Below are 71,851 nucleotides of genomic sequence, written 5' to 3'. Positions count from 1 at the left end.
ACTCTAAACACACTGTGCTTTACACACATTGCAATTCAAAATAACACTTTTCAAATAGACTTAACATGTATTTTAACATTGCAGGAAGCATTGTAATGCTATTCGAAATGATACGGCACAAGTTAAATGGCCATGTAATTGACTGCATGTGCCACCTGGCCAAACACTTCAGCAGTTAATTGTTCCTACTTCAGTCAGGAAGTAAGGACTATATGAAAATATACAGCTGAGGCTGAGCACTTTTTGCAGAGTGAGTGTCATCGTCTGTGTTTTGGTTTTGTTTATGGGTCATGTTTTCCTTGTGTGTCTCCCTTTGTCAATGTCTCGTCAAGTTTTATCGTGTCCTCCTGTTCTTGTCATCCCGGTCCTTGGTGTTACCCAATCAGCTCCCCAAGCCACGTGTGTCTTGTCCAAGTGTCTCGTTACTATGTGTATTTAGGCCCCGTCTAGACAGAAGCAAAGCCGGCTTTGTTCCTCAAACAAATCTCGTACACACAGAAGCATTTCAAGACTTGCGTGTGTCCAAAAGGAGACTCTTTAACAGCTGTAATGTATATGCCAAGTCTGGAGTGGCGCTGTAGCGCAGCCACAGGGAGAACACTTTTTTTTCTAACTTTATTGCAATCTACAGAACAAACATGGCTTGGCATGTATCAAAACAACATGAAAAAGAAGAACACAGGAGAAGTGACAATGGCGTGTGATTCAAGTACAACACCGCTTGTTGAACGTGGGAATAAAGAAGCAAAATATTTTGCTGCAAAAGCATAAGCAAGCTAAGGAGGCTGCGCAAAATGACTACTGACGGTTCGTGCGCAGTCACGCAAGAATTGGCGCATACGTCATCAATCTGTGACAATGCGTCGTCATTGAGCTGCGACCATTGCATCGTCACTGGAGGAGTATCCTGCATATGGTGTCCAGACGGACACGTACGGGGCGCGTTTTGAAATATTTCCACTCTGAAGCCCGGTTTCAAAAGTGATTGGTTTTAAGCTCCGAAACTGCGCCATCGTATGGACCAACGGCTTAAACGGTAAGAAATTTGTGAATATTTAACTGACTTTCGTGTGGACGGGGCCTTAGTTCCCTGTTTTCTTTCAGTCCTCGTCGAGTCATTCTCATTGTCACACCCATGCCATGTCCTGTCGTCATCATATCCTTGCCTAGCCGTGTTCCTGTTCGGTTTGTTGCTTTGACTTATTGTCTTGGACATTGTTGATTTTCTTATTTTTGCCAAGTACCTTGTTTGCCCTTTTCCTAATTAAATCCCCTTTTTGACTGCATGCCTACCTTACTACTTTTGCTCCCTGCGTTTGGGTCAAGAGAAAATGAGAATGAAAGTGGGAGGATAAGTGCTGAGAGACATCATTTTTTGTATGATTAAGTTATTTTTTTGCCTTTGGATGTGTGGTTTTATGAATTGTATCATGTATTTACCCTCAGCCAACAAAGAAAACAAAAAGGGGTGGGCGGGGGCATATTTGATTTAAAACAAAAAAACTAAAAAATGGTAATTTAAATGTTTGTTGCGGGTTTTGATTTCACAACACACCTCCGACAAAGCATTTTATTCTCCATCATCGCCACTCCTTTTCTCAGAAAGTGTCAATGGGCTCACGTTACCACAAAACACCTTGTCAAGTCCAAACAGTAACTCATCCTGCTTCACAACAGAAGACAAATTGCAGCTTGACAAATTAATGGGATTTGGCTATGAGCAATTTTTAATCTGCTGTCAGAATATTGTCTTTCCATGGCAATTTAGGCAAAACGTTGCCCCTGATATGACACCTTGAGAATTAAACTCAATGGCAGTTGAAACTTTAATTAGTTTACGGATGACATTTGCAAACCTGTTGCATCACTCTACAGTCCTGCCAGCTTCCTTGTTCACCTTTACCCACTGAAAAAGTGAGAAAAGAAAAGGCATGACTTGACTTTGCCACTCAAATCCAGCACTGACACAGCAAGGAGGGCGTGTGCATGAATCGTTAGTCAAGAAAGGAATGTTGGAAGCAGCAGATGAAAGCAAGAGCGGCTGTCTTGGATGTGCAATCATTCTATCAGCTTCGTATGCATCAGAAGCAAAAGGCATGAAAAACAAACAAGGAAGAAATATAGGCTATCCTGTCAAAACTTGTGGTGCATCCGTATAGGTGCATGTGCATTAATTATACAAATTTCACAGCACATTGGAAAGTAATGCATGCTCTTTTCCATATATTTGTGCTTTGGTTTCCTTTTGCAGACAAAAACACACTTTTTCTTTTTCAATTTTATTTCGAACATGTATATAAAGAAAAAACAAATTAATAATAAAAGTAAAAGTGTAAAGACAAAATATATTTAAAAAAAACATATTAAACAAAACAACAAACATTCGAGCAAACGAAAGCAACATATGAAAGTTTCAGAGCGTTTCAGCCAGTCATGAGCTACACATACATGTTTGAAAAGGAGTAGGAAGAAGTATAAACTTATTCAGGTCCTACCCCTTTTAACATCCATTGCACAATAAATAGTAGGTTTGTATAGTAAACAAACAAAAAACTGCTAGTATACAGCTAATATAGCTTGATTATTAATCAAGGTTATTATAGTAATTAATAATAGTGAACACATTGAACAGTGCACCTTGTGTGTATATATATATATATATATATATTGTCATGCTTTTACATATACATATATATTTTTTCCTTATCAATAGCAACAATACTAATAATAATACAATAATAATAATAACATCAACCAATGTTACTTTTGATTGAAAAGCACTTATTCTTCCCTGTACTTTTCAAAAATGTTGATTTTGTATTTCCTTTTGAACTGGTCTGTTTGGACATTGTTGTAAATCAATACTCAGCTTGTTCCAAATTTTCACTCCACATACAGATGTATAAAAACTCTTCAGTGTTGTTCTTGAATACTTTTTCTTTAAGTTATGAATTCCCCTCAAACCATAACCTCCCCATCTCTCTGAAAACATATTTTCAATATTGCCCGGCAGTAAATTATGTCTAGCTTTATACACCCATTGTACAGTATTAAATTCCTCAAGATCAAATAATTTTACAGTTTTAGATTGTAGAAACGGTGTATTAGTGTGGTGGAGATATCCTACATTATGGACTGCTCTTATAGCTCTTTTTTGCAACAGAAACAGGTTGTAATGATGTCTTGTAAGTGTTTCCCCAAACTTCTGAACAATAATTTAAATATGGTAATACTAGAGAGCAGTACAGAATGTGTAATGATTTCTGGTTGAGAAAATGTTTGACTTTTGTCAGAATGGAGATGCTTTTAGAGAGTTTGGATCCAATATATTTAATGTGTGGTTTCCAGCAGATTTTATTATCAACATTACCCCTAGGAATTTAATCTCATTTACTCTTTCTATATCTACACCTTCAATTAGCAAATTTTGCGCAGTTCCTATTTTAACATTACGAAACACAAATAATTTTGTATTGTTGAAATTTATTGATAACTTGTTTTTATCAAGCCATGTTTTTACTTTCTCAAATTCGGAGATAATTGTATCCAAAATAAGCTACATTTTCTCACCAGAAACTAAAATAGTTGTGTCATCTGCAAATAACACAAACTTCAATAAATGAGACACATTCATTTGGGAACTAGATGAGATGTTTAAAAAAAAAAAGAGAGATTTGACTACTTACCCCCCCCCCCCCCCCCCCCACACACACACACACACACACGTACAAATAATTTATATAATTAGTGACTAATTTAAGATTGAGCTCATTTGTAATTTGTAGATTTTTTGCCTCTTCCGCAAGGCTGCTAAAATGCCTGTTTTTGTTTTGATTCTCCCATGCTTGAAAAGTGCTATTTAAATTAATCTTATTACTTTTCATTAATAATTGCTTCATTTATTTATTTATTCCAATAATTTGCTTGCGTTTTGTGTGTGCGCGCGCGGTGTGTGTGTGTGTGCGTGCGTGTGTGTGTGTGTGTGTGTGTGTGTGTGTGTGTGTGTGTGTGCGTGTTATTTTGGCACATAATTAGTTTATCCTGTAAAATTTTTAAATATTGCCTAATTTGCCATTGATGGTAAAGTGAATATTATAAAAATATTTCCACATTTCTTTCCACAATGTTTGAAAACACTTAATGTGGCACTTTGTTGGGCCAAATAACACAAACAAATAATACAAATAAAAAAAGGGGGGGGGGGGGGGTTACAGGGACGGTTAATAACGTTAGTTTTTTTTCATTCGCATAAAAAAATATTGTGGAATTTTCAAATGAAAAAAAAGCGTCTCACATTTATTAATTGCCTGATATGATCAGCCTCATGTGTTTGTTGTCATTTTGATGTTATTGGGATTTTTCCCAAAGGCGATAATTTGATTTTAAGTGGCGATTATTAAATCAATTTCTGCGCTGCACGAGCAAGTGGAGACACTTTTGCAATTTTGTGATTGATGTTCCTCCTGCACCTTCCTTGAGAGCCAATGAGCTTGTGGTGTGCGAAGCGCCAAGTTGAGAAGCAAACTACGTCTTGCTGACACACACTGACTGACTTGAGCTTGACACACACACACGCACATAAGAGCGTGCCTGCAGCGGAGCGGTGAAGAAAAAAATTAATCCCGTGTGTCATTTCGGACAAAAAAAAGTAGACCATTTTTGTTTTAAATAGTATAAAACTTATTTTATTTTATTTGTATTTTTGTTTGTTTGTTTTTACGTACTCTCGGGTTCGGCGCGCTTGGACCCGTATGTGTTCTGGTTCGTTACCGGTGGCGGAGGATTCATTCTAATATGACAAACCAAGACTTCTTAGCAGCATCCCAATGATGACTATGAGTTCTATGGCGGACACTTTGGTCTCCCCCGATCCTTCCAAATCGGCCTTTCTGGAATGCGGCGGCCACAGCTACCCCGGACACCAGCAGTCCTCCCCGGGATTATCGCACAATCATTACCAGTTCCACAGTCTGCAAGTCACGCAGCACGACAGCCCGTTCCAGTCGTCTTCACACTCCTACGGCCGTCCTCTCGCGTACCCGTCCTACCACAGCACGGTGAGCGCACACCAACCCGGGTCGTACCTCTCCTACCCGCACGCGGGCCACGGCGGCGGGCTGGGCCACAGCAGGCTGGAGGACAAAGGTGGGTTTGTCCATTTCATTCAACTTCTATTTGATTTTTACGACATAAAATGTTTTTAATATTAATACGAAGGTGATCCCAAATGCTGGTCTCATTTTGGTCAGATCAAACTAAACACTCCTTGTACCCGCAGCCTCATTTGGGTTTGGGACGGGACTTCATTTTGAGGCCTTATTCTTATGTCCGACTTTCCACTAGCGTCTTTTTAAAAGTCCTTGGAAATGACACTAATGTTGGAGAGAGGAGAGAGACCGAGAGTTTCACCATCATCGATTCTTTCTTGCACATTTTTAATATTCAATAGATTTTTATGTAAAGATGTGAGAAATATAGCTACCATTTTAAATTCACAGATTCAGTTGCCTCAGAAATAAATGTTTTGTGCTGGTATAAAAAAAAAAAAAAAGGAATGAAAAGGCATTTGGTTTTCTTGCAAATGTAAACGTTTGCTCCAGATCAACGTTTAGTGGCCTATCTGTATCTTTCTTTAAGTGTATGTTTTTAACAGTTTAGTATCAAAACGTTTGTTCATGTGATTGCAGAGGGGTTACACTTTTGCATGTTGCATGATTAGTTAACTGAGCTTCTTCTGGGGCTGTTCTTTCATGCCACTCCAGTGTCATAACAAAGATCAGACAAGTGAACATTAATTCTAATAGATGGGGAAAAGGAGAAGGAATCTATTTTGTACAATTGTTGGCAAGAATAAACAATCATTTTACCAAATTTACATTCACTGAAACGAAATGTGCATGTGGGAAACAAAAGCCAGCTGTGAAAGAAACTAAAAGCAAATTTGTTGAGAACCTTTTGAGGCATCATTTACTCTCTTCTCTCCTCAACTAGCACATGAGAAGCCCACCACAATATTAGAAAATGGAGAGCTACGACTCAACGGGAATGGAAAGAAGATCAGAAAGCCTCGGACCATTTACTCCAGCCTGCAGCTCCAAGCCCTCAACCAGCGCTTCCAGCAAACCCAGTACCTGGCTTTGCCTGAGAGGGCCGACCTGGCCGCAAAATTGGGCTTGACGCAGACACAGGTAATGCATATTTACAAAGTGGGCCATCAGTCATTAATGGGGTTAACATGAAGACTTCCCCATTTCAGCAAAACAGCTGACTTTCCAGTGAACTTCATATTCTTTGTATCAAGTAGATGTTATGCTTTTGGAAATGCATATTGGACAACCTCCCACACTTTTTTTTTTTTACAACCTGCAAGCAGAAAATATATATGAAAACAGCAAAATATGTGAGCTTTCTAATAGGGTGTCATGAAGCACTCCTAAAGTAAATCCAAGCACGCTCAAAATTTGAGAGAGCGTGAGAATGTATCTACGAACTGCATGTTGCCCTTTTTTATTAACATGCTAGATAAATGTTAAAACCCACACAGCTGATACATAATATCCCATCAACAAAAATGTATATTGTATTGTATTATAACCGTAGGTCACCTGTTTATGATCAGTAGCTGACATGTATTCTAGCTAGGCAACTTTACATGTGGCCAGACGGTCACTGATCTTTGAGGGGAGGACACTTTTTGGCATGCTATGCGTTAATTTTAAACCCAAAGTGTTTCTGACTGGATGCCCATGATCATTGAAACTCCTAATGTGTGTGTGTGTGTGTGTGTGCATGTTTGTGCACGTGTGTGTATGAGTGCACTTCTTCTTTGTTTTTTACATTAAAACGTGAAACTCACAACAGTCGTCGCACTGATCGTTTCTGATCCAATCTGTCTTGGAGTAGACAACGACAGGGTGGACATTTTCAGCTAACGTTAGCATTTATTGAGCACATGGTGGATCTTTACTTTGCAAATTGATTCCGTTATCAAGCTGGCTGTGTATTGTTTGGTATGGGTGCAAATATTTAGAAACTCATAAAAAGACATCAGAGTTTGATTTGTCTGCTACATTTTCATGACAACATGAGGTGATTCTGGCGAGGACACCAATGGTGTTTTAAAGTGGTGTTGACCAATTATCAAATTAGTTATCGTTAGTATACATTTGTTTGTGTATTATAAAAATCAATCAATCAATCCTATCTATCTATCTATCTATCTATCTATCTATCTATCTATCTATCTATCTATCTATCTATCTATCTATCTATCTATCTATCTATCTATCTAGCTATATATTTATCTATCTATCTATCTATCTATCTATCTATCTATCTATCTATCTATCTATCTATCTATCTATCTATCTATCTATCTATCTATCTATCTATCTATCTATCTATCTATCTATCTATCTATCTATCTATCTATCTATCTAGCTATATATTTATCTATCTATCTATCTATCTATCTATCTATCTATCTATCTATCTATCTATCTATCTATCTATCTATCTATCTATCTATCTAGCTATATATTTATCTATCTATCTATCTATCTATCTATCTATCTATCTATCTATCTATCTATCTATCTATCTATCTATCTATCTATCTATCTATCTATCTATCTATCTATCTATCTATCTATCTATCTATCTATCTATCTATCTATCTATCTATCTATCTAGCTATATATTTATCTATCTATCTATCTATCTATCTATCTATCTATCTATCTATCTATCTATCTATCTATCTATCTATCTATCTATCTATCAAATTTCATCTTCTTTAGCTACCTAGCTACTGTATCTAATCAATGTACTTTCTCTGATCTATCTATTCAGCTAGCTTGGTAGCTTTTTAACCTTAATCCTTAATCTAGATTTTACTGGGGGATATTTATTTATTTATTTATAACAAATAAATCAGATGCGCTCAATGATAATCCTGAACCACACTCATGTTTACACTGCAAGATGGAGATTAGACATTTGTTTGCCTTACCCTTTTGTTAAGGCATTGTAGATATTTGTGGTTGGCTGCAAGCAAAGTCCCATTGGCAAGATGACCAAAGTAGAATTTGGGAATCTTATACAAACTTCCCCTTGGTGTTTTTGGTAAACTGTTTTGTAACTGAAAGAGAGCACTTGAACGGATTTTTGACTTGACAATTTAAGGATAGGCCTACAGGTACACGTTTTCATTAGTTTAAGGAATGCAGAGTGGGTGTTTATTTCGGTTTCTCTTATCACACAAAAGTGAGACCGGTATATTATTGTTCTACTTTAGTGGGCAAATATAACAGGCACTTTTCATTTATTGTAAAACATCATTTTAACAGTCTTTTTAGTTAAATTATTCTAAAAAAAAAAAAAAAACTTGAACCACTGATTTTAGCAAACTTTAACATTAAAAAAATATCTACAAAATAAAAGTGATTCTTCTGTCATTCTGTAAATGTGTGTTAGAATATAAACGTTTGGACAGGCATACAACTCTGAACAGCATCGCACCCGAGCAAATGAGTCTTCTCATATTTATGTATTTATGTAATGCATAATCACAATTTTATATATATATATATATATATGTGTGTGTGTGTGTGTGTTTATCTTTGTGTATTCTTAACATGCAGGGTATAATTGATCTTGCATAGACACACGTGCATTTGAAGATTACTATCGCTATCATCTTCATGCCATTAGGCCAGCAGCCAAATATTGACCACTTTTCCTCTGACTCGCCACGCAGCTATGAATACGGAACATGTTGGTTTTCCTTGAATTGTACAGTTCCTCTATTCACTTATTTGCCACTTACACTTTTTATTTAAAAATCATAAAGATCAGCTTTGTAAGAACACTCATCAAACGGTATTAGACACACACACACACACACACACACACACACACACACACACACACACACACACACACCCCACACCCCCCCCCCACACACACACACACACACACACACACACTGTGGCACCTGGCATGCTACCCTCCTTTCATAATGTTGGGGTCATTGGCCACTTGCACGGAGAAGCTGTCAACTCCATGTTGTTGGTGAAATACGAAACCACTAATTACAAGAGAAATCCTGGTACTGAGGCTGTAGTAACGTCTTGATTGTGGCTTCATTAGATTTATCGTAGCTCTGCTTGTTTATTTAAGGGTTTCACCTGGCACTGCAGTGTTGTAGTCCGAGTGATTGTTTTTACTGCAAACAATGTTCAACTCTGTTGCCGTCAAATTCCTAAAGAAATCATTTACGATAATGGCTGACAGAGAGAAAAGGGGGGGGAGAAAGAGAACGCAAGAGCACTGTGCAGTGTGTATGTAAATAACGGGCTCTTGTTTTGGTACAAGAGAAGGATTAGTGATTTAATTCATCAAAACAAAATCTATGAAGTGAGTCAGCAAAGTTCCAGGACTGTTTTCACGAGACATGTTTCAAATCCAAACTACAATTTTCCTTGTCAAAGTAATATGAAGTAGTATGAAGGAATTTAAATGACAGTGAATATGCTTTTCATTTAGAATAACTTCTTACCCACAACCATCAAATATCTTCAGTTCACTTTATTTATCTTTATTTGCTTCCTTGGCCTTTCCAGTCACCGTCCCTGGCTTTGAAGGCAGTTCAAACCTGTTTGTCACAACTGTGTTCACTGACTTTGTAATTACTGATGATTCATATGCTCTTACTAATCGGAGAGCAAACATGAGACTGATGGACGTCTGTGTCATTTGCTCAATTTGCAAGCAAGTTGAAAAAAAAACTACAAACAAATTAAAACCATAAGTCATCATTCTAACCGCACAAAAAAAGATTACATGAGATTCAGCTCAATTTCGGACGTCAAAATAGTCTGAGGTATTTCCACCCACAGAGATAATCTTCACTCCTTTAAACAAACAAATTGTCAACAATCGTCCTGCTGAATGAAACAATTTAGCAAATAGCAAGACGCTACAGTGTTTCTCGTTTTCCTGACCTAACAGACCAACAAGACAAAAAAACAGCTACTACCCACAAGCCATCAGACTCCTGATCAAATGACAACACAATCCATCAAACACACTGCAATATATATATGTATATATATACCAGTTTCCTTTGCACATTAGCCAACCCCTCTTTATTGAAAAAGAAAAAATTATGTATTTATTTATTTTCAAATTCAAGACATAGGTAATTACTGGTGAACAAAATGAACAGGGAGAGTAGCCTTTTCATTGAAACTGCCTCTCTTTACGTTTAATTCAAAAAGTGTATTGTATTCCTCATCTCCATGCAGCTTAAAGGCATACTTGACTCATTGAGCCTTTTCAGCAGTAAAAAGTTCATATTTTGTCCAGAATGAATGATAACTTCATTATTTTTCTTGTACAATTAATAACTTCAAAAACACATTTTTCCACTTGCTGTCGATTGAAGATGACATTACCTATGCTGAAGTGGAAAATTTAGTATTTTAAGATATTAATTGTACATGAAAAATAATGATTTTTTTTCTGCTGAAAATGGCTCAATAAGTCAAGTATTTCTGTAAGGAAGTCTTCTTTTAGATTTGAGAGATAGCTAGAATTGCTCGCATCGCACAGCTCAATTCTCTATTCATAGTGCACATTAAAATAACCACCGTTGTTTTCTTAAGATGAAACCCAGGGGCAGCAGATACAATGAAAACGGCAGAGGCCCCAGAATTTAACCCTGTGGAACACCATACGTTCCGTTTTGTGAATTCATATTGCACATATAACATAACATTTGAGTCGGGTGTGTGTCTTGACCTTTGCCAAATCCCTGAGACTGACTCACTGAACCCCTGGGGTTCGGTTGAACCCTGTTTAAGAACCACTGGTTTAAACTGTGTCTTACCTCTGCAATCTGCAATACTTGCATAAGAGCTGGTGTGTGTCTCCTTTTTCATTTGTCTCTTTGCCTGTTCATTTAGGTTAAAATATGGTTCCAAAACAAACGATCCAAGTACAAGAAGATAATGAAGACCGGGCCCGGTGAATCGGATGGAGAGCCCAGGTCCACACCGCTCCAGTCTTCTGCTTCTCCATGCACTGTATGGGACATGAGCATGACTCCGAAAACCACACAAGTGCACTCTGGTGGATACATGAACAATTTTGGCCACTGGTACCCAGGTCACCCGCATGATACCATGCCCAGGACTCAATTGATGTGACATAACTAGGACTGGAGTATTTTTTTTTCTCCTCATGAAAACAACGGCCCTGGCATTGTTTACAGTGTGAGACACTAGAGGAAAAATTAAGTAAAGCGCAGCAAAAAAAATAGAAAAGTGGTGCAAGGTTTTTAAAAAGTCAGGCAGTTCTGGCTCATTTTCATATAGCAGCTATAACAGAAGTAAAGTGCCGACAGATACTGTACATGAATTCCTTGGTGAATGGTATTGTTTTGAGTTTACCCGGTTTCTTGGTGTCAGAGTACAAAGATGCAAAAAACGATGTGGACATAAATCAGTCCCATTTTTGCAATAGCAATGCACCCAATATTATGGTTGCTTAATTGTATGCTTATTGGGATATTTTACTCGATTGTAAAGCCATAGTTGACAACATGGCAAACACGAAACTTGTTAGCTATTATTAGCTACAGTAGAACAACCTGTTCTCCCAAGTGCGATATTAACACCAGATGACTTTGAAAAAAGCACACCAATGTCAAGATTGGATAAACGTGGGAACATTACAAAAACAATATGCACTGAAGTTAACCTCTTTACCTGTGCTGTGAAGTATGGCAAAGCGTGGAATTTAATGCGCAGCATATTCATCAAGCGATGGAGCACTGTGTAGTATGTCGGTCGCAGCAGGACTCAACTTGCCAGCGTTGCTGCAAGGGAGGTTTGCGCCTTACGTCTGTGCATGCAATGTTCACAGGCACGCAATGAAGGCTTTTCTACTCCAAGTAGAGCAACAACTAAGTAGCACATTTTGCTAACATGCTGCCGATGGTGTAGCATCCATGATTCTAAACAAATGTTTTCTTGAGAAATATATATTAATATATTTGAAATGGGAATATGTGGCACAAGCACACGTGGAAAGGGGCTTTCTATGAAGGTTTTCTATAGTTTGAAAGTCATGTTTTGCTGAAAACAGATCATATAAAAGGACCCAAAAAAAGAAGAATTGATTCTTTTGTGTGTTTTAAATGTACTGAAAGGTGCCATTATAATTTAATTATTTTATGAAGCCGTCCAAGTTATAGTATCGTGCACTGAATGGCAGATTCTCTTCCTCATGACAGTCCCATTTCATTATCACTATTAAAAATGACTTTCATTCACGGTCTGTAATTAAATACAAACAGTTGAATAAGAATACCTTGTCACTCTTGAAACAGAAAAAAAAGTGGGGCTATGCACTGTCATTTCTCAAATATTCTGACATATTGGTGAAAACCAATGAGCGACACCGTAACATGTGGCAGATCGTGATTTAAATAATCAATACTGTACTGTAATAAAGATCTTTTTGCCATTGGATCAGTTTCAAATTTATTTTTCTTGTCTGAGCTGAATGCTCGAGTCTGTCCTAATCTTTCAATATCTGTTTTTGTTTTGCAATGATCATAATTTTCTTCTGTCTATTTGACTCTTTATTAACATTTTTGGCCAAACATCTTGGAAAGAAAAAACAGTCTAATAATGTTAGGATTAAGGAAATATAATTGATGTAATTATTGTATGTAACGCTGCTGTAAGTGGTTCTGGGAATTCATATGAGTGTTGACGTCACTCATAATTGATACAAATTATTATTTACCAAGTCAGCCATAAATTCAGGAAATCATCTTTATTGGCCAAAGCACGGGCCACGGGGTCGGCAGATAACTGATAAAATGGCAGTGAGGCTGTAAATCGCATAATGAGAACCTCAATTTTTTTTTTAAGATATAGGGCTGAGTTTGAGAGCACATTATTAAGTATGAGCGACACCCCAGAGATGGCCACAAGTTTCTAAGGCTAAATCCAAGTCAAGTTTCAAGTCCCAGTTGGAGTAAGAAGAGAAAATGAGAGCAAGTCCCAACCATAGAAACTCATAATGTTCGCAAGTCCCCCCCAAAAAAGTTAAAGTCAATCTCAAATCTTTAGTGAACGAGTCGAGTTGCAAGTCTCAAAAAAATAACATTACCGGTAAGTAAGTCTCTCACAAGTCCAGGTTCACGTCACAAGTCCTACTCACTATGACACCAACGCTCGTCTTACGTTTGGAGGAGAGGCTTCATTAAGCGGCAAAAACTCATTTGGTTTTAAGCGAGTCTCGCAAAGACCAATCATGTTAAGATTTTGGTTATGAGGCCCATTTGAACGGTGCTAATTGCCCTCACATGATTTCTAGGCATAAAATTAATAAAGTTGCGTTGTCTGGGTCCTGTATTGCATTTTGAGTGACTATAGGGGAAATTATTACTGTAATAATTCCATAGTTATTTGTCAGCTCACAAGTACTATTAATAGGAGTGAGTTTGTTATAGGACCAAGGAAGAATGCTTAAACTCATCAGCCTCAGTAGAAATCATGTCAGTATAGAATACAGCAGAAGGTAGTGGATCACTATGTATGTCTGTTCTACATAAAAGCTATGTGTGCCGGGAGAGATTAGCATAGCGTTAGTTAGCTCGAGCCTTAGCTTGAGAGGCTCCACAGCCTTCTTACAGGTTCGCTAATCACTCTAATGTGGGCTGTCATGGAAAGCTCTGACAGCAATCCATAGTTCTAGAAAGAATGATGGCGTCTTCTCAGTTAGGTTGAAAGCTGCTCACATAGGAGGACCAATTATCTAGGAACTACTTGCTACAAAGCTAGCCAAGAGGCCAGAAACAATTATTTAATGCAGTCCTATAGCTTTGTTCCTCTCTATAATCACCGACTGCCTCGTCCTAGTATCATTGGAGCCAACGTGCATGTTTTTGACTAAATGTAATCAATCACAAGATCTAAATATACTATTTATGTTACCGTATTTGTTCAAGCATAAGGAAGGATGAAGGCGAACCATTGGAGAAAAGCTTGCGTGAGGACGAAAATGTAAAAGAGTAATGCTGAAGGTCTGATGACTCGCTACTGGGCAAAAAGCAGCATGCAACCATCTTAGGAAGGGGAAAGCAGTGAGAAAGGGGGAGACAACGTGATTTTACACAAGACCCAAACAGCAGGTGTCACATTTTATTTGCTTGTTAATTTATACCCATATGGTGTACAAATACAAACATGCTTAATTTGGAGTGCAACTGAGGTTCGACAGGGATACATTCATCCTAACATCCAACTTCTTCTCACTGAATCACAAACAAGTATAAAGGCCACAGATTTTTCTTAAAGTCCTAGTGTTATAAGAATAAAGTCATACATTTACCAAGTGTGACAAAAAAAAAAAAAGGCTTTAGGGACGAATGTCTTACCACATTGGATAATATCATTGAATATGTCAGTCAGTTACTGACACTGCACTTTTCTCATATCAGAACTCTTGATGCTAAAGTTAGTTCACGTGCATCATGAAATGGAATTTCTATTTTATTGTCATTGCACATGTCCCAAGTACTACAGACCAGTGAAATTACTTTTTCAGTTTCAACCCGCCACATCGACTGATGAGCAAAATAAGTTAAGTTCTCCTCACAATTCTGCAAATCTTAAATTATAACTATAATTATATGTGACCAAATAAGAGTCACAAATACAGAATCTAAAATACAGGACCTCAGGCTGACAATTCCATAGCAACTGACAACTTTATCATCACAAAGGACATAGCAACTGTATAGCAACTGCATAGCAACTGATGACATCTTCGTCACCACAAAGGACACAATGCAAACGCATATACCATAATAATTCAATGACCCAGCTTAAAAGACAGTCAAAACCCCAGCCCACTTTCATGTGCCTCGTTATGTTACAAGGTCACAGGTGAGAATGGGGAGGAGGCTTGTTAGATTTGCTACTACAGCTCTCAAAATCATGTGTATTGTAGTGTGTGTTGTGAAGTGAGCTACAAATTCCCAACGTCTGTAAGGCCGTAAATGTGTATAAGCTGCACCTGGATCTGTGATTGGATGGGAAAAGCCAGGGATGCAACCTAGGATGGCAGGAGAGCGGAGAGCCTGTTTTGTTACATACTTTTCTTTCAAAACATAACAAGTAGCAAACTATCTTGAAAATGCTGAACTTCAACTGTGAACAGGCAAGGCTTGTCAAGTCAAATGATGTGCCACGTATGACTCTCACTTGACTCCAGTCAAGTCCCCCACCTCTGATAAGCAGTATGACTAAATCCAAAATCGAATGATTGTGATTGAAAATTTTATATATATATATGGAACAAAGACAACAAACGAATATTAACAGGTAGACTATTCCAATTAGATGGGGTAAGTGATTTGAAGGCTTTCTTGCCAATTTATTTAGTTACAGAGGGGACTATGAAAAAAACTGGTTTGAACTTCGTAATGTATACTTGGCTGACTGTAGAACAAAATATTGTTTCAAACAATGAGGGAAATTTAAAAGAATACATTTAAAAAGAAACTGAAACCAATGAAATTGTTGTCTATGATCTAAAGAAAGCCACCCCAAATTATCATATATTATACAATGATGTGTAAAAACAAAACCCCAAAAAACAACAACAACCAAAAACTATAGCTGCGAGAAGCTATAAAAGGCCCTCGCAGCCCGGCCCACTTTGGGGTACTTGCATGATGGGGTACTGGCACGTTCGAAGCAGAAATTCTTTGAAAATGGCATAATAAACCTTTACATACGGATTTCTTTTTGCCAGGTGTGATGAGTGTGTAAAGCTTTTTGGTCAATAATAAGACCCTCAAAAATCAGCGTCCTTTTTTATTTTTTGGCAATGAGTTTCCCCGGTTGGCATTTATATATATAGGTAGGCAATAATTATGTCTTCCAGGTCAAAAGAACCAAACTTACCCTACCTTTACTAATACAAGCAAATAATTCAGCATACAAGCAATGGATCGTGAGCAGAATTGGGAAGGGGTGGTGTAATCCATGTGGAACATAGTTAGTTTTACTCATAGCACAATATTGCTTTTATTGTCTATAGAAGGCATCAAAATAACTACATATGTATGGATAGGTCTGATGCCACTAAACATTTTGAGTGGTGGAAAGTAAAAGAATATTCATAAATGGCTTAGTTATCATTTTGTACAAAATACCTTATGTTTGTTTTTTTGGGTTTTTTGCCCCAAGGGCTAGGTGGCACTGTATTTATAACAGAATATTGTCATAGAGATACCTTCAGGTCGTGACAATAAACATACATGTGTAGGTCTTAGGCTCCCGCATATGCCCCAAAAAAATCGTAGATCTTGCTTAAACATAGAGGCGGTGCTGCGTCGTTAAAAATTTCTAGAGGGCAGTAGTGAGTACTTTTTGTAAAAATCGCACAATACAAGATAAAGTATTGCTAATTTTGCCAGGCCAGATGTGTGTGCCAAGTTTCATGAGTTTCTGTGCATGTTAAGGCCCTCAAAATCGGCGTTGTTTTATTGGCAAACAGTGCCTTGCCACGCCCACAGCAATTCGCGAAAACTCACAAACTTTGTGTTGTGACATCATGAAGGCCTAAACACTCTTCTGAGCAAATATGAGGTAGATCCAGTTAACATGGTTGGAGTAAAACGCCAACAAAATTTTGCCAGTGAGTGGCGCTATCAGTATGATGAAATATACATTCGTAGATGTCTTCAGGACTGGACTCTCATCAAATATGTGAAATTTTAGGAAGGATAGGATAATGTGGGTAATGTTAAAGCAGCTTTAATTGTCACGGTGAATCATCAGACTTTGCGGCACGCCCTTTGCCGAAAAGTCATAATATTTGGTGTGGGGCATGATCAACATCTTAAAGCTTTTCTGAGCAATTTTCAACTGGATCCCTTGAACAGGCTCGAGACGGTAGATAAAAACGTAAAGTATGATGTTTTTTGTCAACACTAGGTGGCACTACATGTTTAAATTCGATCAAATAGTTGTTTTCAGGCCGTGGCTATTAATGCATGAGAAGTTTGGGATTTTTTTAGAGCTTGTACAGCGGAGTTATTAAGCATTTCCTCTTTCGTGATTTGATGCCCCGCCCCCGTCGTATAGTATTTTGAAAACTCAAAATATTTTTCCCAGTTGTTGTCCCAAGTCTTGAGATGATACATGCCATGTTTGAAGTCAATCAAATGAAAACTGTTGGCAAAGGGGGGGGGGGGGGAGTATTACCACAGTAAATGTACAAAAATGGGCATTCAAAAATTCTTGTACATTTCAGGATATGGCTTACACTGACTTTTTTGTGCGTCTCGGGGTGCTTCACGTGCCTGCCAATTTTCGGAGCCCTCGGACATTGGTTCATATATTTCCACGCTAGGGGGCGCTATAGAGCCATGTTGTTATGGCAACTTTATAATATCACATTTTTTGCCGGGCCCGAAGAGTGTGCAAAGTTTGGTGAGTTTTTATACATGTTTAGTCCCCAAAAACGCGATCGTTTGCGGAGAAGAAGAAGGAGAAGAATTCCTACAAAAACAAGAGGGCCCGAGCAATTACCTCTTGTAATTTATAATAAACCCACATGGTTTATTATAACGGCATGGTGTTGACTGGTTAGCATGTCCGCCTCCCAGTTCAGAGGACGTGAGATCGAGTCCGGGCTTCGGCCTTCCTGGGTGGAGTTTGCATGTTCTCCCCGTGCTTGCGTGGATTTTCTCCAGTTGCTCCGGTTTCCTCCCACATTCCAAAGACATGCATGGCAGGTTTATTGAACACTCCAAATTGTCGATAGGTGTGATTGTGAGTGTGAATGGTTGTTTGTCTCTGTGTGCCCTGCGATTGGCTGGCAACCAGTTCGGGATGTACCCCGCCTACTGCCCGAAGCCAGCTGGGATAGGCTCCAGCACCCCCCGTGACCCTTGTGAGGACAAGCAGTTAAGAAAATTGATGGACGGATGGTTTATCATAAATCACATTAAGGGTCTGTAAAACGGTTTTTGATGCAATCTGATAAATAATATCCGCATAATCAATATGGACAAAATAAAATGAAATAAAAATCCTAACATTAAATGTAAAACAATGCCTCGAACTTAACAAAACACCTGAACCAAAATTTACTTTGTTAAGAATATGTTCTATGTAAAATTTGAAAGTTTGAGTCAATCCAAATACCCAAATATTGACATTAGTCAACTTTTTGAAGAGCTCTACCATCAACAAATAATTTACGCCAGAAATAAGTTTTTGTCTTACACCAATGATGAAAAGTAAAAGAATATTGCAGCAAGGTGAACTGCATTATTTGCACAAACAAATTTGTCATTGCATGTTCAGATAAGTAAACAATTCATCTAGCGCAACAACAAATAAGTGTGCTGAGAATGCGCCTAATTGGAATATTCAATTATTGGGATTGACAGGTAAATACCGTATTACGTTATTATACATCATTCAATAACAATTGCAGTATCTACTTAAAGCAATTAAATCATAATGATCATTTATGGTAATTCTCTGTGATTATCGTCTCTGCTTGTCAAACTATTTGCAATTGTTTTCAAGTTACATTGTGGTCATCAATTACCCTGTAACTTAAGTCTCACTTTAACATCAGTTAGACGATTATAGTGACACTGCGCCAACAAGTATGGAACATAAACTAATCACACTAATTACGAGGAGCTCAAAAGCTTGTCGCCCATTATCCTTGACATCCAGCAAATCGACTTTTGCGTTTGCAAGTGGTTGCCCCCCCACCCCACCCCCCCATCCTCTTAGAACCGATTTTCCATATTAAGACATTGCTTTAGTTTTATCCTTAAATCTGTAGTTCAGTAGTTTTCATTGAAAATGTGTTTCAATGTGGTGAGTGTATGAGAGTGATTTATTTCATGACACCTTTAACAACATTTGTATTGATATTAAGATTTGATTTTACAGGTATGAACTAGTCAAGTAAGTTTCCAGTACTTTCCCAAATATGTATTGGCCCATGATGTGCGCTTTGTAGGTCGTAGCTGGAGGCAGGGAAAACAAAGTCTTCGCAGCCACTCTTGTAAAGTTGCCTTCGCTGCTGGCTTTTCCTCTCAGCCGCTGATGTCATCATCTTGTCTCATTCCTTCCTTGCAGCCCCCACAAGTGTAAAACTGTAAATGACCATAAAGTCTTAGACTTCAACTTGTCGACTGATTACAGACGCCAAGGGAGACGATTGCGTTCACCTATATGAGTTTACATGTCGGATTATGTGGACTTTTATGACTTCACTTGTTTTTAGATTCCAAACGTGACTCTACCAATTCAAGAAAAGAAAAAAAATCTTGCGTTTTACCACACACTGTAAAGTCTATTTTCAGCTTGTTGGGTGTTGATTTTTCAGTTTAATCATGATCAGTCATGGTTTTGGTAAAAATCACCATGTTTCCTGCGGCGAAGCATCTACAGGTCACCACAAGTCCCAGTTGGCTGTCTTTGAGATGTTCACACACATTCTTGGTTGACACCTGGAAGCTGAGGGCTCAACGCAGGAAGGTAAATAAACATGGAAAGTGTCCTCTGGGATTCACGGCCACGCCCATGAACGAATATGATGTCACTCAGTTCTGTGATGGGGCATATTGTTATGGCAAGTTAAAAGAACTGACTTATTATTTCATATGTCGGGAAATGTGTCAAACAATTCTACCAAGTCAAAAGTTCCGCTGAATTTAACTGTGAATGTGATTTTGTAACAGTTTCTTTTTTAAAGGTTAACCAGTGGGTTTGGTTTGTAACAATCAAGAAAAAAAAAGTTTGTCCTGGTACACACCCATACCCGATCATACACACGCAAACACGCACACACCTTACCACATGAAAGGAAACGTGCGCCTCTATGGTGTGTTATTAGATTTTTAAGACTCCAGAGTGTCTGCTGTCATGTCACCTCCCAAAACCTTCCATAGGAGTGCATGCATACAAAATACAGTTGACGATGTTCTGAATGACTTCAAGCACACAAGCCAATTAGTCAAGTCAAATGTTTTATTTCAAATATACAGACTGTTGTACCAAATTTGATTCAAAAATATAAATAAAAATAATAAGGCACATACCAATAAAATATACTTTTCTTATCAAATGTTTTAGCACCATTTGCCATTTCTATGACATATATAGGTAAATGTACATTTTTTTATGTTACTTTAGAGATTCTGACTTGATTCTATTTGATAAGAAGGGCAAGTGAGACTAAGAATTGAGTGCAGCAGTTGGTTAAGAACAAATAAAGCACACAGTGTGACGGTGTTGTCTTGAAGCCGCTCCTACGTTTAGAAGTGGATGCCAAAACAACAAAGGATATTTTGATATGCTGTCATCATGGCAACTTGACAAACAATTCTAAACAACTCCCTATATGAAGATTTGATCCCTTTTTTCCTTCCTCTTATTTGATGATTCTTTAATTGTCCCGTTCCATTCAAAGTAAACCAGAAGGCTCATGGTCAGCGGTTCGGTCCCTAATGGCCTGACCTATGAGTACGAGAGAGAAAGCAATACAGTAGCATGCGGAGGCTGGCGGCACATGTTGCTCCACTGAAAAGTTAATTACAAACCTTTTGCATCCTCATACCTAAATGACAAAATAATTGCCCCGTGAATGACACCACCTACAGAAGTCTTGATTGTCAGACTGAGGGCTGAAATACTTTGGTAGGGTTTGGTTAAAAGTGGTGTTTTGACGTAAGGACGACGACGACAATACGCCACGCCTGGCTTTCTGTTTCCAACATAACTCCAAAAAGTTCAAAGAGCCAACAAATGAGTGAGCTTGATAGATGACATGCCTGTAAAGCACACAACCTCGGCTCACCCTCTTCATATGTTCTCACACTAATTAGTCTTCACCTGACGAGTGTCATGAGCATCGCGGCCACATGTCGTGCTTGTACGACGACTTTTAAATGACTCAGCCTTCACCGTCAAACAACAGTTGAGAAAGAGGTATAATCACGACGCCCTCCAATTTGTTGGATTTCTGTATCTTGAAGGGCTACTTGCTTTATTTCAACATCAGCTTTCAAAGACTGAATCATAGTCTTTCAATCATTTATATACTGAAAACGCATGCGCCACTGATGCTGCATGTCAAAAACATGACAGGCAGAACAGTTAAATGCTCTTCCACTAAATGGAACAAGGTAGAATTACATATGTAATTGTTCAACCAAACAGGCCCAGATTGTACACTAGGTCAATTTGTGAGTGAATTGAGACGAGATTATCGTTATATTATATGGTGGGTTGGCAAAGACTGCAATAGGGATGATGCCGTGTCACGAATAGTGAAAACCTGCAAGTATTTGACACCCACACTTGGTATATAAATGCCACACGATGACACCAAAAGCACAGTTTTCTATTAAACAAGGCTATGTATGGCTGACTACATGAAACTCCTCCCCTCACCTCAACGTAAACTATAAGCAATAATTTGATATTACATATGGCCTCGACCACAAAAACATGAAATATTTATTTATTTTTACTTTCGACCTCGTTCCTGTCCGTCAGGGTTAGCATAGCGAGTAACTCGCATGATATGCTTGGCATAGTTTATTCCAGATGCCCTCCCTAACTTCATGGATGGGAAATGGCAAAACGCTTTCTTGCCGAGGGACCCAACTGGATGTTACCATTCAACTTTACCAGTATTCATTCCATCCCCAGTCCTCTGTGCCCAAATCAGCAATGCTACCCACTGAGCTTAAAACTGCCACTAATAAAAACACCAAACTCCTAGAGCAGGCGTTCACGCAAAGCCAGGGAAAGTCTATCTGGCAGGCTGCAGTGGAACCAAAACTCTATTTAGTGGGTGCTTCAAAGAGTAATAAAGATTCACCCGCAGCAACCTCAGCTTGCTCAAAGGCTTTGATTGAAGATTAGGATACTAAACAACATAAAGTTGATACGAGTAAAGCTTTATCACCATCAGCTTCTCAAACTGGCACTGAACTGGGGTCCAAGACTAAAAAAAATTCTCCCTGGGTGACAATTTTGCAACACTGCTCCAATGTCAATTTGCAAGCCATGGGCAAGAGAATGATATGATTACAGAAACTGCAAAGCTGAAGTTATCAAATAATGAGGACCTCGTGTCTGCCTGAATGATACCAGAAGATAAATAGGAACAAAATACATAAAAGGAGTTTTCTGTTCACTTGAAAAAAGTCCCAAAAAAACAAGCTTGATCTAGAAGAGAATCAGTAGTTGTCGGCGTTTGACTATAAAAGGCATGAAGTAAGCAATTTTGCACTTTGGTCATGTTTAAAACATTGAGTATCAAAAGTACATTTTCATCCTGCTTCAGATATTTCTGGATGATCCCGAAACGTCCCTCCTGTTTAAGTTGAATGTGTCCATTTAATGTCTCCAGTATGTTTGGGACTCAATAAACGGCTCCAATAGGAGCAGCTGGTGCCGATGACGATGGGTGATGGGTCGTGGCCCCCGCCTGCAAAACTAAATGTGCGTCCTGCTGCTGGTACCAATTCTGGTGCGTGTACTCCTCCATGTAGACAGAAGAGGAATCACCTGAGGGCTGATAGGATTCCTGCCCCCTGCTGGTAGGGTCCAGCATTGTATTATTCTTCAGGCTGCTGCTACTGTTTGTGTCGTTGCTGCTTGTGTTGTTGTTGGTGGCGTTGCTGCCGCTGCTGTTGTTCTCCCAAGCGGCCGGAGACGGAGGAGAATTGCAAGCCATTGAATCACTCGCCTCTGGGCTGTGCTCCAGCGCAATGTCCCCCAATGGAAACTCTCCATTCTTGTAGAGTTTCTTGAATTTGGAGCGACGGTTTTGGAACCATATTTTCACCTGAAATTCAAAGTATCACATCAAGCCATGTCAGATAAATTGCAGCACTTTTGCAATTAGTGTGCATATGTTTGATCTTTGACTAATATATCTTATGGGGAAATACAGCCAGATGCGGACGCATTATGAAAATTGCCTTGGAAAATAGGATGGGCAAGGATCAACCACCAACCACTTTTAAACCACGGTCCGAATACACCATCTGAAATATTGTATCAAAGCCAAAAGATAACTAGAGTGATTATACATTGAGACATCTGGTAGACTGCTAGATGTTTTAAATTGTGATAAAAATGCATAATATTTCTGTTTTAAATGTTGTTTATTTCAGCATTTAAAAAACAACAGATACAAATATATAACATTTTTATAACAGTTAGCAAACAATTAACTACTACTACTACTACAATTTTGGCCAGGGTAATTTAATCTCAATGTATTTTTTTGTATTCTCTATGTAAGAAAGGTGTTTTTGTGACAGTATATGAATTAATATGTAGACAATTATTGTACTTACATGTCAACATTTTCAACCACTTTCTCACTTGACTGTACATTCATCTAAGTTTTGCTCTCTGGTTGCAAGTGAGCTGTTGATTTTCAACCTTGAATTAAAGCTGTGTCAATAAAGCACATGTAACAATAACATCTTTATTTTTCTTTCTATATATTTGTATGTTTATATAAATTGCATTCAACTTGTTGTCATGAAATGTTTGTATTGAACTGAGGCATAAGTGCTGTCATTTCTCTTTTCGCCACTAGATGGCGTGCAAATTACTCAGATGACAATATCATGAACCGCCACAGAAATCTCATGTTGAGATTGTGATCATCTTGTCTGTTAATGTCAATTAATGATGATAAGAGGTATGCAAAATAGATGGATGGATATTTCAATAAAACTAGAATATTAATAAAGATAAATAAATCATCCCCCAAAACACATTTTCTTAATTATAATGTTCCTTGAAGCATTATTGAAGTGAGCTGTGATGTTCGGGACATATTGTGATCTTAACCAGAAACGGAACATTTGATTTAAAATACACTACAGTAGTGTTCATGGCAACCAAGGAGGCTAAAACAGACTGTGGACTGTGTCACATTATCCATGACTGACGCCAGCTATGAGGTCTGGGCCTTAGTATTTGCCTGAAAGTGTCAACGGACTGGTCTTTAGAGACCTTCAGTTTGGTTATAGAAAAAACAGGGTTAAATTTAGAATAGGATTATAACATAATTGTTTTGTAAATATGATTTTCCCTCTTTATAGGGTTTAACCCTGTGAATGGGCCGGCTTCAGATGTACTTCCTCTAGATTTCTCAGGAAAACCTGCTCTGTATTATACTGTATATTCACCGTCTACAATATGAGAATATGATGTGAGCCGGCATATCTTGGTGTCCTGCCAAAACGCTCACCTCTTCTCGCACACTGAACAAAGCAAACGCCGCGGGATTTCTTTGTTGACATGCTTGGTTGATCGTCTGTCCCACCTTGAGAGGGGAAACTGTAGGCTGGTTTTGAAATCTACCTTTTGTAAGACCAGTCCTGGAACTTTTCTGACACACCAGGGATTGTGAATTCAGCACCTCTTTGACAGTGTCAATCGAAGCGGATGGTTATCTTCCTTTTGCAATAAATCATATTAGATAGGTGAAATGGTCCAAATGCAGTCCTGCACAGGAGTCTCACCTGTGTCTGTGTCAGGCCCAACTGTGCGGCCAGCTCGGCCCTCTCTGGTAGGGCCAGGTACTGGGCCGACTGGAATCTCCTCTGTAGGACGGCCAGCTGGTAGCTGGAGTAAATGGTCCGAGGCTTGCGAACTTTCTTGGGCTTCCCGTTTACCATCCGAACCTCCATCTCTGGTTCTTCTTTCACTGTGGGAGGACATACAGAATGTTATGTTAAGCCTGCTCATCTCTGGTAGGTTTTACAAGTTGATTGCCAGCACCTACACATTTTACTATGAGAAAGTTGTATTTTAGAATTCTGCATGTGTTTTCTCCACACACATACAATAAAACCAGCTTAAACTTGTTCTCCACAAGGCAGAGATATAGCACAGAAATAGCCATGGCCGCTACAGCCCCTACGTTTCAAAGAAATTCCACCAGCACTCAAAACTTATAATTTTGGTCTGAGTGTCCCCTAGAGCCTGGGCGGGAGATGGAGATTTATTGGCGCTTTTCATGTTGTCTGGAAGACTGATTCTGTACATACAGTACATTGCCTCTATTGCTCTTGCATCACTTTTTTGCTCTTTAACAGTATCGAAGCCAACTGAATGATCAATACTTTACAAAAGAAAACAATTAAAACAATTGAATTGTGGCCAAAGTTTTGAAACATAATTTTCCATTCATGTGAAGCGATAATCTTTTTTTTGTTTTTAAGTAAAGCTCCGTTTTGAGTATTTAAAGGTACACATATTTTAAAACTCTGTCTCCCAATATCAGGCTATCTGTTATTCTATATGAATTCATGAAATAAACAACATGTTTTTAATAAATTTTGGGGGGGGGGGGGGGGGGGGGCGTGGCCACAGGCCTTGCGTGATAAGGAGCCGGTGTTGTTGGATGATTCAAAGGCCAAGGCTGACTGACATGTCGTGACACCTGATGTGCTTTGTGGCTGTGGGCCAAAGTGCCCTGGAGCCATTTTCAGCTTACTGGAATGTCAAAGAAGTGCACCAGTCTGTCAAGTTTGCGTTTCTTCAAGTTGTTCACACAGAAATACCTTTGCCAGGTCAAATAAAGCCGACAGGATAAGGTCAGTTCAAATGCACACAAGCCTTTTTAATAACAACAGTGATAATTAAATTAGTATTATAGTCTTACATGTAGAAAAAAAAAAGCCAATTTTAACTATAATCATCATCATAGATAAATTTTCTACGTCACTTGTTTAGGCAAAAAAATATATTGCAGTATTACAATTACAGCCCTAAAATTAAGTTGTTTAAAAAAAGAAGAAAAAAAGAATATATATATTTGGGTAAATAAAAACAGCATATTTTTTTCTCCACTGACCACAATCTGTTTTATTTTACACAAAACATAGGATATTTAGGTACACCATGTTAAGTTTGAATAAATAAATACATAAATACATTTAAAAAAAACATAAACACATAAATAAAAACATAAATAAACAAAATATTTTTTATTTTGTTTTAGTTTTTCTGAGCAAGTCACAGTGTCACTACTGAGCTTCTTCTTTTTTTTCAAGAACAGACCTGTGGGCTTTTCATGTTGTCTAGTACATGGTGGCACCAAGTTGTTGTTTTTTTGTTATGGTTTTTTTTTAAGACAAAAGTAATCCAAGTTTGAAACTAACTGCGTCAAGGGGAAGTGTGAGCTTACCCCAGCTGACTTTGGGTGAGAGGCTGGATACACTCTAGGCTGGTTACTAGCCAATCACTGGCCACATATTGACAAACAAGCATTCACATCTGTAATCATACTTTTTAATATGCTTCAAATAAAAATGAAAGAGGTGAGTGTACTCCAGTGAGCACAGCCTCTATTAACCAGATTCTCGTGAAAATTTTACGATTTCTTCTCTGCTCCCTGAAATCAGATTTGTATTTTCTTGTATGTGATCTTTCTAACTGTATCTTCGTCCAAATGACTGCTGTAAAGCTTGCGTTGGCTAGACTGTTTGTTGCACAGTAGTGTATGAGCTGAGTACTGCCACGTTCCAAAAAATGCATGTTAGGTTTTTTAGAATACAAATAATTCGGAGGTGTGAATGAGAGTCGTAACGGTTGTCTACCTTTGTCTACATGTGCCCTGTAATTGGCTGGTGACGAGCCCAGGGTCTGTGGCTCTCGTCCAAAATCAACTGGGAAGACTACAGCACACCCGCAACTCTAATAAGTTTAGGCAGCATAGAAAATGAATGGAGAAAGTATCTGAAATGTACCGTTCTTCAAACTCTGTGGAACCATGTGAAAACAGCTCAGGAAACTGCTGTTCTCGCTTTAACTTTGACTTCACCACAGATTATTTTCTTTTTTGCCCACAGACTGCATCATGTGCCACTTTCCTCCAGTTTGGATTTAAAATGAATCTTCAGTGACACTCTGACGTGGAATACATGATCCTGCTTAAACATTTCCAATATTCCCCATGCAGGCTTGTGACATCACTGTGATGATTACAGAAGCTGGCACACTGACAATAAATGGTGCCCTTATTTGTGCGTTCAAGTTCTATTGAAACGATACTATAGGATTCCTTCATTACATTACTTGGGGTGTCACCCGAGCCAGTAGACTTATGTTGTATGTCTCTCTTTAAGGTTTTTTTTCCCCCTCTAGAGCCACAGCACTTCAGTTTGTTTTCAGCAATAGGAAAGCGAGTCAAAACAGGGCTGAGTCACATTCAACAATAAAATGTTGGCCTGTGGCTTACAGCTGGCTATGATCATATGATGGGTTGGGAATGGTGCATGAAGTAGAGCAGAGGGGAGAAATGGTCAGATCGGGGGTGCCAAACAAACATTGCTCTCAAGGTGCTCTTACAATTATGATTTTGGCATAGGATGACTGCAATCATCCATCCATCCATCCATCTTCTTAACCGCTTGTCCTCACAAGGGTCGCGGGGGTGCTGGAGCCTATCCCAGCTGGCGGGGTACACCCTGAACTGGTTGCCAGCCAATCGCAGGGCAGACAGAGACAAACAACCAATCATTCGCACAATCACACCTATGGACAATTTGGAGCGTTCAATTAACCTGCCATGCATGTCTTTGGAATGTGGAAGGAAACCGGAGCACCCGGAGAAAACCCACGCAAGCACGGGGAGAACATGCAAACTCCACCCAGGAAGGCCGAAGCCCGGACTCGATCTTACGTCCTCTGCACTGGGAGGTGGACGTGCTAACCAGTCAGCTACCGTGCCGCCTAGACTGCAATCAATATTATTTATTTATTTATTTATTTATTTATTTATTTATTTATTTATTTATTTATTTATTTATTTATTTATTTATTTTAAAATGGACAGAAAATTCACTGTGTAATCTTACTGTGTCATGAAAGTGGCAAAAGTCGTAGGATGTTTAATTACAGGGATGGTAACTACTGGCCCGTGGGGCATCACACTTTGAGTGGCCTGTTCAATAATTGTGTCTGTGTATGCAAATAATGTTGGTTTGCTGTTCAGCATTTTTGAAACAAAAGTAAATGTAAAATGTATTTATTCATCTGAAACTTCAGGCTTATAACTGTGAGCCACTGTATTTAACAAACAATCTGTTTCTTGTTGAAACAGCATTGAAATAAAATATTAAGGCTTAATGTTCCATTAATATAACATTCTTCCATGCTTAACGTGTGAACCCTAACCCTAAGTAAGACGTATTGTTGAATATTTCCATTAAAAAATTTATGTTTTAAACATCGATATATATATATATATATATATTAGTGATGCACCGAATATTTGGCCACCGAAAATTTTCGGCCGAAAATGGCAAAAATATGCATTTTCGGCATTTGGCCAAAATAAAATTAAAGCCGAAAGAATATGGCCAAAAGAGGATGTTGTGGTGACGCAAGCAAAAACAAAACAAAGACATTTCAATTTATATTGTGCTTTGTTAAAATGCCCATGTTAAATAGGCCTAAATATATATATATATATATATATATATATATATATATATATATATATATATATATATATATATATATATATATATATATATATATATATATATATATATATATATATATATATATATATATATATATATATATATATATATATATATATATATATATGCATATGTAGAACATATTCTTATAGAACATATTTACACAGAACATAATTTTTCGCATGCATATTATTAATTAATCGTTTTTTTCTTTTCTTTTCTTTTTTTTAAATGAATGAACTTTGAAAAATCTAAAATTTCTCCAAACTGTCCCTTTAAGAACACTATATTTTTTCACTTACACAAAATTTTTGTCCAAACTTAAAATGGCATTTTTGTCATAGATCTGGTTAGGAAGTGTGTGTGGTCTTATGTGGCAGCCCATTACCAGTGATGAACAATTGTGGCTCCCTCCATAATTTAAATTGCCTACGAGCCTGCTCTATTAGGTGCCTTGTACAAGGTCTATGTAAACCTTGGACGCTGCTCATTCATGAAACAGAGAATCAAAAAAAAAAAAAAACGTTATGAAAGGTAACACTGTAGTCCAATAATCAGTCAAATGCAATACATTGGTGTAGATTGTACCTTGAGTGACAGATATTGACTGATATAATCTCACTATTTGTAACAAAGTATGTTATTTCATTGCTAAATTCATCTGAAATCTCTATCTCTCGGTTCCAAATGACTTGTGTGTTTGTCATTGTTGGTCCTGAGGCAAACAGTTTACTTGGACTCAACAAGTGTTGCTTTGTGGGTAGTATAGAAACTTTGAGGAATCAAAATTGTCTCCTGCTGTATAAGTTTCCTCTGTAAATCCATTTAATGACCACATTCTTACTTTTATTAAATTTTTGGTCCTGGAAAAAAATTATCACTTTGGATACCAAGGAGTATGTACTTTATATACACCTTGGATATACTGTATAGAAAGATGATCATTAATCCCGTGAGGAGAAATAAAGGAAAAGTCCATGCATGAGTATTGTGTGTATGATGGTTTAAATTGCACATTGAAGGACAGATATTAATCACACATGTAACCTTATTTCAAACAGCAAAACTTAACTTCTTCACCAATATCCTTCAGCTCCAACATATTTTGACCTTTTGGCCCAGGAAAAGGTACGGACACAAGTACTGTAAAATAATTAACCACATGGGGAACTGTAACAGTAACCCTCACAATTTCATCAGAGTCATCATTACCGAGTTGCATTAAACAGTATTTTTTTACCCAGAACATCTACTTAGCACCAGAAGTTACTTTCTATATAAGACCACAGAAAGTCACCATGATTTTTTGGGGGGGATGGTTCTCAAAAAACATGGTCAACTTCCTGCAGTGTGCTATGAATAAATAAATATCGTTCTCTCATCCCTTTGCTCGCAAGAGATTGTTGGATTTCGTTGTCTATCCAATTGTTTCATATTGGAGTGCTCGGTGCCTGGAAACCAAACACTCAACACACAACAGAAGTATTTTGAAATTAACATCTTGAACAGCTTCATTGCATTCATATGAAGATATTTAGTTTAAAAGCTGGTGCAAATGACCAATTATACATAGCAAATGATTTCTGAATGGTGAAAGAATGGCCGCCATGCGTGGCCGTTAACTGACAAGGATGACGTGAACACCACAACTTATAAGCTATCTGCATTACAAAATATGCAATTCCTGCAGCTGAACTGTATGCCTTTCAAATCCTCACGTGTAAATGAAGGAAATAGTGCATGCAACTTGCGTGGAAGAAATGTATGGGTGCACTTTATTTGTCGGTCGTTGCCAATACAACTGGACACCACTCTCGTCATGTAACTTACTCAGCCGTTCTAGAATGGAAAATAGTTTTTTTGTTTGTTTTTTAATTACAAAGGTTATCATAAATAAGTGGCTATAAGTGAAACCACTGAACTTCCGGTTCAATTTACTGGAGTCGCTCCAGTAGAAGTATAAAGCACAATTGTAAATCATCCGAGGTACCTTCTGGACACAAGATAAAATTAACGAACGAAAATTAAGCTTCTTTTTTTTTCTGCTGACATATTGTCACATTATGGAGAGCATGAGGCTCGATTAAATGGTATTGTGTTTAATTGAAATTATGCCATCTTTTTTTTTGGTAACAACTGTGTTTGATAGTGATGCATTTTAAGTGTAGGAAGGGCTCTCAATTAAATGGGTGTGTTAGCATGTCACAAACAGGAAGTGGTTGCAATGTTTTGTTTTTTCAATTTTCACCTCTCAAAACACATTCACACACAAACAGCACAAATCTCTGTAAGGTTGTTGATTTGATCTGCACAGTACTGTATAAATGCAATATTGTAAGCAGTGAAATCTGGAGATTGATTATCAAGACAAAAGCTTTACAATATATGAATGTGTATCAAAAATATAAATAAATTGAGGAGCAAGAACTCACTTTCAATCATGGTTCCCAGTTACTATATAAATAACAGTAAAACTCAGTAACAGTGAACTTAACACATCTTGATTGTATTTGTTTATCAATAAAACATGAACGTAACAATATGAAATAATAATTTAAAAAAAGAACAGTTGCATTTAACTGTAGCATTAAGCACTCCCAGAAGGCTTGCGGAACTTACTTTGATAAAATTTCTGCAAAGTTGGTTTCACACTAAATAAATCAACTCCTGTCAAATAACTCCAACACTGACCTCCAACTACTGGAGGTTGAAATCAACTCTGAAACATTTAACACCAAAGTTTTGACACTTAGATTCTCAAAATGCAAACATTTATAAATTTGGACTGAAAATGAACATAGATATTACATTATCTGTCAAGGTTTTTACCTTATCAGTTTTGAGAAAAAATGTCCACTTGAAAATGTAATAAATCTCCAATAATGTAATAAGGTATGTATTATTATCAGTAAAAAATAGTTTCACAATATCAATCAGGATTTGTATTACATTATTTGGTTTTACTACATTTTTGATCTAGTCAAATGCAAATTGTATTACATTTTCAGGAAATTATTAAATTATAGGGTGTAAAATCGAGTGATTTGAACCATACTGTGACAGGTGTGGACTTTATTTGGGCTAAAATTATCTAAATTTATGCATGTATTGTATAACACAAACAAGAAGGAAATTTGTATTTGGAGGATTATTCCTTTATTGTAACAATACTGCTTGTCAATAAATCTTCCACTGTTGGAAATGCCTCTTTCAAATACTGCCACATTTGTAAGAAATCAGTTTGGGGGATGAGCAGCAGAGTGGAGTATGTGGGATGGGAACATGAAAAAATTGCCACATCTTCCAAATCTGCCAAATGTCTAAGAGCTTATTTGAATTGAATCGTATTTGCTATTTGGATGAAGTTTGAAGAAACGTGACATATTTGAAATGTAACAATGTATTCATTAACAATGAGGAGCCTCATCGGCCTCATGCTGCTCACCAACCTAGTCACACACTGCTGTGAGATGAGATCCCCTTCTCCAACCAGCATGTGGTGAAAGTCAGCCAACGTGGTTGTGTTGGTCACACTGGCACGAACAGAACGCCCAAGATGATCCCACAAGTGTTCAATGGGCTTGTGGTCGGACGGTTAGCAGGTCATTACGTCCGCTCTGCTCCCAAATTCTAGAGGTAGTCTCTGTAATGAAACCCACTCTGTAGGGGCAAATGTTGTCGATATGGGATTGCCGCTGATGGTCGGATAATCTCACCGTGATATCGCTCTGCACAGAAATGCCGCCAGACACCAAAAGATGCTTCTTTATCTGTGCAGCAATCAGGATAGCGTTCTCTGTGTCTTCCCCAACTTTTAATCTACCATTCAACTGCTGTCGGCAAAATCTGGACTAATCGCTGAACATAACGTTCCTCTACATGTTCAGCTTCCAGTGCACGTTGCTGACACAAACAGGCCTGATGGTGAAGGGCATCGTCGCAGGCCCCCTGGCAGCCTTATCAGGCTGGGAATTGGGTACATGCACTCTGGATTGACCGGAAAGAGAGCCGTCGGCTATATCATCACGTTAATCTTGTAGTGAGCTCGGCCTTCAATATGGAGATTGTACTAGGGCCCATTCCAAACAGTGCTGCAACTCTGTTTTGAGAAACACCAGCTTGAAGTTGCCTTGTCACACCACAGACCAAATCAGTCAAATGTGGTGTGCTGATTCTTGGAGGAGACACCCACTAATCACTTGTCGCAAGGTGGTACCTGGGGGTACCAAAAGCTCACAACAAGGGTCAATAGCAATAGCAAAATAAGATGTTAGCAGGAAAGGTTTGGCCAATTTTTCATGGACACAACCCACATACTCCGCTCTGCTGCTTGTCCCACAAATGCACATTCCTTACAAAAGTGGCACCATTTGAAAGGGAAATATAAAACAGCTTCCTAACAGTATAAGTCATAAAGAAATAATCTAGCAAACACAAATATATTTTGTTTTTGTGCTGTTTATTTTACCAAGAGTCACAGATGTTTTACTAAGACCTGACAGGGAACTATTCTACATTGTGAAAAAACAAAAATCTGAATTACAGTGAACACAAAACACATATGTTTTCTTATAAATGAGGAGAGGTTCAAAATGAATAAATAAATAAATAAAGTGTTGTATAACATTATTAAATATTTTCATAGGTATGTACTATTTTTGGCCAAGGAAAAGCAGAAAATATATCGCTGGCATCAGGCCGAAACCTCATAAGACACACTTCGGTAAATGTCTTCTTCTTTCTTTTTTTCCCTTTCTTTTTTTATCTGTATGTTTGGCCAGTCTACACATGTGGGTATTTTGTATGTTTACAAATTAATGACCAAACCAAAGTGTCGAAAAAGGCTTGCTCTCTTTGATTATGTAATGTTAATCAAATCATGTGTTTGGGGTCTCCTGAAAAGTAATATACAAAGGCCCAACGCCAGCGAAATTGCTGATTTATTGGGGTAGATTAATGTATGTATGAAGAAAACTACAGTGGAACTTCGGAGTTTGAACGTCTCGAAACTCGTACAATTCGAACTTCAACCAAAAAATCTGAGTAAGAAATGCCTCGGAGTTTGAACTCATTTTCGAAGTTCGAACACCCAAGCAAAGCAAGCTAAGCCGAACGTATCTTGAAAACGGGTAGCTAAGTGAAGCCGAGCGAAGCCGAGCAATGCCGAATGCTCACGTTGCGGTAGTGGAGACGATGCACTGCTCATTTCCAGTCAGATCGTGAATACTCCCGGAGGTGCTCCATACTCGCGAGTGCATTTTTACATTTCCATGACAATTTTCTTTGCCATGGGCCCAAAGAAAGACAACAGTGCCAGTGGCAGCAAATAAATATTTGTATCGTTTAAATACTGTACTGTAAATGTAAATGTAAAAATATATATATATAAATTAAAATAGGATTTTTCTGTTTTTGGAGCTTGGGAATGGATTAATTGCATATACATTATTTCCTATGGGAAAAAATGTTTTAGAGGTTGAACAATTCGGACTTTGAACACTTCGCAGGAACGGATTATGTTCAAACTCTGTATACTGTACTGCACAGGTGTCAAACTCAAGACCCCGGGGGCCAGTCACCTCATTTCCTGCCTGCCACATAATTTTATGTGACCTGCAAATCATTACCAAACCCGATTTTAAAATAAAATAAAATAAACATTAGTTCAACTTTACATTTTTTACTTGACTTCATCAATTTGTTGTGTATATTAAGTATCCTACTGTGTTATAAGCTAGATGAGGTGAGTATATGTTTTCCAGTCATAACTATACAATTTTTTTTACATTTAAATGACGCAGTGTATTATTTTACACAAATACAACTACCTCGCTGTATGTATTATACCATGCCAAATGAGAATACACTATTATTTGTTTTGTTTATGGTGCATTCGGTCTTGATAATGTTTCTATTTGCACTGCAGTATTTTTTTTTATTGCAAACTTGGACCTCGGTGTCCAATTTCGTTCGTAGCATTGAAGTGTTTTATTTGACAAAACAAACAACTTAAATCCTATTGTCTAGTCGGACTTGAGTTCACTCACCACTGTCTGGTAGTGTTGACTGCGTCTCTCTGCTGAAGACCCCAGGCTCTCTGTACACCGAGTGCGGGTACGTGTACTCGCTTTTTCCACATGGGAATGCACCACCGGGGACCACGCCGTTCAGGTTGTAGTGTGTGTACGCATAAGGGCTCATGTGTTGACTCGAGTACGACTGCTGCGCTGCGTAAAAGTCCTGCGAGCCATGGAGAGCACCGTGGCCGCTGTAGAAGCCCATGTCGGCGGGTGAAGTCTCCGCCAGGCCCGGGGACAAGCGGAGGGTCGGTTTCTTGTCCTCGAACGCAGGTGATGGCTGCCCGTTCATTGTTGAGAATGTTGACGTTCCACCAAGTCTTCAGGAGAAGACAAAGAGACAAGAGTGTGGAGCTGGCGTTCCCAAGTTGTCCACGGTGGCGGCGCCCAGCCCACAGTGGAGCTCCTAATTACAGGGCGCGCCGAGCAGAGCCAAGCCGGGCAGGCGAGAAGGAGTGGATGTCTCCCTCTCATTGGCTCCCCCTCGCACTCCCAGCCTCTGCCCTGGGGCCAAGACGGCACTGCGTGTCGCCTGTCTGACTCCCTTCTTCTCCCCACAGAAACCTCCAGAACCTCTCCCTAAAGCCTTAAAGACATCGAGGCGCACTAGCAACCAATCAGTCCCAAAACAAACAGAAAACTCCACCACCTTTTAACCTCACCTGTCATATGCGACGAGTACAACGTGTACATCGCCCGTAGTGGGCAGAGGTGGCAAAAGTATGCCTATTCCCACAATTCCTAATGGCAGTACAAATTGTTAAAAAAAATAAAATAAAAAAAAATTTAAAAAAAAAAGGACTGGTAACAATAGCCAGGCCTATACTGATGTGACACTGACTGAAGTAAAATGATGGACAATTTCGAACATCCGGGCATTTCTGATATTTCCGCAATGCAATGCAAATGTTTCCTTTATTGTGGCGGGTTGTATGCCCGCCATTTTGATTTATGATATTCTAAGTCAATACAAATTTGGATTATATAATAAATATATATAATAATAATAAAACAGTTTGTGTTGTTGTTTTAACCAAGAGCTAGTAGCCTTATATGCTATCAAAGCAACATGTTCCCAACGCTTTGGCAATTACTGACTTTTACAAGATACTAACTAAGCAAAACGGGAGGGAAAAATACTACCTGTTGTGTTTTGTTTTGTTTTTTCAGATTACATGGATCATTTTTTTAACACCTGAGGTTGGTGGCTTTAAGGTTGGCACAAGACACAACACATTTCCCACAATTCATTCTTGGAACCAACTCTCTTGAATAAGGCCAATGCCATTTGGAATATCTTTTATCTCCTAATCTGTTGACTGTCATTGTTGTCTTTTTTATGCCTTATATTCCCCAAAATATCAGTTAGATCTTCACCATGGTAGATGTTAGCTAACCCAATCTAGGATCGTCATCCAGGTTTACGGAGCTTGGAGGGGAAAAAAAGTAACATGCCTTTTATTGTGTAAAGTATGTGGCAAAATTACAGATATCAATATATAAATTGAGTATTACTCAAAATACCGATACCTGGAAAATTTACTTCATAGAGTAACAAGCATTTTTAACTTTGTTAGCCCCCCCCCCCCCAATGACAGAGGGAATAAATATAAAAATTTAGCAAACCAACTTGCAGGATGGTGTTGTGATAAGCCATGTTTACGCATGAGCTTTTCTCCTATTCAAATGCAGATGCTGGCTGTAGACTCACGTTGAGAGTCATTTGCAGTCAATCAGGGTTTCTTTACAATCACGCTATCTGCCTTTACATGTGTTGACTTAAGCCCTGGGTCTCCATCAGGCCCTGGGGGGAGGCAGCCTTTACGCAGTGGACCTACAATAAACTTAAAAGCGTAGGTCACCAAAAAGTTCCACTGGGATACTAAAAGCATATAACTAGGCTTCTCTAACGTTCATCAGTTGGTTGAAAGAGCAAAGCTATTATCTAAATGAAATGTGTAACCATGCAGGACATAAAACTTGGCCACACCAAACCGGTGCTTAAAGCTGATACCCAGTGTGACATGTTGGTAAAAAGTGGTTGACAGTCATGGCACAATGCTGAGTATGGAGGGGGGAATGGAAAAAAACAAGAGAAGGCTGAATATTAATTAAATGTTAAACAAAATGTTAATGTCAAAGATTTTTCTTCATCAAGCATGCTGGTTCAACTGTCCGGTGTCTCTGTCGTCTTATTTTATGCCTCATAATGCATCACACATTTTCAATGGGAGTCAGGTCTGGACAGCAGGCAGGCCAGTCTAGTACCCGCACTCTTTTACTACGAAGCCACGCTTTTGTAACACGTGCAGATTGTGGTTTGGCGTTGTCTTGCTGAAATAATCAGGGGCGTCCATCAAAAACACGTTGCTTGGATGGCAGCATATGTTTCTCCAACTCCTGTATGTACCTTTTAGCATTAATGGCACCTTCACAGATGTGTAAGTTACCCATGCAAGTGGCACTAACACAGTCCCATACCATCACAGATGCTAGCTTTTGAACTTTGCTTCCATAACAGTCCAGATTGTTCTTTTCCTCTTTTGGCCCAAACCAACAATTGTGGACTCGTCAGACCACAGAACACTTTCCCACTTTGCATCAGTCCATCTGAGATGAGCTCAGACCCAAAGAAGCCGGCGGCGTTTCTGGGTGTTGTTGAAAAATGGCTTTTAAGTTGCACTTACAAATGTAACGCTGAAATATATTTATTGACATTGGTTTTGTGGTGGTGGTGGTCCTGAGGCTATGTGGTGATATCCTTTACACATTGATCTCGGTTTTTGATACAGTGCCGCCAGAGGGATCGAAGGTCACGGGCATTCAATGTTGGTTTTCGATCTAGTGGCTTACATGCAGTGATTTCACCAGATTCTCTGAACCGTTTGATATTATGAACCATAGAAGATGAAATCCCGAAATTCCTTGCAATTGTATGTTGAGGAACATTGTCCTTCAACTGTTTAACACAATGTCCCAACTTCATTGGAATTGGATTTGTAATACATACAAAACTTTGGAAACTATTTGTTTCCACTGTCTAGTAATTACATAATCATAAGAATAAGTATACCATTCACTTAGTCATACATGTACTGCATAGCATACAGTAATGTGTCCTGGAGTCGTTGCTATAAAACAAAATAAAAAGAGAAGTTTCTGTTTTCTGTAACACAAATCAAAAAAATACCTACAACCTGCCTAAAACGGAACGTCTGTATCTTTCCTTTCCAAAAGTCTTACTATACATTGTTTACAATTACAAAGTGACTGTGTGAAAAAGGTTCATTCTTCCTGTATGACATTGGCATGCTGTCACTGCAATCAGTCCAGGGTGTACTGCATACTACCTCTTGTCCAGTTTGCTGGGATAGGCTCCAGGATGGATGAATTTATACATTCTATGCTGTTTGTTTTAGTTCACATAATTCTGCAAAATATATGTATGTTAAATCTGCATTTAAATTGTCTCTTTTTACAATTTCAATAGTGTGAAAGTGGTTTTAATTGTTTGGCAATTATTGCAGCCATATCAAAAATTCTGCCTGTACTGCACAAATAATAATGCTCAGATTTGTCTGACAGGGTATTGTTGAATTATTTGAGCTATAATTTTAGTTGTTACATTCTTTAACCACCAGTTGATGACAATCTGCTGTAAAACTCCAAATTTTGGGGAAAATATGCAAATCATTTATTGGTTCTTATTAGCTAGCATTAACACTATAGGGAAAAGCAGCCATCATGGAGAAAATTGCAGTTAACAGCAAAACCTGAACAAGAGCATATAAATACTTCAGGTGAACTGCTCGGGAAAAATATGCATATTTTGTAAATAATTTGGTCGGATAAAGATTAGCGTGAATACGCTGACATGTTTTGAAAAAGAGGTACGGCCAGATGGTGTTTATTTGTACAGGATATGGCTACCCTGTGTTGAAAATGTGTTTGTGGATGAACTTGTGCGGCTGTTTCGAATAAATCAAGCATGAAGAAAAATATTACACTTGTTATACCATTACAGTGAAGTGATAAAAGGGAATATTAGGCTATTCAAAAACCTTGTGGCATAAGGCATAAGTCATACAGTATTTTGACCCCCAAACCCCCCCACCCCCCAAACATCTCAGGATGACGGCCACTACTGCTAAGTTCAGCATCCTTAGTTAAACAGATCATTCAATTCTACCACTGGAATAAAATGATTAATAATAATAATAATAATAATAATAATAATGCAGTATATTAAGAGGCGCATTTGTAGACACTCAAGGACGTAATGAGTATTTGGTTCAGTGTTTGATGTTTTCTGGAAAATAATTGGCTTAAGCCATTATTTTAGGAAGGTTTCCAATACACCGTAAACAGAAAAACAGGATATAATAAAAACATATATATATTTTGCTTTCCAGTGACTTCAGGACTGTGTTGAGTGGAGTCAACCAACTTCTGGTAATTGTGAACTAGTACTCCAGTCCACGATGATTGAGCTACATTCACAATTCCTCAGTATCTTTTGGTTTTGCATCAAAAAAAGCATCACACATTTTCGATTGCATTAAAATCTGTGGATTGGGCTGGTCACTCCATACTGCTGATCTTATTGGTCTGGACCCAAGATACTGCATAGTTACTGGTCTTTGGGACCATTGTCTTTCAATGTCATTTCTGTTTTTATTTTAAGACAATATGCCAATGTGATCCCTGATATGCAATAAAAAGGCAACAACAAATAATCAACACCTCCTGTCATTACATATGATGCGCAGGCTAATAGTTTTGCAGTACTTTTCTGCTCCATCTGGTTTGATCCAGAGATCAAGTCTGGACTCAAGCTGGGCCACCCGAAAACACAGAAAGATTTGTCCTGCAGCCATACCCTTGACATCTTTGATGTGTGCTTAGGGTCATTGTCCATCTGAAATATGAACGGTCACACCAGTCTGAGGTCAAGTGCGCTCTGCATCCATAATATCTCTGTACAGTGCACCATTCATCTTTGCCCCAGTCCTGACCAGTCTCCCAGTTGCTGCCACTGAAAAAAATCACCGCAACATGACGCTGTAACCACCATGCTTCACTTCACGACATCTGGCATTCACGGAAGAGTTTCATCGTTGTCTCATCAGACCAGATAATTTTGTCTCCGATGGCCAGAGAGTTTTTCATGCGCCTTTGAGCACACACTAGGCGGGCTGCCATGTACCTCGGAGTGGCTACCGTCTGGCCACGCTACCTTACACTGTCTATAAGGAAGAGTAGCATGTATGCCATGCAGTCTCAGGCCTGTGATTGGTGGATTGCTGCACACATGGTTGTCCTTCATTAAGGTTCTTCTCTTTCACAAAGAAACACTTGGAACTCATCACCTTCTTAACAAAAAAGGCCCTTCTCCCCTAGCCAGGTAGGCTGAGTCCTGTTGGCTCTGCCATTCACGGATGATGGAGGCCCCGGTGCTCACTGGGACCTTCAAAGCGACAGAAATGCTTCTGTAACTTTCCCCAGATCGATGCATCGAGACAATTCCTTTGACGTCATGCTTGGTTTGTGCTCTCACCCGTATTCTCAAATGTAGGACCTGACAAAGGTGCTTGTGTCACTCAACATCATGAATGTGGATGAAGCCAAGTGCTGTGCATTCTTTATGATGACCTGCAGTGTATTATAATAATTATTTTTTACTCAAGCACAAGTTAGGCCTGTCTAAAGAAAGAGAAAGTCACGTCATTTTAAAGTCACACTCTTGAAATGATGTATCCGAGCCAATGTATCAAAGAAAGGAAATGACTACTTCCACATGTAACAATAAAGTGAATTTGTTCCACTTCAATTAGTTTTGTCTAGAAAGTTAGTTTTTACCACACACTTTAACCACAAAGCGTAATGGTGCAGAGGAGGAAAGGTCCAACTACTGGTACCCTTATCAAGATCCCAAACTTTATAAATAAAAAATAAATAAATAAATAAAACAAATCAATTTACAGGGTTATGTTTTTATTCAGAACTTGTTTTATATATGATAAACCCTCGGTCCCTGAAAAATGACATTTTCAGGAATGTACAATTTGAATTTCTCTGTAACCTTCTGTCTTTTTTACACAATCACTCAACATCTCAGAATGCAAAGTTCCTCCTTTGCTCATACGCTGGACCATTTGAAAGCACTTTGTGCGACTGGCCATGCTCTCACTGGTGAGATTTACATGTTTCTTGCATCTTATAAAAATGCGACCTTATAATTACATGGGGAACTGGATGTAGAGCAGAGCTTGGCAATGTTCTGTACAAAGAGGAGGTTAGATGTGGGTGAGTGGCACAACAGTAACATGATGGTCGTCTTTTTGCGGTATGGTCATAAAGGAACAGAGTATTATAATTCCAGAATGCAGTTACTTCTAGGGGGGTGCAGGCTTAAAATATTTCAAGTACAAATAGGAAATGAGCAAAATTCAGGTCTGTAGTCCTAACCTCCAAAAATACCAAGTCCCAGAGGGGGGATAAAAAAAAAAAAGATCACACAATCTAATCAAACATCTTTGATCATGTTTTGGTGTTGATTTTATATTATGTGTGGTGTATATATTTTGTATTTTATCTTACAAGATTCCCTGATGGCCAGTGCAGAGAGTAAGAGAAAACAGAAGGGAAACAAGAAACTCAGCTTATTTTACAGACAGTAGAAACCATATGTGGGAGATGTGGAGCGCAGTGGCTCAATTTTTCCAGTGGGAGGAGCACTTTTGTGTCGCATCAACCCTACCAGATTGGGATGAAGAGACAGAACCAGGAAGAAAGGAGAGCAGAGAGTTGTGGGAGGAAAATAAAGGGCATAGTTTATCCATCCCATCCATCTCCGCTGGAGTGTCTCCACAAGTTCATCAAGTGTTTTCAAAGTCTTTGTCCCCCTGGCCCCTTCCATCCTGGGGTTGAAGTGAGAGGGCTTGACGGAGGTCCGACTGGCCCGCGACGCTCCGCACTGGAGGACTGCTGGTTTTTATTCATTCTGTGGAGGAAAATAAGCAGACAGAGAGTGAATACAGATACAGTATTCCAGCCACTGAATTGATCACATCCACTTATTACTGTCATTTTGGGTTTTCTTTCATAATTTGGCCTGTAACATATTGTTGAAAAAAGCCAGAAACAAGACAGTTATGTGCTTCTGTACATATGTGGTCATGTAGACGAATGTTTGGCAATCACTCATTCGTAATTCTGAGTATGGCTGTAAATCATGGGGTGCATGGAATTATTTAGAGGCTTGTAAATGTCCTTGATATTCATGAGAAAGTAAAGTACATTTGAAATATGAAAATGCGGACGTGTCGTCGAACAGTCGGGATGTACGCAGTGTTCTGGCTAACTCATACCAAGAGCCCTATTTCTGTGGATTGCCGCGCCATCTGCACTCGGCGTAAACACTGTCGCATCTTCATTTTCATGCTGGGACAAGTCACCGGGTTTGGATTTCTTTTGGACCTCATTGAAACTGACCGTCCAATCAGGCAAATGACAAAAAAGGTCATGAAAACGATAGTTCAGGAAATGAAATTGTTTTTGCAAAAACATTATTTTCTAAGAACATTAAATGATGTTTGTAAAAGAAGTCTACATCAGTCCAATAACTTTGCTGTTTGTTTCTGTGTGGGACTGAAAAGGAAGTAAAGCAATGATTTTCATGCATTGGTGATGATGCAAGAATGGAGCATGAGCCAAAGGGCTAAACCATGACATTGTGGGCCATTTCTGGATCACTGGACATTTCCGACAACAATACATGTTTTTGATACGTTATAATGTTTGAAACACATCCAGATGTACACGGTGGGTTCTGTGGCTCTTGGCAAAGGTCTTTAGACTGCCTTCTAATTGCTGTTGTGTCTTGTCTCTGTTTAGAACATTGAGTGTGACCCAAGACTGCACAGCTTGGCAGCAGAATCCTCTTTGAAGCGGATTTTAGTGTTTTTTTATTTAATTTTTTTGTCTATTGGTCTTTGAACTGCAGACATTCACAGTTATAGTTTTACTTTGTAGACTTTGCATACCTGATTTGTGGACTTCGAAAGAGGACCAGAACACGTAACAGCTCACTGATCTTGCATTACATTAAGAAGTCATAAATTGATAAGATACGTTAAATTTTTAAAGATATTAAAAATAATTTGAAAATTTAGTTTTATACTCAGCTGACTTAAAGCATGAAACAAATCTAGAACTGTCAATTCTGGTAAAATTCTCTCTCATATGTTGGCGGGAATTAAAAACAGAAAGCGCTAACTTCCCTTCTGATTAAGTATGTACTGTACTTAAAATGTAATAATTACAGTGCAATACAGACTACAGTGTTTCGCTTTTCCCACACTTTCACCTATGCTCCATTCAGTTGGCTTGGGAGCGTCGATGACTCTATGCAACAGCCATTTTTAGAGCTCTCCAGAGACACCCGATCGGACTCAAGTCTGGGCTCGGGTTTAGCCACTCAAGAGCATTCATGGTAAAAAGTTGTCATGAAGCCATTCCTTATGGTCTTGACTGTGTGCTTTGGGTTGTTGTCCTGTTGGAAGGTAAACCTGCACCCCTGTCTGAGGTCCTGACCACTTTGGAGCAGGTCTTCATCCAGGATGTCTCCGTACATTGCTGCATTTATCTTTCCCTCAAACCTGACTCGTCCCCCAGTTCCTACCGCTGAAAAACTTCCCCGCAGCATGATACTGTCACAACCATGCTTCACGATTGGTACTGGTATTGCCTGGTTTCCTCCCAAAAATGACACCTGCCATTTACGCCAAAGAGTTCAATCTTCGTCTACTTTTATCAGACCAGAGAATGTACTTTCTCATTGTCTGAGAGTCCTTCACGTGCCTTTTGGCAAACTCCAGGCAAGTTGTCATGTGCCTTTTACTAAGGAATGGCTTCCGTCTGGCCATTCTACCATAACAGGCCTGCTTGGTGGAGTTCTGCAGAGATGGTTGTCCTTCTGGAAGGTTGTCCTCTCTTCACAGAATACCAGCTGGAGCTCTGACAGAGTGACCACCGGGTTCTTGGTCACCTGCTTGACTAAGGCCCTTCTCTACCCGATTGCTCAGTTTAAACAGGCTTTCAGTTGAAACAACCAGCTTTAGAAAAAGTCCTGGTGGTTTTGGAGGCCACTGTGCTTATTCAAACCCTCCATTTTGACATTTTGGCCGATTACCAGTTTGACGGTTTACCGTGGTTTTAAAAAGTTACGATTTCAATAACCGCTAATACCGGCTGTCACTGGTAATGAGCTTTTCTTTTCTTTTGCATAGTTGGGTAAATGAGCCGTCTATTTGAAGTTAATTTCCTGGTCTGTTCTAAAATTAGCTCACCAATGATGGGACGCCGTGACTTACTAGAATATTAACATTTATTTAATTATTTATCGGTAACATATACGCGTTTCTCAATGTACCAAATAATCTACTTAGTTTAAAAATAAAATAGATTGTGTTCAATGGAAAAACGTGTTTATTTACCCAAATATATATATATAAAAAAAGGTCATTTTAGAGCTGTAATTTTAATACCATGATACTGCGATATTTTTGCTCATGGTTATCATACCATCAGAATCTAATATTGACCTATGCCTACATCCTGTCTTGGAGGTCTACAGACAATTCTCCTTTGAACTGATGCGTGGTTTGTGCTCGTCACCCGTGGGACCTTATATATACAGGTGTGTGTGTGTGTGTGTGTGTGTGTGTGTGTGTGTGTGTGTGTGTGTGTGTGTGTGTGTGTGTGTGTGTGTGTGTGCGTGTGCCCACTCCAAATTGTGTCCAATCAACTGAATTTACCACAGGTGGACTCAAATTAAGCTGTAGAAACCTCTCAAAATGTGAAACAATTGAAGCGCTGTGAATACTTAGTGTATCTTAAACAGGTTTCATGCACCCATTCATCCATTTTCCAAACCACTTATCCTGACTAGGGTGGTGAGAACACGGTAAACGTGTTTCAATAGGACAAATATGACAATAAACATTTAAGAAGAACGGTTGATAAATACACACAGACAACACAAACGGAATTGGTTTGACTGGACTGACCTTATGTTAGCTTCTTGGCTTTGTTGTAAAGGGAGTCCACCACCTTGCTCATGTTCTGAATGCTCTCCAGGGCCGCCTCGTACGTCTTGTCGACCACAGGTTCATCAAAGACAATGAGCACACCTTCACCTTGGTCTAAAATACCTGTCAGTATCAATGGCAGGCCAGAAGACAGAAGCAAGGAGAGTGAAACGAAAAACCCACTGGAGATGGCTAAAGTTGGTGTGTTTACCGATACATTTGTGGTTTTATTGTTGGGGTAATAGAAAACTGCAATACAGTAGATTAATCAAGTGATTGTACTGAAAGCAGATAACAATACAACAAATATAAAAACAACATAAAACAACCATAAAGGCATGTACAAGCATCACATTGGTCAGTAAAAAAAATGAGCCAGACAAATAGAAGTAACATGTATTGGAAATGTGTGAAACTATGTGAGAAAAGATACAAAAATCTCCCAAATAGTTGAAATCTGCCATTTTATTAAAGGCAGCCTCAGTTACATACCGTGAAACTTTTGGTCCAGAATCATCTGCGATAATTTCCTCTCGACATCACCCTGAAAGAAAAACACATTGGGATTCTGCACAATTCACTGCACACACAGAAAGAAATTGTTACATAAAATCAACTTATGAACAGCAACACATACCTTAGACAGTTTGATGATGGTGGAAATGTGTGCCATCTGGTAGAGAAAAGACCAATAGTGGAGTACATTCAATACAATACAGTCCATTTTTGCTCATATTGACAGAGATGCTAAATCACAGAACCAATACTACAAATACATAAAGTCTATCATTGAAAAAAAATACGTACTAGTATATTTATTGTGTAGATAAAGTAGAAAGAAATAGCATCAGAATTACTGCAGCCCTTACTTGGACTCTGGAGAAAGGCTCAATAACCCTGATGAGGTTCTGCTCAAGCAGGTTGTCATAGAGCTTGGTCAGATGTGTTCGTATGATGGGATCGTCCCTCAGTTCTGCTTTATACTCTGTCAGTGCCTTCGGAAGGAAGGAGACTGCATATTACACACATATTATTCTCTATCCTGCCTGAGCAAGGCACTAGTTTGTGCACTTGAGGCAACTATATACACAAACCTTTTCAAAATCGGCAAGCGATCGATTCTTGCTGGCCTGTGCTACACATTTCAGAGAATCTGTCTGTAGAAAAAGAGACAGTTGATCATGAACAAAATAATTTATTTAGGGTGGGCCAGGCTATAATTACCTTACAATATTATTTATTTATTATTTATTAACACTTTCAACATTACTACAGTTGTTATAGCGGTAATGTTGAAGAATTGTACTACGTTATACAGGGAGAGAAGTACAACCACAATGTTGTTAAATGCTTCTTTAACAGAATGCATCGAACCTAACCATTGTAAAGGCATCTGATACAATTGTAGTACAAAATCAGATCTAAAAAGATGAGTAAAACTACCAAATGCAATAATGGTTGAACAGAAATACCTATACAGTACTACAATTTAACCATTTAGCTAATCATCAAACTTAAAAAAGTAAAACGTCAGAATTCTTCTGAGGAATAAAGAAAGTGACATAGTACCTGTCTTCCTGTGTACCGCAGAACGAGCTTGCCACTGATGAGGGCCTGGACATCTTCAGGTCTGAAACAAAAACATGTATCCATGTCTATTATTATTATTATTATTATTATGTTATTTTCAAAGTTGGGATCTTCATGGTGGCGAGTGATTGCAAAAGCAAGGGGGTTGTTTCTCCAAGAGCTACATTATTGGAGATGCAATCCGTTATGGGCATTAAACATACTAGTCATACTATATAATTTTCAGTATGCCACAAAGAATTAGTGTTCGCTGCGATGGGTCAAATGCAGAGGTACACGTGTACACGTGTGTATGTGTGCATGACAAAAAAAACGAGGATTTTTCTTCCTCTTCTTAAATGTGGTTCCTTTAAACCTACAAATTCAGTTTTAATCCTCAACTGAAAATGAAACTTTGCAAATAAATTTCCACCTTTCCAGTGTTTTGAAAGTCTGTTTAGAGCCACCCTCATTCAAAATGTCCTCAAGGAGCAGGTGATCGAGACCCAATCTTGTAACACAATAGTCGAAGATGTGCTCATCATTCACTTCAAAGAGCCAGCTCTTTGTACCGGCTTGTTCGCGGACGACCCATCACTAGGAGCCAAGGCGCACGCACTCTTCATGCACTTGATATTGGCGCCACATTTCAGAGGCTCTCCTGGAGGATTTTCCTGAAAAGCAGCCCTCAGTCGTCTTCTTTATAGGCGTAGTAGTGAAACGTACAATATCTCTTCAGCTTCAAAATCCCTTGAATCTGACTAGGCGGTCGCCATCTTGACTCGTCATACTTGCCAATCACATTCATGTGGACTCCAGGGACAGTCGGAAAACATAATTTGCTGAGACAGTTACACCAAAACGTAATGCATTCCACTTAAGCAGCCTCACATGAACTCAACTCAATAACTCCTCCACCATCTATGTACAGTAAGCATATTTATTTTGTTTTCATTGTATTGTACTGTGTAAAAATGTAATGTACTGTGAGGAAAAGTGGTTCAGGTAATGGATGATGGATGGATGATGTAATTTTATGTATTTTTTTATGTACTGCATAGAAAGTATAATAAGGTATATAATTTGTTTATTTTAGTATTTTTATTATTATATTTAAAAAATTTTGGGGGATAAAATAGAATTTTGAAACAAATTTAAATTAACTAATTTACTGCCATAAATTCATTTAAAAAAAAGATTATTAAAAATTAAAAGCAAGAGGCGATTAATTTTTTTATTGTAATTAATCGCATGACTTCACTAGTTAACTCTCAATTAACCACAAATTTTACATCTGTTCTAAATGTACTATAAAAAAAATTCTAGGTTTTCATACTCTTGTTAACAAAAGTGGGAAAAAATGTTAAACTAATAGAAATAGTTAAAATTATTTTTTTCACGTCTATAGCCGTCAATGGCAGTGAATGAATATAAAAAAGAAAAAAAAAGACTATTAATAATTAGGGGCGTCAGGTGAGTAAAGTTTTTAATCGTAGTTACTCGACTTAACTAGTTAACTCACGGTTAATCACAAATTTCATATCTGTTCTAAATGTACAATAAAAAAAAATCTAGGGTTTCATACTTTTGTTTAAAAAAGTGGAAAAATATTTAAACTAATAGAAATAGTTCAAATGAATTTTGGACGTTTATAGCAGTCAATGGCAGTGAATGAGTTATGTTCATAAATTGAGGACTACTTGTAAACAAAACTCACATAAAGTGATTGCCGCATAATTACAGTTCTTTCCGAATGGCAATGTTGGGGCAGATTAGCATTACCAAACAGCGTTATTAGAAATAACTTCTGAGAACTGGCACATAATTTGAGGTTCAGCAAAGTTGTGCACATAGGCACAAGGGGGTTTTATGTTTCGCCATGAGTCCGCTGCATGTGCCACATGCACAGATCCGTACATCAATTAAAGCTTGCATGAAGTAATGTAGTAGATGAAGTGCTGCCTCCGCAAGTGAATTTGTGAATTGTAATTATGGGTAGACACTTTTTTCCACACACACTCGCCTTGATCAATGCCCCAGCACCACCTGTTGGTTGTCATGGTAACAAAAGTTGTATTCAGCAGGTGGGATAAAAAGCAGATAAACGCATACAATTCCATAAAACACTTAATTGCATGTTTTTACGAAATGCATATTAGATTGGCCAATTTCACAATATCGATAATTTTTTTATACATTGTGCAGCCCTGATAGTATTGCAACACTTACGCATTGAGCATGATTTTGCAGAGCAGCATATATTTGAGTCCTATGATGGCTCGAGGACTGTCAATTGAGTCGTAGCCTTCAAAGGCCTCGAAGAAGTAGGAGTAAGCCGTCTTCCAGTCTTTCTCCCCTGCTGCATGCGTAATCCCTAAAAACACACATAATTAGGTCAGGTTCAAGTATGTTGGACAATTAATACAACCTTGTTGTGTTTCATTTGATATATTGTTATATTTCTCCCAGTTATTCCTTGGGTTCAGCACTTTCTCCATGAGCCCTCTCTTGACTTTTAAACAAAAACACATTGAATGATGTCTTTGGTATACTCAAAAGTGATGTTGTTGTTGTTTTTGCTCCTTACCTGATTGCATGTCTAAAGCCGCTTGTAATTTTGGTGGGCAGTAGATGGCATTGGCGGTTGTCCTGGCTGAAGTGAGGGCGGCGCGAGCCTTGGGCAGGTTACTGAGGGCGTGATATGTTTTACTCTCTAGTAGCTGCACCTCTACCAGCAGGGCTTTGTCATCCATCTTCTTCAGCTCCTGCAGTAACTGCGAGCCTGGAGGTGGATACAAACATGTAGTTGCTGCAAAACATATTCAACATGACATACAGTCTCCTGTAAAAGTAGTGGAAAGGCAAGGTCAATTCCTTTGTTTTTCTAGTATGCTCACTGAAGACATGTGGGTTTCAGATTAAAAGATGAATATGAGACAAAAGTTTATAATTCCAGTTTTTATTTCACGTTATTTTCATCTAGATGTGTTAAATAACTCAGGAGTCCTGAGTTGGTACCGAGCACCTTTTTGTTTAAAGCCACCCAGTATTCAAGTGAGCAAAAGTATCTGAACAAACAACATTCTTAAAGATGCATTGTGGAGTTTAAAATGCTAAATGAAGATTTTTCTACATCATGCATGCTCCTCCAATGCCCACATGAGTACAAGGATCCTGACTTTTTAATTGTGACTTGTATCTTCCCTTCAATGTGGAGTGGTGGAGGGTGACGTCATGCTCGCCCCGCAGACATTTAGTTAGCGTACGACGCGATTTGGATTGAAAATGAAAACAAGGAAAAAAAGATGCCTGCTTCAAGCACGGACCAAACTCCAGCTCAGACTCCACGAAACGAAGAGTTTATTTGAGCGCACGTACTCGCACGCGCACCATACACAAGCTTGACACAGTGGTTGCAGTTACGATTTAGGCCAGAGGTGGCAGTCGCGAGTAAAGGTGAGAACCTCCACAATGCAACTTTAAAGTGAGTAACATTTGATACTTGGTGGCATAACCCTTACTTGTAGGAACTGCATCAAATCTGCAACCCATTGACTTCGCCAGACTGTTGTATTCTCCATTTGAAATGCTTTGCTAGGCCTTGACTGCAGCCTCTTTTAGTTCTTGTTTGTTTAAGGGAGGTGCTCCCTTCAGTCTCCACTTCAGGAGGTAAAATGCATGTTGGCAAAGGCAGTGTGTTTTGGATCAATGTCCTGTTGCATAATGAAGCTTTTCCCGATCAGTTTGGATGCATTTTTCGGTAACTTGCCAGACAAAATGGCCTTGTAGAGTTCAGAATTTATTCTGCTGCTACCATTCATGAATGACATCATCAATACAGACTAGTGCGCCTGTTCCAGAAGCAGCCATGCAATCCCAACTTTCCTGATACTAAGATTAACCGCTACCAAATGGTTTCTTTTGTCTCATATTCGTCTTTTGATCTGAAACGCAAATGTCTTCAGCATACAACAAAAACAAAGGAATTGCCTTGCCATTCAATACAGACAAATTGGTATGGAACTACGTTCTACCACAGGCCCTGATTGTATGATACTACTCTTGATCATAAACATACAAACAGATTAAGACAGTAGATTGTAGTGCACCGCAACAAAAACAACACTTGGATACTCACCAAGTTTTAGTGCTTCCGGATAACACTCGGTGTCGAAATAGAGCGAAATAAGTCGAGCCTAAGGACAAAGCAGGATAAGAGTTTCAAAGCTGAATCGTAGTGCTCATGTTGAAAATATAGAATACATTCCATGCACAGCTACATTCCATGCACAGCCACATTCTACACACATCCAGTTCTTCCAAAGACAGTGTCAGGGTTAAAAATAATTTCAATATTACATTATTAAGTTGATTAAACTTATCATAATGAACAATGCACTGCCATGTAAAAAGCCAAACTGTCATATTCAGAGTAAGTATAACCACATTAAGTGAACCAAATCTTGGGCCCGATGAAAACCAAACAACACGACCAAATGGCGCTGAACTGTAATGCAATGTGCAGGTTACTGCCACTAGTTTTCATCAGTGTCCGTATGTTACAGACACACATAATCATATCATACAAGCATCCACAACAAAACAGTCCAACAGGCCACTGCAAGCCGTGCCGATGTATACACATTTAGTATTTTACAATAATACTGGACAATAGTAAAATGCAAAGTGTGGAGAGAAAGTGTCATCCAATGCATGCATGCAGTCAATGAATGGCTCAAAGGGCCTCTTAAATATCCTTACTCCTTTAGTTCTCGACTGACCTCTCTCTTTGTTATAATATAGCTACAGCATTGGGCAATCAGTTTCTCTCTTGACAATCAGTCTATGTTGTTTGTGATTCCATTTATTTTTTTAAAAAGAAAGAAAAGAAAATACCAGTACTATACATGGCGCTACATAACGCTGTTTCCCAATTATGCAGTACTTTCATTGCAGAGATGGTTTACAGTATGTGTGGGAATGTCAATCGCCTGGTGTGCCCATGTGAGTCGCAGGCTGTGTTTTATGTCTAGTTCAGTTGAGTTTGGCCACCTCTGTGTTCATTTTAAATCCATCTGGTTTTTGCTGTATTTTCAAACAATATTACAGTTAATATGTTACACTGACAGAACTGTCCTGTGCCTGTTCAGATAATTCATGATTTTATTTAGAAAACATCTGCGGAAGGGGGTGGGGGGGTTCTGACCATGCATAATAATAATAATTATTATATATATTTTTTTCCTCACCTCTAGGGCCTGTCTGAGGAAGGTCCTCTTCTCAGCTTTGGCCCATTCTATGCACTCCAGGCAGAGCTCTACTTCCTGACCAGTGGCGGCCTCCATGTCCAGAAACAGGTCCAGCAGGGAGCGGACCAGTCGGGCTGCTTTGGCCTTTGAGATGGAGTTGAGGAACGGCCGCACATATGTCAACAAACCACCAAGTTCTGAAGACAGAGGGAAAAGTATCAGTTGTTATTAGTGCAGGTGAAACAATATGGTGTAAAAACAATAAAGCTGTCATATTTTGAAGTAATGATTTAAAGCAGGTCTTGATCTTTTAAGAAGCATTTTTGTGTTTACCTTCAGCCTGTCCCGTCTTGGCCAGCAGTCCGCCCAGCTCCAGGATGCTCTGCTCTTTAACTCGCACAGCCTCCTCATCACTATCCTGAATGTCTCGCTTTACTGCAAAACACACACACACGTTTGATTTACTCTCTTTGTGGGGCCATCTCATTGACATAATGCATTTCCTAGCCCTTTCCCCTAACCATCGAAAATGATTGCCTACCCCTATTTCTTTCCCTAACCCAATTCAAACCTAAACTCTAAAACCAAGTCTTGACCCTCAAAGAGGTCTAAACTTGTGGGGCCCAGCAAAATGGCCCCACATGGACGAGTGGGAGGGAGGGAGAGAGAGAGAGAGAGAGAGAGAGACAGAAACACACACACACACACACACACACACACACACACACACACACACACACAGACACACACGGGTCCCTAACCTTATCTAATTTATCTTACTCAAATCGATATGAATACGTTGGATTTGAACATTGATCTCTACTTTTAAAGTACGGAAATCAGTATTTATTCACCGTGATGTTAGCTAAGCTGCGTGTGATGGCAAGCGCGGACAAGAGAGAAAGTAGAATGAAAACACAACAAAAGATAAACATGACAACTACATGATGAAGCCTAATAAAGAGCAGCGTATTGAGTGGGACAAAACGGGAGGTTGTAGCAGCAGTTTGACACTGCTTTCACTGTTCACTTGATATATGGCAGATTACCACCGACTTCATGCTAACGCGAACTCCTCAACTGTCACACAAGTTCCTGTCCAACGACCGCAAGCCAGCTGGCCGGCGAAGCTAACAGTAGCGCAAGTCATCATCTACCGGTGTGGTGCTAGCCCGCTAGCACACAGCTGCTGACTCACCGTACGAGCACGGGAAGAGGAGATTGTCAGCTAACATAGCGTAACATTAACTGCTAACTAGCAAACAACATAGATAATTGAAAAGCTCTCTTAGTGGTTTGCGGTTGTGCAGCTACGAAGACAAAATAAAAACAGGCTTTAGTTTCCAGTGTCACGCATATTGGGGTATATTTACCTATTGAATGTAAGATGTCGATTGAGGCATTCCGATCTGTTCCGAGAAGAGACTGTGCTCTCTGTAACTCAGCCACTGCCGCGGCTGCCATCTTTCTGTACCTGCCACACTCCCCCGCTCCGAGTCCACAGCTGCTGGTTTTCTGCTCAGGTCCTTCACGCTCGTTGCTGGTGGACCAATGCTGCCCCCAGCAGGCCGTGCCTGGTTCTTCCTTTCCCCAGAACAATTCATGACCTCCATTGAACCCTATGTTTGCGGCAGGGTTATAATTAAGTTTTAGATTTTTCATAAAAGGTAGTTTTGATTTCGTTTTGACTGTTTTTTCTATCCGTTAGTTTTAATTTGTTTTACACTATGTTTTTTTTCGTTTTTATTTAGTTTATTTTTTTGCTCTAAGATGGCCATTAGAATATCTGAACTTTAAACACTGTACATTATAAAAAGTGTGTGCTGACTCCCATTTAACACGAGCATGCATGTGATTGGTTAATTCTGAATACAGCCAATTTCCGAGTGTTAGTTTAGTTTATTTCCACAATGTTGCATCCAGAAACAAAACAAAAATAAGTAGAGTGAGTGCATACTTCTGTAGCCACATTATATCAATTGTTTATTTCTATTAACCTGACATTTACACAGGGACATGTACAATTTTATATCCATACATCCAGCTAATTGTTTGGAGTAGTTTGATAGGAAACTATGGCATTTAAGTTTAATAGCAAAGCCATCAAAACACAAAAAAATCAACAGTGACATAAAGTTTATTTAACACTGTTTTGCTGCACAATTATATTTATTGAAATACCCCCAGTTACAAAAAAAAGAAGAATTTTTTAGAAATTACATAAAGTACTACAAACTATTGATTGCCTTGAAAAACAAGTATTACATACATTTCTATCTATTCTACCTATAGTAGAATATATCCCAAATTCCCCAATTTAAACTTTGCATAAAGTGTTATAGGATATTTCCTGAAACGTTTCTCAACAGTATGAAAACTTCTGAATCAAGTATAAAAATAGCCTTTATTTAAACAAAGATTTACATGAGTATAAATACAAATCCTTCAGTTATGATGTTCCAAGTCATAGGACAATGGAGCGGTAGTCACAAACCTGGAAGCAGAATAAACAGAATGTGATGGGAATGTGGTAGATTATATTAGATCTCTTAAAACCAAGAACAAAGTAGAGGGCGATCCTTTGTTTACGATGGTCTCGACCTAAGACCTTTCTTGGTTACGAATGACACACAATGTCAAACAACTAGTTGTGATCCTTCCAGTGTGCATGTCAACCACGGGAGTACTGTAAAGGTAAAGAATTAGAAAGAGATACCGCATGCTAAAGAAAGTCGTGGTCACGCACCAAAAGTATTTGCCAAGTCACTACCAAAAGAATGAAGAAGAAGAAAAGGAGGAGGAAGAAGAATAAGAGGATTCAACCTTCGGTAACAATGAGCCACAGGTAAACCATTTTAAACTAAATAAACTAAAAAAAAAAAAATTCTGTAGTTAGAAGCCAAAGTTTCAAAACCAACTGGCACTTGTTTGCTGCGGTCAACACTATTAGGAGTGCGTTTGGAAATATACTGCTTCACTCAGACCGTTTGGAAACTCAGAGAATTGCTCAAATGTGCAATTCCGTTATTAAGGGTGCCCCAAAAAAGGAGTTCTGGAACATTGTTCTAGGTGCTCCAACTAGAGATACTCTAGATATTGGTTACCGGCCACGTTGATCACTAATCATCAGTACAGGCCCTGTCATTTAAAAAACAACAACAACATATTGGTCTTTCTCTAATACTTATGACAATGGATGATTTTCATACCGATATAAATTGGAATTATGACTATACTAGCGCATTAGTGAGGTTAGCGATAGACACTAGGGTGTTCAGACCTGCCTGAAGAGAATTCCAATCTAATTTAAGGACCCTTTGAAGCCATATGTTACTGTATTGAACAGCAATCAGGTTACTATAACGGAGTGGGTAAGGTTGTAGAAAATGGGGAGGAAACAGGAAAGAACATGACCATCTGTACTGAAGACATTTGGAAGTGAGTGTTGTACCTTGCAGCTTATCAGCAAGTTGGGACAAGAGCTTGCATTTGATGCTAATGAAAAAACAGGGTTGTCGGAGCAGCCTTCCATGTGCTCTGTCACACGAGATTCGAGAAGATTCCGTAGGACATCTGCGGTGATGTTCTTCATCTAAAGCCAGTGTACAACAGAAAACAATTTCACCAAAAGTATAACACATTTCGCTTACATTTACAGTCTTCCCGACACGCACAAATATTTCTTCATTCATCCGTTTATGTTTGTTTAAGATTGCCTCAATTGTTTTAAAGTGGGATAAATAATGCATATCGCTGGCGTCAGGTGGAGTCCTTGTACCTCCAAAGTCATCACTTTTCAGGAGACCCCAAAAACTATCAACTATTAACATTGCATCATCAATGACAGCAGACCATTCTCAACACTTTAAATGTGTCCTTAATTAGTAAAAAATAAAAAATAAATTAAAAAAAACCTGTGTGGACTGACCAATTATATAGATTTATTAAAAAATATATATGAAATTTACCAAATCATGGCATAGAATGTTTTGGGTCAATGCCAACAACATAGTAATCATCTTTACAACCATTTACCCAATACTGAGGTTTTTTGTTTTGAATTATACAAACCTTTGTATTTATGTACATTCCACATGAGCAGGAGATGAAATTGCTGTTGATGGTCAAGTAGCTCCTAGCAAATGCAGGCTTATGGTCAGTCTTCAACAACTCACAAAGTCCTTTACATTCAACAAGCACATTCATGTTGTACTTACGCGTGACACATGGGACAAATAACATGAGCCTCTTCCATCCCTTCCAAAACAGATGATATGTATTGCTGCTCAAATTGCTGGTTTCTCTCATACTCTTCAATAATAGACATTTCTGCAGCACAGGGGAGAAACATACAGTACTCAGTATAAATGGAAACAAATAATTTTGAGTTTCCTTTCACAATCAATATTTTCTATGGAATACTCCACTTTCTCTAACAAATACATTGTATGTTTTTTTTAAGAAAAAATATCTTGAGACATTATGCTGTGTGAAGTGTGTTAAGAGTGACATTTCCTCCCTTATCTGTAGAAAAAACGGTTGGCAATCGAGTCGATAATGGTAAATATTAAAAACCTGTTCAATCTACTAATGCAAATCCCTATGTGCATGGCCAACACCTAGTTCGGCCTAGCTATGGCCAATAGGACATTCCATATTAATATGTGTACACAATAGACACCAGGATACTTCCTGATGACAGAAAAGTATGTGATTACTGCAGAATGGAACTGATGCAATGACAATAACTTGTTTGGTGTTGTGCCGCCAGATAGAGCCCAATAAGTTTACTTCCCTAGCCCTTAAAAACACAGAGCAGGATTTGAACCTGTGACCCAGCACTTTTAGGGCAACCACTCTAACCACAAGCTGATACTCATTCCCTGTCACAGAAACTGTATTTGCAGTTCACGCGCGATTCAATGCCACTAGGTGGCAAGATGCCGGCCACTGCAAAATATAATCACTTCGTTACCTTATTGAATCAAAATAAAAACATTTTTAAACATCTGCTTTTACTTAGGAAAACAATAATCATCATGTTTGCATATTTTCTGATACAATACAGTAACAGAATCATAATCAATTTACACGTTTTATGCACTGACAATTTGGGGGAAATGTCCAATAACAACACATTACCCTCAGACAGGAGCTCCTGCTGGATTTCCTCTAAAACTGCCAGTTCGTCATAGTCTTTCATAACGTTGTTTATCTGTTTAGAAAGACGTCAGGGTTTAATGATGTAGTGCAAGTTTGGGATAATAATCGTTATTTATAAGCGGGACAAGCATCGAACAAGGAGCGTGTACCTCTCCAATGCCCTCTGGACCCCATAAAGACGGCAATCTCCGGTCTTCTGACTGCAAAGCGGTCCACTCCTCCTCCATGACCTCCTGCACAATGAAGGAGGCGGTGGATCCGCCGCACTTAGGGCTCTCACCCATCTTGCGATATCGGTCAAGTAACCTCGACCGGCTACCCTTGAGCCTATCTACACATCGCTGTTGAAAATAGAAAGTGAACGTTGATGAACACAATTTGTTTGCAGAGTGACTTTTCGCATGCGAAATAAAGTAGCGAGTTTATACACTCCACCTTGCGGTATGCTTCTTTCCACGGCGGAGTTGTTCCTTTATAAAGCGAGCGATGTCTCTGCGAAGAATCCATTTCATAAGCACAAATGCAAGACAGCTTCACCATAAATAGCTTACTATTAAAGCAAGACTCCCACAAAAACAAAACAGAACCGGTTTTAATCCTGTAGCGTCACCCGGAAGTGAATGTGAGCTACCACGCATTTCATTGTGGGACATGAAGTTGATTACCAGACGTAGGCAACGCATTCTTTATGATCCCTGAAAAGAAAGTGAGGTGGATAAAAAAAAAAAAGTACCTTGAAAAGTCATTTTAATAGTTTGATCAGTTTTTAATGGTCAGAATAGTGATACTGCTATGAGGAAAAATGCGCACTTTTGCAGATCAAATACGTAATATTAGAGAAAAAAAAACATTTAACTACGAAAATAAGCGTACGCCTATCACGTTGAGGATCGTTTCAAGTTATAACGTCAGGAAGACGTTATATAATATAATGTAATGCAATTTAATGTAATTTAATGTAATGTAATGTTGTTTTATGTTACGTACGTACATTAGCTTTGAGCCTGTGATATCTTTACATTCACCAGTTCAAATAACCAACATATTTATATCTAGTTATATTGTGACTTTCTCCCCTGTAATTTTAGTCTATAAATGACTTCTAGTTCATTGAAGTATTCAACCTCAGCCTTATGGCCAATGACATATGTTCAAGGCAGTGGTTCTTAAACATTATATACCAGTTTCATCGAGAAAAATATCATACTTAGCGCTTCAAAACCCACCACAATGACCAGAATAGCGTAATAAGCCTTACATATTTGCTAAATTGTAAGACAGAGGGTTTTATTCATCAAAAAAATATTTCTAAACTTTCATTTGATAGTTTTTTATACTGTACATGAAAAAAACAATTCCATTATAATGTAGTGCACATAAAAGTTATGACCAAATTTTACCTAAGTAAATGTTTAAAATCAAAAAGTTCTTACAGATTAGCTGTGTATTTATTGAATATTTAAAAGTTAAATACATCTGTACTAGCCATTTCTGTTATGTGTTGGATTTATTTTGTATATTTAAAATGTAAGTGCCGCTATCGTGGCATGGAAGATGTTCATGGTGTTAGGTTATTTTTCCTGTATCGGAAAATATGAAAAATGATTAAATGGGATGTTTGGCCCTGTTTCACTTTTTTTGAAAGCAGTGAGCAAAATTGCAATGAATTGTAAGTAAATACATCTTCATCAACAAAATTGAAACCATTTCCATCATACAACAACTACTTGGGCAAATATTATTTCATGTGCCTGCATACCACTTTAGTGGTCCACATACCACATTTGAGAACCACTGGTCTGCAGTTTGAACGTGGTTCATAAACATCAAGAAGGATTCTTTTCTGCAATTAAAAATTGGTGCAATAGAATGCACCAATGTCATTGATATTTGAAACATGAATCAATCAATCAATCAATCAATCCAACCCAGTTTTCTGAGCAGTGTGTATTAGTAGATTATAACTCATTTAGATTAACAGTCAACTGTAGATTTCGGCATTTTCCACTCATTAATATTTGATCAAGCATCAGTCGCAAATGTTCCCTCAAGACATGGGAAAAAAATTGTAATTTGTTGGGCATTCTCCTTCCTTTGAGCAGCATCTACCACACTCCAATCAAGTGGTATTCATTTCATCGTGCCAGAGTTCAATAATTTTTGTACAGAAAAGCTTTTCCCCAACTGGGATTAAGTCTGAATTGCTGGGCCTCAGTTTTGTTTTATAGAAGTTTTACCCCAAAAAAAAATAAAAATAAAATAAATAATATATATATATATATATATATATATATATATATATATATATATATATATATATATATATATATATATATATATATATGTATAGGCTACATATGTGTCTGTATATGAATGTTACCAAAAAAAAGCTAGAAAGTCAGCTATTGAGTACAATATTGAGTTGAGTACAATAGGGATGGCATATTTTTGCCTAAATGGTTATCTATAACGATGAAAACTATGCAAACATTGCTCCAGGGGAACATGATTTCAAGTCCTCACTCATCAAAGCACATCTGATGATAGAAAGAGACAAGCAGCTAAAGTAAACATTTTAATGCTAATTTTTAACTCACGTACGGCTCAAGTAGCTTTGCACTGATGCATTTTATCAAGCCGATCTGGTGCTTTTCAGCGATTACACTGAACTTCAAAGGAAATACACTATAAATGTCCTCAGGGACAGCTCCAGGATTTTTTCTCGCATGGGGCTAAAGGTGGACTTGACCGATACCCTACATAATGAAGCTGAGAAAATAATTCATAAATATATTTTTGGAATATCAAGCTACATAGATTTCTGATGGGGTTATAGCCCTCTAGCCCTCTAGCCCTTATTTGTCACCATCCCTGAATGTCCTCATCCCACAATTCCACAGCATGCAATATAATTGACCCACTGTAGGCGAGTTCTTAACAATATGCTGGAGTTCAGTCAGTACTTCTGCAGTACTATGTCTGTACTTCTACTTTATTGCAGAGTATACATTTTGCCACCTATTCCTTTTACCAGAACCCTTCTTCTCATTTACCACATCACCAAGCCAGCTGAATTTGCACTTCTCTCCTACGCTCTTACTGAGGGAGAAGCGCGTATGCTTTCATTTGCATCGTTTCCACTATTTCTGCAAAAAGCAATTTCCAGTGCCAAACATGACAAAGTGCCTGCAGAGCCTAAAGGAAATGTACGAGCACCCGAATGACTATTACATCAACTGCCTCTAAGGATGGCATGCTCTGCCACCACAGTGTGCTCCTGAAGCTCAGCGATGACAACATCTGATGATCGGAATTTAAAATCACAAATTGACAAATTATTTAGTTTGCAAAAAAATGTTACGGTCTCGTCTAAACAATAAGATGTGATAATTCTGCAAGAAAGTGTTTGACTCCCCCAAAGAGCATTGCCGCAGCTTCAATTATATTTTGTCTGTTAATTTTATATTAAGTGTGGAAATTTCCTCCAATTCTGTACTAGTCCATACAATAATCCCGGTTGCGCCACATCTGCTCGGTTAGTCAGCACCTCGGACAGCGAATGGGTTGTGATAGGTCGGAGTCAGTAAACTGCCAATGGCTTCATCAACCAGGCTGCAACACAGACGGCGAGTCGGCAGCAGCAGCAGTAGCAGCAGCAGCATTAGCAGCATCCTCTCTGCAGCCAATCAGAAGGCGGCATTTGCCTCCTCCACCCAACCCGAATAACTGTAGACTCCCGCATCCAAGCATCTCTCTCTCTCTCTCTCTCTCTCTCTCTCTCTCTCTCTCTCTCTCTCTCTCTCTCTCTCTCTCTCTCTCTCTCTCTCTCTCTCTCTCTCTCTCTCTCAGGTTTGCATTGCCAAGGGTAGACATGGATGTCTATTTTTGGAATTTGTAGAGGCCATTTTCTCCATCTTTCTTTGTGATTTGCGCTTTTTTTTTTCAGTTAAAATTATCATTTTGGTCTTGCGCTCCCGACGCGAGGTGAGCATCTGGGTAGATTTTCGGGTCTCAATGGACGACATTTTCCAACACTCACATCTCGCTCTTCTGTTCCGAGCATTTGTATTCCCTTGAGCACAACGGGATATTTTTTTTTCGTTTTAGAGATGAAATAAGGGGAAAACGGTAGTCCACGGGGACGAGAAAAAATTTGGGCCTGTAACGTGGGGGCTTTTCACGGATTGGATCACGGCGAGTTGCGTTGAAACCGAACAGAAGGTCTGGAATTTCTGCAAGGTGGTCGTAAGGCTCCATGGATCGTGCAAGGAAGATCAATTAGTTATCAGGTAGGAAACAGTGCGAGTTCTTGTCCATCATTATTGGGGGGGACAAAAAACAAAAAATAATAATGCACTCAATAACCATGCAGACTTTTTTAGTATAATGCATGTGTAGGCTGCATTTCTTCTCGTAAAAATGCGCATGAAGGCAATTCAGCAAGCGTTTATTGCCGAGCTATTCTTATTCATTATGTATGTATGACACAACGTGATGCTTTCACGCCTTGTGCTAAAAGAGGAGGCGGGAGTGTCTTGTTTTCAAGGCTTCCATTTTGAAGCTAAGATGGATGCTTGCGCACATTTTCTTCCTCATACCTCCGTGGCCTAGCTCTGTTGTTATATAATAGGCTACCGGTGAACACTGCAGGATGCATGTGCTATGGCGGACTGAGCCACAATATAGATAGCATATAGCCAATACTGAATCAAGTGGGTTAACATCGAATGGAAATTAGTTTTCATGGATTGCACTTATAGGCTATGTGGCTTGGCTTCATCATAAAAATCCATGCATCCGTTTTATCCTGGGCAAAAGGCAAATGACACCTGCACTGACTTCACCAACCAATCACCGAGAGACAGGCAGCAATTCCCTCTCACATTTCCATGTCACTGACTGGAATGGAAGCTTGAAACCACACAGTGATGATTAATTATTATGATGATGATGATGATGATGATGATTATTATTAAGAAGACTCACATGTGGCTGCTGCAACACACATACTCCCTGTGAAGGAATGCCAGTTAGAACCATATAAATAAGTCCTATTTGCATAAAACAAGTAATCAAATAGCCATCACTGATAGCATAGTAGTTTACTTAGTGCATTTTGGCAAATTCCAACCATTATAAGGACTGTTGGTATTGTGGCCCGATTTTATTTAATTATTTATTTTTACCACTGCCCATGTGAAAATGGCATTCACACAAATAGACTTCAGTATTACCAAATGCACATGATAACCAAAATAATATTATTTGTAAATTGTTGATTTTAGATGTTAAATGTTCTTGTAGTGCAGTACAGTGTCCTAGTGATTTGCACATCTGCTTCACATTCAAGAGGTCCTGGTTTCGAATTCTGAGGCTAGTTTTCCCTTTTTGGATCAAATTCTTGACCCAACATGCTGGGCCAAATCTTTAACCCAACGCGCTGGGTATAAATAGCCCAGTATTGGATTGGTCCCTTTTTGACGCAGTGCTGGGTTAGATATTTCACTCAATTTAGGAACCTAAACCCAGAAGTTTTAAGACGGTATATGTATGAATGTGAGTGTGAATGGTTGGCTGTCTCAGTTTCTGCCCCATGACTGATGGACTGGTGTAGTCCACCTTTGGCTTGAAATCAGATAAACTCCTTGCTACCCATGACACTGAACAGAGTAAGTCATATAAATAAAAAGGATGGATGGATGGATTGGTCAAATAGCCGCTTATCATTCGAGATTATTGGAATTATGTTGTGAAAACGCGTTAGGTAAAGCTAACTGAAACCATCGGATAGGGCCACATCTCCCCATTGAGTTTGTAATATGTGTATAAAACTAGTTTTGCTTACCTAAATATATGAAGTACAATTTAATGCAGAGTTTCCCTTAAGCAAGGTGCCAAACCCACCTAGCACAAGATGTACAGCACATTTTGCATTCCCCATCAATCTGAAAGTTCTCCTTGCATGCCCATGTATGTGTGATTGATCTGGCAGGCATGTAATAACGGTAATTAACAAAACACAAGCATTTGCATCACTAGGATCTTGGAAACAAAAGCGTGTAATATGACAACATTTTACAGTTTCCCTTGTGTCATTTCCAGCTAATAGCTATAGGGATAATTCATATTCATGTTCATCCCAAATTTGACCAAGGTGCGGTTAACTGAATCTAAGACAAGACTGAAGTCAAATGCTGACATCTCTTTGGAGATCATGAGGCTAACTGTAGACATTTGAGATGTTAATGATTGTTTAACAGTGAGTTCAGTTGAAGTGTGCAGTATAAGCCCGATATTAACATGAATATGTTGTACAGGATTACCCCTGTGTAGTTCTATTAACAATATACACAAATATAAGACTATGTATATCTAAATGTTACAATGCAGGAATTACGGCATTCTCTTTGGTATCAGTAATGTAAATAAAGAACAGGTAGGGTATTCTTTTTACTCGGTTATGCTGGTTGGGCTGGAGGCTGCTCAGTTGTCATGGTAACTATGAGACAGTGAATCCCAGTGGAAAGAGCTCTCCACTGTAGGGAGCCAATCTGAGCTAAATATTGAAATTTCACTGCTCAGAGGGAAAATGGTGGATTGCTCTTTTTTGAGTGTTTCAACATGTATCGTTTGGCTTATCATAAGGCTTCTTTCTGTTGACAGATTCACAGAGGTGAGACGCTTTGGTTCTTTTCCCAACAAGGAGGTTTCTCCTCACTGCTACACACCATCAGTGCTCTGTCACTCTGCTGACCAGGCATCATGGGTACAGTGCTGTCCCTCTCCCCCAGCTACCGCAAGGCAGCCCTGTTTGAGGACGGCCCAGCTACAGTGGGTCACTACACAGCAGTCCAGAACAGCAAGAACGCAAAGGATGCTGCAGCAGCTGCCAAATCCCTCAAACGCCCCTCCATTATCAGTGTGCTGCCATGGAAACGTATTGTGGCCGTATCAGCGAAGAGGAAGGGCTCCAAGAAGCTGCAGTCCGACGGCGGCGACGGCGGGAAAGGATGCTCGCCGGACGCGGATGACGTCATCACCTCTAATTCGGCTTCTAACAGCTTGAAGCTGAAAAAGTCTCAGTCCTGTGCAAATCTTGCCTCTTACTCTTCCAGCCAGGATCCCTCGGCCACCACCTTGACTACCTCCTCCAACCTCCCCACCTCCAAGACCCTGATTAACGTAGCTACTGTCGCTGCCAAAAAGAATTCCCTAACTGGCTCCGGGATCCAGCCTTCGACTGCAGTTGGTACACCAAAGCGTGTCATTGTTCAGGTAACAACAATTTTTTACGGTCCATTCTCGAAATAAGGGATGGAAAAGCTGCTGCCTCAAAACAACAATCGTTGCAGCGGCCACAGATGCACTCAAACTAAACAAACTGCCTATTGGGTATATTACATATTACCACTTAAATAAACTGGTTCCTCATGGAAAATGATGTATATATACTAGGTGTTTCAAAATTAGTGCGTTCATTTTGAGTTAATTTAATGTTCCTTCAACGCCACAAATATTTTTAACGCGCGATTAATGACTGTCCCTGTACTGGGGGAATTCCAGTCATAACACAGCAGACACGTCGACGTCAAAATTTAGAAGTAATACATTTTATAATAATGCATCTATTTGTGGAGACTGGGGGCAAGTTTATTTTACAATTTTAAAAATGTGCAGAATTTCACAAGTTACTTCATGTTAAATAGTGTTGTTCCGATATCGATACTGGTATCGGCAGATACCCCGATACTGCATCAAAACATTGGTTTCGGTATCGGTGAGTACTAACAAGTAACATGCCGATACCATTAATTCTGACGCTAATATAGGACTTTGGATGCAGCATCTTGTGTCTTGCTCATGCACGACATTCACTGATGTGTGACATGTTCACTACATGCCGAGCTAAGATATCCTATTAGCCCTTGAACCAATGGCAGGACAGCTTTACTTTACTTTAACTTAGGTATCGGTACGGTATCGGCATCGGCCGATACTGCAAAACTGGGTATCGGAATCGGTATCAGGGGCCAAAAAACGGTATCGGAACATTAGATAGCTCTTAATATGAAAAGAAAAATGCACTGAGTGGTCACCGTCTTACAAATGTAATTATGCCATCTAGTGGCAGAAAATGACCTCAACACAAATCAATGTCACACTAATTTTTTAAACAGTACAGCACATCTTTTTAATTTCAACTCAATTTTATGAATTATTATGAAATTATTGTATCAATGACTTAAAGACGCAGCCATATTTCTATAAGTTTAATCCCCCCCAAACTTTTATGTTAACAGGAGTATGAAAACGTTTTATTGTACATTTAGAACAGATGTAAAATTTGCAATTAATCGTGAGTTAACTATTGAAGTCATGTGATTAATTATGATTACAAATCGCCTGCCACCCCTAGTTTATACGAGTAATATAGTATTAATATTTATTGACAGACTTCAGTGATTCACAACCACTGTGTAATGGCACATCAGCGTGTCGTGAGAGATCATCAGATGTGCCGAGAAAAATTATCCAACTTCACTTAATTAGGGAGGAATGTATTTATTTACTAAAAAATTATATAATTTTATCTATGTATAGTATAGTGACAGTGAAAGCAATTAAACACTCTTCCACTAGATGGAAGAAGGTACAATGATTTAATGGAACTGCCATCATGAATACAACAGAACTAGGGGTGTTCCGATCAGGGTTTTATGCTGCCGATCATCCATTAGTGGAAGCGTGTGACCGATTCCAATGCCTATCATATAAATTAGCTGCACAAATATTAGAGCTTCGCACTTTTAATTTTTTCAGTTTATTGATGAAACATATTTAAAAAAAACACACGCACACATTCTATCCACATTTCCATCCCTTTATTTGACAAAAACAGGACATTATTTCAAATTGACAGTGCAAAAAGTGCACAAACATATATTATGATTCAGTTGCTGGTTTGATCTGTAAGGTGCAGTGAGAAGGAAAGGGCTGTACACAGGCTGGATCTCTCTCTGCAAAGTACGAGCTGCCTATGATCGTTTTTTTTGTTTTTGTTTATTTTTGTTTTGTTTTTGTGATTGGCATTGATCGACATGTGTTGATGATAACTTACTTTTCTAAATACACATTTGTTTGGTGGTGTGTCGTGACATTTTTCTAATGTTAATTGTGTTTTGGCAAGACTGATATAATTATCGCTATGTCGACTATGCATGTAGTAAATAAAAAAGATTGGAACAAAGAAAAAAAATCTCTCAACGTAAATAATGTCAATACAAATTTTGTGAGCGTGTTAAATTTTTTCAGGTGAACGTAATGTAGTTTGTCTATCACTTATCCATTTCTTAAATTGTTGTATTCCCTTTCCTCCTGTCTTTATAAACCCTCAGGCCTCCACCAGTGAGCTGATGCGCAGCCTGGGCGAGTTCCTGTGCCGCCGTTGTTACCGTCTCAAGCGTCTCTCGCCGACCGATCCCGTGCTGTGGCTGCGCAGCGTGGACCGCTCCCTCCTCCTTCAGGGTTGGCAGGATCAGGGCTTCATCACTCCGGCCAACGTGGTCTTCCTCTACATGTTGTGCCGCGATGTGGTCTCCGCCGAGGTGGCCTCGGAGCGCGAGCTGCAGGCCTCGCTGCTCACATGCCTCTACCTGTCCTACTCCTACATGGGCAACGAGATCTCCTACCCGTTGAAGCCATTCTTGGTGGAGGCCGAGAAGGAGGCCTTTTGGGACCGCTGCCTGGAGATCATCAACCGCATGAGCGGCAAGATGCTCCAGATCAACACCGACCCGCACTTCTTCACCCAGGTGTTTGCTGACCTGAAGAATGAGAGCAAGAAGGAAGAGGAGAAGACCAAACTCTTTATAGGCCTTGACCGATAAAAGGACGTGGAAAGGAGAACGGTGTAAGAACTGAGGGGTTTGATATGGTGAGGACAGGTGGACCACTGTAATGAAGTGTAAAGCTACTTTGAAACAATGCTGTTGTCTGGCGTCTCTAATGTTTTATGGTACCGTACACCAGATGATTAAGAAGGAGGAGGCATCGAAAAACAAATCCTACCTTGCGAGTTCAACCTATTTTGACTTCTATTATTATTGTAATACCTGCTTGGTGGATTTCATTGTCTCTGATGACTTCGTACTAAAATTGTACACTTTTTAACGTCTATTTTTGGCGCAAATGATTGCTAAATTGGATATTAACAAAGATGTCACAGGTTCAGGTCACGCACAAACTTGTTTCCTGTATGATGTTTGTGGTCCTGTTGAAGAGTCACTGACAGTGTTTTTCTCTTAAAGTGGAAGTCAACCTTAAACATTTCTTGACAATAATATGTTACATGTGACCTCACTAGTCTAAACATGACATTCTGATTAATATTACATTTATGGAATATGACTTATGAAGCAAAATCCAGTCGTTTTTATCCATCTGAGGGGGCGGCCATTTTACCACTTACTGTCGACTGAAGATGACATCAATGTTGCTCAGGGCTCAGGCAACGACGATCAGAGCTCACCTGTTTTCTGAAGCTGCGCTGTGATTGGTTGTTACCTGAGGCCTAAGCAACATTGATGTCATCTTCAGTCGACAGCAAGTGGCAAAATGGCCGCCCGCTGAGATGGATTTAAAAAATGACTGGATTTTGCTGCTTAACTCATATTCCACTAACACAACATTAACCAGAACACCATATTTAGACCATATTATTGTCCAAAAAATTTTGGGGTTGACTTCCCATTTAAAGTAAAAAAAAAAAAGGTTAGAAACGCCAGACAACATTCATTTATATAAGTAAAGGCGAATATTCTAAAGCTAAAGACATTGATACCACATTGCATGAGCTCACGTCATATGTCATTGCACATGATCACCGCTTACTGCCAACTCCACTGAACCTTATTCCTTTTCTCATGCATAAGCTTATTGCACTCAACACTGGCTGTGAGGCCCACTGTTGAAACTTTGAAAGCATCTGATCAAAATACAGTACATATCCATGTTAAATATAATACTTGTGGCATCATTCATAAGGTATAGTTCTTAAAACCGAACTTATTAGCAAAAAGCTGCTTGGAATTTATACAGCAAGAGCATACATTGTTAGTCAGAAAAACAGTCCAGCAGCAAATGTTTACAAGAAAAACACAAAAAAAATAACAGAATGCAATAGAACCCTCCAATGCATATCCGGAATGGGTTTATATGATAACTCCCCATTCTGCTGCACAGGAATTAAATGGTTTGAAATTTTATAGAAAAGTGTGAAAGTTAAGAAGAAAGTGTTATAAACCACTGGCCTGTTTGAGCGTCAGCTAACACTTGAAGTATAAATGTGACCTCTTTTTTTCTATATCCTGCCACCATTTTATTGGCACTGAAAGCAAAACTGCCCCCTACTTTATTGTGTATCCATTTTTAGCCTATACATAGCATAAAAGAGTGGATGGATGGATGCAGATTCAACTCAAGCATTCTATATTTTCTAGGACAGTGTGAGTAGAGCAGGTTGCTGTATCGCTGAACAATGAAACTTTGGGGCAAGTAAAAAGCCGAGTCCAGAGTCATACCATACTCACACTCGCGTAGTGTATCTCAAGAACAAGGTAGCCAAACTGTGAAGCCGCCATTGTTTCATCCTGCGTCCCTGTTATACAGCACCAACTGCACATATTTATTCTTTCAACCTGACTCATTCAGCAAATTGAATACGCGCTTGTTTAGCTTCATGGGCGTGCTGCTTTTTGGCTGGGCATTTGCAGAGCACAAGGTCCAAATAATAGACTCCTGGTTATGACATCCAGTGACTGTTAGACATGCTAATGAACAAAATGTGTGAAAAAAGATGGCGGTATCCCCGTCAATGCTAAAGAGCTGCACTTACATTGATTCTAATTGGCTCCCGCTGTGCTGGTTGTGCGCTAATGATAAAACACACACAGAATCATGTTACATGTGTGAAGCTGATAATCACTCCCAGTAAAAAAGAAGGCAAACAGAGCAACTTGTGTATGGTAATATAATTCTCAAGATACACTCATCAATATTGAATCATAGAGAAATATCATCCACCTCAAAGACACCGGAAAGTAATTTTAGTGAGAGCCATTTTTAATTCCATTAATTTCATTTTGCTGCTGTGAAAGTTGAGACCCAATGAAAAGCTTGACAGATGATTAGTATGCATCAAAATTGAACCCAAATTGAAGCCTTCAGTTTTGATTATTAAGATGTTAAAAAAAAACAGACACCACGGGATGCCATGTCATTTGCATAAAGGCTTTCTCCATATTGTAAGTGATGATGTTTTTGCTTTGTTTTGTATTCTGCTGATAAGAGTTTGAACATGCTGTAAAGACAATGTAGCCCACAATCCGAATCTGACCTCATATGACATATAATGCATCTGAAGAATGACTCCATAATGAACACACTTGTTTACGTGACCTTCCTCTGTTTCTGATGGACTGAATGGAAAACAAGTAGCATTTCTTGAAATTACAGCAGTTTGCGTTAATTATGCATAATGATACAAAGTACAGTAGGTTTGGGCAGAATTACATGACTACTAGACATGTCAAAGAGAAAAGGATGCGAAACATATATCAGTATTTTTGTATAAAATACAATTATCCATTATTATTCAAAGTTTGAAATACAGTAGTAAATAATGATAAAGTAAGAACTTCATCTTGTGAACATTTTATACACCTCAATTTGAAATTACTTAATTTCTCTTGATGTTTAACATCTTGTTCTGGAGCTGTCCGCAGTATTCTCAAATACAAGGGTTGAGTTGTGTGAAAATAGTGATATCACACTAATGAAACAGAAAATAAGCAAAACAGCGTTTCAACTATGATATTAAAAAATGAAACTATATGCTCCAATGGTGTATATTTGAATTATTTCTACATGTAAAAAGGCAGAATGTTTGATTTACTGTCAATGGTGCAGCCACCAAGCCCACTTACTGTAAGAGTAAGATAACGCCGTCAATATTAGCTTCAAATCTGTTAGAATCCACAAATGGCTTCACACAAGCTGTCATTGCTGGAGCACATGGTATATGGTTATGGTTTTTATTAGAACAAATAAATACAATCTTGAATTCTTCATTTTATATATATATATTTGTGCCATGCTGATATAGGAATGAGTGGATGATGATGTGCAAAAGATGCTGTGGAAATTCATCACTATTTTTTCTTCAAACTGATTCCACCTGCTTTGGTCCAACCAGCAATGAAATGATGAACTGAACTTGGGGCAGAAGACTTGGTTGACACCCCGCCCACTCTCAATAATTTCTCATCAAATATGTGCCATATTTTATCTTGCAACACATACAAGACAAAAACTATTGTGTAATGGTGAGGATAGACTTACTATGTTTTATTTCTTCCATTTGTGAATCATATTGTGTAAGAAGAATCTTTGTTTCAGTTTATTGCTACGAGTGTTACTAGAATATTGATGCTGCAGTCTGTTACTATGTGGATGTATGAATATGTATGCAAGAAAGAACAAAGTGATCAGCTGTTACAGGTACTTTGTATATAAAAAAAAAACCCATTTACAAGCAATTTGGTTTGCACTCATTTCATATTTCTTCTTACATGATCTACTTAGTATTGTTATACTGTTAAGTATACAAAAACAGTCATCCATCCATTCAGCTGAGCCTATCCCAAGTTGACTTACAAACCACAATTCTAATTATGTAACTACAAACCCCAAATAGTTATTGTCCAAACTGATGATGGTTAGGCCTATCGATTTTTGTGTGTGCAAATATTCTCTTACTTTGAATTGGATACCCTCAACACATCCCGAAAAATCTTAGACTGGGGCAACAAAAGAGTGGTAAAGTTGATGAACATTCAACAGGTTAATTGAAAGCATGTGAGTGTCATAATTAAAAGAGTTTTCCTGAAAGGCTCAGTTGTTCACAATCAAGGATGAGGCTAGCGAGGTTCACCACTTTGTGAACATCTGCATGAGCAAATAGTCCGACACTTTAGGAAAGTTTCTTAAAGTGAAGTTGCAAGGGATTTAGAGAGTTCACCATCTGGTACATAATATCATCAAAAGATTCAGAAAATCTGGAGAAGTAAAGCGGCACCGCACTAAAAACTGGCATTATTGTGTTAAAGAGAGCTCGGGAACATTCCAGAAAACCATTGTCTGTAAAACTGTTTTGTTGTTACATCTACAAATGCTGAAGTTAAAACCTTACCTACCATGCAACTTGAAAGCCATATGTTAACAACACCCAGGCCAGAAATGATGTCAGCTTCTTCAGGCTCGAGCTCATCTGAGATGGCTTAACCCTAAAGTGGAAAAGTGGTCTGTGGTCTGACGAGTCCACATTTCAAACTGTTTCTGGAAATTATAGATGTCGTGCTAAAAAGGAACAAGACCACCCCCACCCCCCAAAATATAATATGTTCTATGCTGCCCTACTAGTCTAAATATGGTATTATTCTGGTTAATATTGCATTAGTGGAATCTGAGTTAAGCAGCAAAATACAGTCATTTTTGTCCATATCAGGGAGGCCATTTTGCCACTTGCTGTCGACTAAAGATGACATCAATGTTGCCCAGGCCTGAGCCCTAAGCAACTGTGATGTCATCTTCAGTCGACAGTAAGTTGCAAAATGGCCGCCCTCTGAAATGGATAAAAACGGCTGGATTTTGCTGCATAACTCATATTCCATATTAATATTAATCAGAATGTCATGTTTAGACTAGTGAGGTCACATATAACATTTTATTTTCAATAAATGGTTAAGATTGACTTCCACTTTAAAGTGCAGTGTGGAATATAATCAACAACAGCTTTACAAATATGTAGAGATCTGAAGCTACAACAATCAACATTGCAATACTGTTCCACTACACAGGGATTTGCAAAATCGCCAAACCTACGCAAAAAATTGCTGTGGAATTGTCAGTTAACTTTTAAGCTATATCGGAATGTCTGCTGATTTTTGTGTGCATAGTTTGATAGCGCCTACCACAGAGAGGGAACTGGAAGAGGTGGTGACCTGGTTGTGGAGGGTCCCAGAGAACTTTACCTGACCTTGTCTTGGTTCTTGC

The 71,851-nt window shown here is 38.7% G+C and overlaps 5 protein-coding genes across 6 annotated transcripts; 2 read left to right on the top strand and 3 right to left on the bottom strand.

Annotated features, from left to right (window-relative positions):
• Positions 1 to 4,556: 4,556 nt before the first annotated feature.
• LOC147184605 (homeobox protein Dlx4a-like) lies at positions 4,557 to 12,534 on the top strand. The gene is made up of 3 exons (XM_086080563.1): positions 4,557 to 5,145; positions 5,992 to 6,188; positions 10,968 to 12,534. The coding sequence occupies exons 1-3, from the start codon at positions 4,827 to 4,829 to the stop codon at positions 11,208 to 11,210; spliced, it is 759 nt and encodes a 252-aa protein (XP_085936689.1). The 5' UTR covers positions 4,557 to 4,826; the 3' UTR covers positions 11,211 to 12,534.
• A 7,624-nt stretch (positions 12,535 to 20,158) lies between these two features.
• Positions 20,159 to 35,308, bottom strand: LOC147184604 (homeobox protein Dlx3b-like). Its single transcript, XM_086080551.1, has 3 exons — positions 34,639 to 35,308; positions 24,620 to 24,804; positions 20,159 to 22,920 (listed from the first exon to the last, which is right to left on the bottom strand). Exons 1-3 carry the CDS (start codon positions 34,958 to 34,960, stop codon positions 22,495 to 22,497), a joined length of 933 nt encoding a protein of 310 aa, XP_085936677.1. The 5' UTR covers positions 34,961 to 35,308; the 3' UTR covers positions 20,159 to 22,494.
• A 5,337-nt stretch (positions 35,309 to 40,645) lies between these two features.
• On the bottom strand, positions 40,646 to 53,123 carry LOC147184603 (26S proteasome non-ATPase regulatory subunit 11A-like). The gene is made up of 13 exons (XM_086069448.1): positions 52,951 to 53,123; positions 51,911 to 52,012; positions 51,578 to 51,774; positions 50,467 to 50,524; positions 48,916 to 49,110; positions 48,558 to 48,702; positions 46,329 to 46,389; positions 45,854 to 45,916; positions 45,629 to 45,754; positions 45,397 to 45,432; positions 45,252 to 45,303; positions 44,739 to 44,882; positions 40,646 to 41,671 (listed from the first exon to the last, which is right to left on the bottom strand). Exons 1-12 carry the CDS (start codon positions 53,039 to 53,041, stop codon positions 44,740 to 44,742), a joined length of 1,269 nt encoding a protein of 422 aa, XP_085925574.1. The 5' UTR covers positions 53,042 to 53,123; the 3' UTR covers positions 40,646 to 41,671; position 44,739.
• Positions 53,124 to 53,962: 839 nt separating this feature from the next.
• rpain (RPA interacting protein) lies at positions 53,963 to 57,344 on the bottom strand. 2 transcript variants are annotated; one of them, XM_086069480.1, is made up of 7 exons: positions 57,176 to 57,344; positions 56,890 to 57,081; positions 56,720 to 56,792; positions 55,795 to 55,906; positions 55,649 to 55,712; positions 55,029 to 55,169; positions 53,963 to 54,071 (listed from the first exon to the last, which is right to left on the bottom strand). In XM_086069480.1, exons 1-7 carry the CDS (start codon positions 57,278 to 57,280, stop codon positions 54,042 to 54,044), a joined length of 717 nt encoding a protein of 238 aa, XP_085925606.1. In that variant the 5' UTR covers positions 57,281 to 57,344; the 3' UTR covers positions 53,963 to 54,041. The 2 variants fall into 2 exon arrangements, with proteins under 2 accessions (XP_085925606.1, XP_085925599.1); XM_086069473.1 differs by having other exon boundaries at positions 53,963 to 55,169.
• Positions 57,345 to 60,584: 3,240 nt separating this feature from the next.
• Positions 60,585 to 67,046, top strand: LOC147184601 (cyclin-dependent kinase 5 activator 1-like). The gene is made up of 3 exons (XM_086069461.1): positions 60,585 to 61,029; positions 63,404 to 64,015; positions 66,136 to 67,046. Exons 2-3 carry the CDS (start codon positions 63,503 to 63,505, stop codon positions 66,625 to 66,627), a joined length of 1,005 nt encoding a protein of 334 aa, XP_085925587.1. The 5' UTR covers positions 60,585 to 61,029; positions 63,404 to 63,502; the 3' UTR covers positions 66,628 to 67,046.
• Positions 67,047 to 71,851: the final 4,805 nt, after the last annotated feature.

Source organism: Leptonotus elevatus, chromosome 1, assembly GCF_054856555.1.
Source record: "Leptonotus elevatus isolate MCC_2025b chromosome 1, RoL_Lele_1.0, whole genome shotgun sequence".
NCBI lineage: Eukaryota > Metazoa > Chordata > Actinopteri > Syngnathiformes > Syngnathidae > Leptonotus > Leptonotus elevatus.
Note: the sequence above shows the minus strand (reverse complement) of the source record. Positions and strands in the feature narration are given on the sequence as shown.

What these genes read in the sequence shown, in the direction of transcription:
- LOC147184603 (XM_086069448.1), bottom strand. Translation starts at nt 53,041, where the DNA reads ATGGCAGCCGCGGCAGTGGCTGAGTTACAGAGAGCACAGTCTCTTCTC. An exon ending in GGCTTTAGACATGCAATCAG is followed by an intron (nt 48,703 to 48,915) that starts GTAAGGAGCAAA and finishes GTGTGTTTTTAG; the next exon opens with GGATTACGCATGCAGCAGGG. An exon ending in TGCGGTACACAGGAAGACAG is followed by an intron (nt 45,917 to 46,328) that starts GTACTATGTCAC and finishes CTTTTTCTACAG; the next exon opens with ACAGATTCTCTGAAATGTGT.
- LOC147184604 (XM_086080551.1), bottom strand. Translation starts at nt 34,960, where the DNA reads ATGAACGGGCAGCCATCACCTGCGTTCGAGGACAAGAAACCGACCCTC. An exon ending in GTCAACACTACCAGACAGTG is followed by an intron (nt 24,805 to 34,638) that starts GTGAGTGAACTC and finishes GTCCTCCCACAG; the next exon opens with TGAAAGAAGAACCAGAGATG. An exon ending in TGGGCCTGACACAGACACAG is followed by an intron (nt 22,921 to 24,619) that starts GTGAGACTCCTG and finishes TTTGAATTTCAG; the next exon opens with GTGAAAATATGGTTCCAAAA.
- LOC147184605 (XM_086080563.1), top strand. Translation starts at nt 4,827, where the DNA reads ATGATGACTATGAGTTCTATGGCGGACACTTTGGTCTCCCCCGATCCT. An exon ending in CAGCAGGCTGGAGGACAAAG is followed by an intron (nt 5,146 to 5,991) that starts GTGGGTTTGTCC and finishes CTCCTCAACTAG; the next exon opens with CACATGAGAAGCCCACCACA. An exon ending in TGGGCTTGACGCAGACACAG is followed by an intron (nt 6,189 to 10,967) that starts GTAATGCATATT and finishes CTGTTCATTTAG; the next exon opens with GTTAAAATATGGTTCCAAAA.
- LOC147184601 (XM_086069461.1), top strand. Translation starts at nt 63,503, where the DNA reads ATGGGTACAGTGCTGTCCCTCTCCCCCAGCTACCGCAAGGCAGCCCTG. An exon ending in CAAAGCGTGTCATTGTTCAG is followed by an intron (nt 64,016 to 66,135) that starts GTAACAACAATT and finishes ATAAACCCTCAG; the next exon opens with GCCTCCACCAGTGAGCTGAT.
- rpain (XM_086069473.1), bottom strand. Translation starts at nt 57,280, where the DNA reads ATGGTGAAGCTGTCTTGCATTTGTGCTTATGAAATGGATTCTTCGCAG. An exon ending in GCAGGAGCTCCTGTCTGAGG is followed by an intron (nt 55,907 to 56,719) that starts GTAATGTGTTGT and finishes CCTGTGCTGCAG; the next exon opens with AAATGTCTATTATTGAAGAG. An exon ending in GAATGTACATAAATACAAAG is followed by an intron (nt 55,170 to 55,648) that starts GTTTGTATAATT and finishes CACTGGCTTTAG; the next exon opens with ATGAAGAACATCACCGCAGA.